Source organism: Hemitrygon akajei, chromosome 5, assembly GCF_048418815.1.
Source record: "Hemitrygon akajei chromosome 5, sHemAka1.3, whole genome shotgun sequence".
Taxonomy (NCBI): Eukaryota; Metazoa; Chordata; class Chondrichthyes; order Myliobatiformes; family Dasyatidae; genus Hemitrygon; species Hemitrygon akajei.
The window spans coordinates 144303405-144375493 of record NC_133128.1 but is presented as its reverse complement, the minus strand read 5'-3'; the positions used below and the strand labels follow the sequence as shown (position 1 = coordinate 144375493).

The 72089-nt window shown below is 44.7% G+C and overlaps 1 protein-coding gene across 1 annotated transcript; it reads right to left on the bottom strand.

The window, feature by feature from the left end:
- Positions 1-48677: 48677 nt before the first annotated feature.
- On the bottom strand, positions 48678-50514 carry arl4cb (ADP-ribosylation factor-like 4Cb). The gene has a single exon (XM_073046750.1). The coding sequence runs from the start codon at positions 50043-50045 to the stop codon at positions 49467-49469; it is 579 nt and encodes a 192-aa protein (XP_072902851.1). The 5' UTR covers positions 50046-50514; the 3' UTR covers positions 48678-49466.
- Between the last annotated feature and the right edge of the window lie 21575 nt (positions 50515-72089).

Genomic DNA, 72089 nt, shown 5'->3' with positions numbered 1-72089 from the left:
AAATAAGGGATGGTGTAAGAAGGGGAGGAGGGGCATTAACAGAAGTTAGAGAAATCAATGTTCATGCTTCATGCCATCAGGTTGGAGGCTACCCAGATGGAATATCAGGTGTTGTTCCTCCAACCTGAGTTTGGCTTCACCTTGACAGTAGAGGAGGCCATGGACAGACATATCAGAATGGGAATGGGACGTGGAATTAAAATGTGTGACCTCTCTGTTCCAATACCCCTGAGTATAGCCCCCAGCCATCCAAAATATACCCTTTTTTATTTACAATGTTAGGGGATGGTCCCATGAATGTGCACTAACCAAAATGTTAAAATAGATCTGTCCTGCAATGTGCATTAAATGGCAATGATTTACCTTTAACAATGGGCTAATAGCATCAACATTCATCTATTGTCTTCCGTGTAGTTTCAATGGGATAGAATCAGAATGTCCCACACCCAATGACTGGTTCCACTAACCACAAAATTGAAGTTAAATTAGGTTCAAGAAAACATCAAACCTCCATTAGGTGAAGAAAAATAAATTGCGAGTGAACTGCACATAGGATATCAAATGTCAAACCAGTAGTCCAGTGGTATTCAGTTTAATTCAGTTCAGTGCCTCCCGGCTAGCCCACAGTTGGCCATGGTCATCGAAGTGCCCCAGTCTGCATCAATCGCCTCAGTCGAACCACTCAAAAATGGCAAATAAAGAGTAAACAGAATCCATAAATACAGGCAACATGCACCCCCGGCGTCCCCCCACACTGCCTCGCCAATCAATCCTTGCAACATGGATCCAAAATCTCCTGCACTTTCCTCCAAAAGCAGCTGGAGGAGGGAGACAAAGACCAGTCAAACGCAGGCAGATGGCATCAGACATCTGCTTGTCCTCGTCGACTTCAATCTAGCTCAACGACTCAGTTGGAGAGGAGCAGTAGAGTCGGTCACGGGCTCATAACTCATCTCCTGACTCCCAGGCTTCCAGGCCCCACTCTCTGCTCCAAACCTCACCGAACTCCCTCAGAGACAGCGAAGTGCCAGATCACTCAATCAGCCTGAAAACACTTATCAATATGTAAAACACAGGCTTCAATCACACACAGTTTAGTAGTTGAATCATATTTAAAAGAAGAAGAGAAATAAGTAAAAGAAGTAGTTTTGTGAACTGTGTACAGGACATTGCTGGTGATCACTGTCACCATCCTGAAGATATTTCCTCTAACTTCCGGATGGCAAAATCTTTCTGGATGGTATACATACAAAAGCATTTCACTGTATCTCTGTACATGTGACAATAATAAACCAATATTGATACCAATTCAGCCCAGGATGCTCCCCGAACAAAAGTGGTGTGTGAGATGACATTATCAACCCTTGCATGACAAGCTTGTGAGGTATGAGTAAATGAAAAAGGAGGAAATGACATTTTCACACTTGTCGCAACCCCACTGTTGTCCACAAGAGATTTTCAAAGTGTGGCAAATAACACACTCCCAAATGTTGAATTGACAGTAATTAGAAGTGTTGACTGAAGACAAGTTATTGACAAGGCACAGAAGAAAAGTGAGTCCTGATGAGGTGTTTTAGCCCGAAACATCAACTGCATATTCCCCTCCATATATGCCCACTGACTTGCTGAGTTCCTCCAGCATTTTGTGTCTATTACTCCAGTACTACACTATCTTCTTCAGGACAGCGATGTAATACTCTGAGCCATGGTATCTGTGAGCACAGTTGCTTGCTGAGTGTGTGGGATGGTGGAACTATCTTCTGAGCTGTTCCCTCAGAGGCTGGTCACTCTTTTCTGATTGTTTATGTGGGACTGTTACATCACGTTGCAGGAAGATTTTTAGGTCTAGTGAGGTCTGGAGTACCTGCTGGCCAAGGAGGACAACTTTTAAGTTTTAAACTCAGCTGAATTTTTTAATGTTATTTTACAACAAACTGGAAAACATCTTCATGGGGAAAACAGTATTTGGCCAGCCAGTGATTGAAATACATTGATAAAGGAATTTACCACATCCAACCAAAAGTGTAAGAACCTACCCACCCCAAATATTCTCTCTTCTCTCTTCTCCTCCCCCAACCCCCACCCCCACTTCAGGTAGATGATACAAAGGCCTGAAATCACATACTACCAAGCTCAAGGACAACTTCTACCCCATTGTTATATAATTATTAAATGATCCCCTAGTTGTCGGGAGTAGGCCAGTGGCAAGAGTAGAAGCCACAGGCTTTGGCTCAGAAGAGGCGTCGACTCTGTGTAAAGCGTCTGTTAAGGTTTTCTGTTTGTATTTTTTCTCTCTTACTGTTCCATTTAAACGTCTGTGGTGCGCTCTTCGTGCCGGATGTTGGAGAACTGGGAGACTCAGATTCCCCCGGGGAACTACATCTGCGCAAAGTGCATCCAGCTGCAGCTCCTTGAAGACCGTGTTCGAGATCTGGAGCAACAATCGGATGCCCTTCAGCTTGTATGGGAGAGCGAGGATATAACTGATCAAAGTTACAGGAAGTTGCAGGAGACGAGTAGCTGAGTGACTGTCAGGAGCAGATCACCTCGGTGGCCATTCCCCTCAAAAACAAGTATACCGCTTTGAATAATTTATGCTGGATCACCTCACGGGAGAATGCCACAGCAACCGGGTTACAGGCACTGACCATGGGTCTGTGGTGCAGAAGGGGAAGAGAGAGAAGAAGGGAGTGGTAGTGATAGGGGACTCGATAGTGAGGGGAACAGACGGGAGATTCTGTGGACGTGAACAGACACCCGGATGGTATGTTGCCTCCCAGGTATCAGGGTCAGGGATGTCTCAGATCACGTCCACAACATTTTGGAGAGGGAGGGGGAGCAGCTGGATCTCCTGGTACATATTGGTACCAATGACATAGGAAGGAAAAGCAAAGAGGTCCTGAAAAGAGAATTTAGAGAGCTATGTAGAAAGCTGAGAAGCAGGACCTCCAGGGTAGTAATTTCTGGATTGCTTCTTGTGCCACGCACCAGTGATGGTAGAAACAGGATGATTTGGCAGATAAATGCGTGGCTGAGAAGCTGGTGCAGGGGGCAGTGCTTCAGGTTATTATACCATTGGGATCTCTTCTGGGGGAGGTATGAACTGTTCAAAAGTGACAGGTTGCACCTGAACCCGAGGAGGACCAATATTCTCATGGGCAGGTTTGTTAGAGTTGTTGGGGAGGGTTTAAACTAATTTAGCAGGCAGTGGGAACCGGAGTGAAGGGACTCAGGATAGGACGGATGGTAAAAAAGTAAAAATAGCGTGCAGTCAGACTGTCAGGAAGGACAGGCAGATGATTGCAGCCAGCAGGGTGAGTATCAGAACATTAGGGATGCAGAATCAGAAAGGACAGCAAATACGGTACTCAAGGTGTTGTATCTAAAGGCACGTCGTGTAAGAAATAAAGTGGATGATCTTGTTGCACTATTACAGATTGCCAGGTATGATGTTGTGGCCATCAATGAATCGTGGCAGAAGGATGGTTGTAGTTGGGAATTGAATGTCCAAGATTACACTTTATATTGGAGGGATAGGAAGGTAGGCAGAGAGGGAGGCGTGGCTTTACTGGTAAAGAATGGCATCAAATCAGTAGAAAGATGTGATGTAGGATTGGAAGATGTTGAATTATTGTGGGTTGAGTTAAGAAACTGCAAGGGTAAAAGGGCATTGATGGCAATTATATACAGGCCTCCCAACAGTGGCTGGGAGGTAGACCACAGATTAGTACAGGAAATAGAAAAGGCGAGTCAAAAGGGCAATGTAATGGTAGTCATGGGAGATTTTAACATGCAGGTCAATTGGGAAAATCAGGTTGGTAATGGATCTCAAGAGAGTGAGTTTGTTGAATGCCTAAGAGATAGCTTTTTAGAGCAGCTTGTCATTGAGTCTACTAAGGGACCATCTATACTGGATTAGGTGTTATGTAATAAACCGGAAGCAATTAGGGAGCTTAAGGTAAAAGAACCTTTGGCAACCAGTGATCACAATATGATTGAGTTCAACTTGAAATTTGATCATGAGGAAGTAAAGTCTGACACAGCAGTATTTCAGTGGAGTAAGGGAAATTACAGTGGTGTGAGAGAGGAGATGGCCAAAGTAAACTGGAAGGAGCTTCTTGGCAGGAAGGTCAGCAGAGCAGCAATGGCATGCGTTTCAGGGAAAAATGAGAAAGGTGAAGGACATATGTATTCCAGAAATGAAGAAATACTCAAATGGTAAACTAGTACAACCATGGCTGACAAGGGAGGTCAAAGCTATTGTAAAAGCAAAAGGAAAGGCATACAACAAAGCAAAAATTAGATGGAAGATAGAGGATAGGGATTGGGAAGTTTTTAAAAACCTACAGAGAGCAACTAAAAAACCATTAGAAGGGAACAGATGAAATATGAAAGCAAGCTAGCAAATAACATCAAAGTGGGTAGTAGAAGCTTTTTCAAGTATGTTAAAAATAAAAGTGAAACGATATAGGACCACTAGAAAATGAGGCAAGAGAAATAATAATAGGGGACAAGGAGATGGCTGATGAACTAACTGAGTATTTTGCATCAGTCTTCACTGTGGAAGACACTAGCAGTATGCCAGATGTTGTAGTGTGTGAAGGAAGAGAAGTGGGTGCAGTTACTGTTACAAGAGAGAAGGTGCTCAAAAAGCTGAAAGACCTAAAAGTACATAAGTCACCCAGACCAGATGAACTGCACCCTAGGGTTCTGAAAGAGGTAGTGTTAGAGACTGTGATGGCATTAGAAATGATCTTTCAAAAGTCATTGGATTCTGGCAAGGTGCCAGAGGACTGGAATATTACGTGTTCCAAGATATTTTACTTTACAACCCCACCTGTAAAAAGAGGCAAAAGTCAACAGGAGCCTTGCAAAGACCCATTTATGACACACTTGGCTTTGATAACAGTTATGTAAAGTCCTGAGATATTGGGTGCTCTCTGTGCGGAGTTTACCTGTTTTTCTGTGAATGCATGGATTTTCACCAGGTAATCTGATTTCCCCAAATCCCAAGTGAAATCTATCAAGTTACCCCACCTCACCCCCATCCGTTGATTCAAGGATCCATCTCCTTTCCTGTTAGATTTCATCATCTTCAGCCTTTACCTCTTCTATCTTTCACCTCCAAGCCCTGTCGCTATTCCTATTTTCTCCTCATTCATCTGTCTATCACTCCGCTCACTTGGATCCACCTCTCATCTCCAATGTCTATCACTATTCCTACTTTTTTCTCACTCATCTGCCTACTCTCCAGGGCCACTTGGGGAGCTACGATGGCGCTGAACAGTTACTCCATCAAGCTCATCTGTGGAAACAGGGTAATTTCTACCTTTGACTCTCTCTTTTTCCTTATCAGGTTGGATGGGGTTCGGTCAAAGACCCTGATCTGGAGTTACATTTAGACTTTGGTTCTTTGCGGTGGTGGTACCTACTCCCAGGGGCTCATGACGGGCTGTTTCTTGAAATCCCAAGGACATGGCCTAGAAGACAAGCATGCCTTCAGGATTCCGAGGCTTCGTGGTCCTGTGGACGGGCTGATTCTCTGCCCGTGCCACTGACTGAAGCGTCGCTGGAGAAAATGGAACATCAGGAGCAGCAGATCTGCTGTCGGAGGCTAATTGCATGCTCTCTCCTTCTCATTGGTGGAGGGAAGTTTGTTACCAATTTTTGAGCTGGAGAACTCTGAAAAAAAGCGATATGACAGACTTCATCATCGCAAATCAGTGAGTTGTTTTTGTTATGTCTCCCCTCTCGCTGTGAAACGGGACAAGAGAGAGAGAGAGAGGAGAGGAGAGGAGAGGGAGACGGAGAGGAGAGGGAGAGGGAGAGGAGAGGGAGAGGGAGAGAGAGAGGAGAGGAGAGGGAGAGGGAGAGGAGAGGGAGAGGGAGAGGGAGAGGAGAGGGAGAGAGAGTCTGTGGTATGTTGAATTGTCAGGTGAACAATTAGTTTTTGTTGTACTGCAGATCATGGTCTGTTTTGGGGGGTTTACTATTGCCTGCTTGGTGGGTGGAGGGTGCTGATGCTTCCTTTGCGGAAGTGGGTGGGTGTGGGGGAGAGTTGTTGCTTTGCTGCTGCTTGGCATGGGAAGGGGGAGTAGGGGGGCCTTGGGGTTCTAACATTTTCACTGTCATTCATTCTTTAGGGCACTCATCTGTTTTCTTCGATGTCTGCAAAGAACAATAATTTCAGGATGTATATTGCATTCATTTCTCTGATATTTAATGGCATTATTGAAGTCCCCTCACTTGGATCCGCCTTGGCTCTTGCTGCACCCCTTCCCTCCACCTGTTCTATCTTCTAGATGAAGGTTCTTGACCCAACTGCCCATTTCCTTTCATAGATCAAAGTCAAATTTGGGTTTATTGTCCAATGCACAGGTGCAATGAAAAGCTTTGTTGTAGTAGCATCACAGATGCATACCATTCGAGACACAATGTTCAGAAGAAAAACGTATTTTAAACATAAATTATCCAAAATTGTACAAGAAAGAACACAATTAGAACAAAAAGAAATAAAGTACAAAGTGGTCATAATTTTGTTATACTAATTTAGCAATTGTGCAGGTTAGTTCGAGCCAGATGGTTAAAGAGAAGTAGCTGTTTTTCGACCTGGTGGTGTGGAACTTGAGGCCTCTATACCTCTTTCTCGACGGTAGCTGCAAGAAGATGATGTGACCTGGATGGGTGGGTAGTGGCCTTTGAGATAGATTGCTGAGATCCTCCAGGTTTTTTCTGGGCTGTGTTACAAATTGGACTGGTGAATTTTGAGAATGTGAGCCCTGAAGACATTGGGATTTGGAGGAAATTCTCCTGTCTCCCTCCCAGGAAATTTTTACGGTTGAGCTGTTTGTGGCGAATTTATTTCCATTTGGAGGCTCTTGCACAGAAGCCACAGCTGTGACCTGGAACGTCAATGACATTCATGGCTCATACTTTAACCAGAAACGTCATTCTACGGAGAGGCACAGCACAACTGAATAGCGGCTCCTCTGTGGCTTAAAAAGCAGTAAAACATCAATAGCTGTCATGTAATTATCAACTCCCCAGTTGTTCATTGTACACCACTCTCCCGCTGCATCTATCAGTCACCCTCTGAAAGGTTCTCCGTTGCTTTGTCCCCTTTGGCACAGCTTGCATGATCAATCTCTGCAATATATCTCTTCCAAAGGTTTGAAGTGCATACTAAGCAGTAAGTGCCTTTTCAGAGTGAACAAGTGCAGGAGATCCCCCACGACAGGAACATACATGTCTGCTGGTCTGGAGTGGCTTCAGTTTTTTTTAAACCAGAGCATTTCAGTGTCTCCTTGAGGCAACGTGAGAAACTAAACATTCTCCAGCGTCCACTGAGGTGCAAGCCTCATTTATCAGGCAATCGCTTCTTGGTGTGAGAAATCAGTCTTGGATGCGAATGAAGAGACATTTAAAACTATGGAGACATTAAGAGAGACAATGGGATACTTTACAACCAATGTATAATTCAACAACCTTACAGCTGCTAACACTGCTTGGGCGAGCACATGAACTGTCAATCATGTTGCAAGGCAGCAACATTGGAACAAAATAATAGAACAATAAAACAGCAGTGGTTCAATGACATGGAAGTGAGGACTGCATATGCTCAGCAGGTTTACTGATGAGCTCTGAGTCAGTAACCATGAGTTAAACTACCCTGGCAGAGACAGCAGCACAATAACCCAGGCTGACAGTCAGTTTTGAGCAGACACGTGGGATATGATGACTTTCAGATGAGCCATTCAACTAAGACCTCATTTAAGGAAAATTTGCTGATGCTTTGGATGCTGTTCAAAGAAAGTTTATTGGACTGATGCTGGAATATTGTAGTTATTTTAAGAGGAAATGTTGGACTTGCTGGGCTAGAATTTAGCGTGAGATGTGTCTTGATTGAAACATGTACCCTGAGTGGGTCTGGACAGGATGTTTTTAGAAATAGGGGTCACTGTTTAAATATTTAATATAACCTACTTAAGGCTGAAATGAGGCCAATTTATTTTCTCCCAGGTTGCTGAAAATCTTTGGATCCCTTTTCCTTTCACTCAAAGGGCAGTGGAAACAGACCGAATAAATTTGAGGCAGTTAGACAGATCCTTGATAAATAAGCAATAAAGGGTTACCAGAGTTGGACAGGAATGCAGAGATGGAGCTACAGTCAGATCAGCCACAAAATACTCTGCAGATGCTGGGGTCAAAGCAACACGCACAACACGCTGGAGGAACTCAGAAGGTCGGGCAGCATCCATGGAAATGAGCAGTCAACGCTTCGGGCCGAGATCCTTTGTCAGGACTGAAGAGGGAGGGGGCCCCTTCTTTGTAAGTGGAGGGAGGGTGGGAAGGAGTAGGCTAGTAGGTGCCAGGTGAAAAATCAGTAAGGGGAAAGATCAAGGAAAAGATCAACCATAGTCTCATTGATTTGTGAAGTAATCTCAAAGAAGCTACTGGCTTACTCCTGCACCTAATTTTCATATTATGTTTGTATTCCATTCAGCTTTTCAAATTAATGCTAAAATCCTAGTGTCACTGTTCTGAATAAGAACAATCTCTAGCTGTGATGCTACTTACTCCTTTATACCTAATATTACTAAACAGAACCGGGAATTAACATTTCACTGTTTGAAAAACCTGATTCGTGCAAATCTCTTAGTGGTTTCTGCTGCTGCTTCACTCCAAAACTACTTAGTTGGCATTATGAAGATTTGATTATTGGATTAGAGGGTTTGAGCTACAAGGAGTACAAGGAGAAAAGGCTTAGGTTGTTTTATCAAGAGCATCAGAGACCGAGGGAAGGCCTGATAGATGTTCATAAAATTATGAGAGTCATATATAAGGCCAGAATATTTTTTCCCAGGATAGAAATGTCATCTACTAGAGGATGTGATTTAAGATGAAAGGGAGAACAGTTAATGGGGATGTGCAAGTCAAGTTTCTTCACAGAGAGACGTAGGTGCCTGGAATGGGCTGCCAGGGGTAGTGCTGGAAGCAGACATGATAGTGGCATTTAAGAGTCTTTTAGATCGGCAAAGGAATATGGAGACAATGGATACAGATCACATACAAGCAGAAATCCCTCAGCAGGCCCAAAACGTCAACTGTGCTTTTTCCATAGATGCTGCCTGGCCTGCTGAGTTCCTCCAGCATTTTGTGTGTGTTGCTTTGATTTCCAGCATCTGCAGATCATCTCTTGTTTGAGATGTGGTTTTATATGACATCATGTTTCTGCTGTGTATTGTTCCATGTTCTATAATGTATTGGGAAACCCTGAGGCCATGAAAAGATGTTGCATAAATTGTAGCCTTTTCCTCTTCCCACCCTTGTGAATTCCCCCCTTCATGTGAGCAGCAATCGTTGACTGGTCTTGCAGGATTCCAGGTATGAAAGACAAACTGATTGCCAACAATGGGCTGGTAAATCAGTAATCACCATTGAATTAGACTTGGTGATGTTATGATTGAAACAAGTTCTGTGCAGCCAGGCAAAACCCAAAGGGAAGTTTACCAGTCTTTTTAAGAAATGCATGAATTGAGAATTTTATTTCACCATACTTTTCATCCAAAGTGTTTTTTGGATCGAGGTTACCTTTGTATGTTCGTGTCTACACCGTGATTATAGATTTCTGCCACAAAATGTGGTTCTGGGAGCCTTCAAATCACACCACTGTGTATAGGCACCAGCACCTTGTAATTAATGAAACGAGAAGCATCAGCACATTTTGGGGCAAACCTGGGAGACTGAAGTGAGAGGATTTTTGTTGTAAATCATGTTCAGGTGGGTGGAACTCAAGAGCTATTGCCAGTGCAGCAGGTTTAGCTGTACTATCAGATGGACACAGCGCTACTGGACCATGCAGAACAGATTGTGAAGTACATGGTAGATGTAACGCAAAATTAGTCAATCAATTTGTGCCACACTTGTCCTTCTAGTAATCAAATTTCCAAACTACATGAGAAGATTTGTCATGCCCCCTGCTCTAAAATCCTTGTAGTTAATTGTATCCCCAGTGCACCTGCAGAACTCTTTGACTATGGGAACCAATTGGCTTTGGCTCCACCCTTTCCTGTCCTTTTACAATGCTAATTGTATTGGGCTGGAATCAGTATCCTTCCAGTAAAAAATGGAACCGCTGATTGCGTTTGTGTGCTGGTACTTGTATAGATGGCTGGCAGCCTGCTTCTGCCAAAGGTCAGATCTTGACAGCTGCTCTCCTCCCCCATCTGATGCACTGTGCTGAGCAGATGCTGCACAGCTGGGTTGATGTTGAAACCCTTAGTTAGCACAGCCTTTGAACACACGTCTGTTTAAATGGAGCCTAAAATTCACAAAGCTAATGTGTCAAACCTCATCTTCCATGACTCAGCATCAAATATTTTGTCCTCAAGATAAGTTATGAAAGGTTTATGTCTGAATACCCTGGGCTGTTATGGAAGTTGAACTCTTGAAAACAAAATCACAAAGGAATGATAACGTATATCATTATTCAGATCTCAGACTGAGTAAGTTACCTCTGCTGAATGAAAATCCAAAACAAAGCTGCAGGTGCTGCATTTTATCTGAAATAAAAGCAGAAATTGTCAAAAGTACTGTCCGCGTATGATGGTATGATGCATCAGTGTGGCCTACAGGCCCTGCCCTCCTGCCTGATGTATCTGTGGAAAAATCTTACATGTTGCATTTTCAAACAAAATGATTTTGAGCAGGTTTAGAAGTCTCAAAAATAATTGATTGGTGAGGCAGTTCTCACAATTACTTCTCAGAGTGACCAGGAATATCAATAAAATTGGACTGTGATAACATGATTCAAGTGAGCCTAAATGCAAGTATCAACTAAGAGCACAACATTAACATTTACCAACTACTTGTTGTATTACGTTAACTCACTAAGATTTCTCCAGCTACATGACCAAAACACACTACCTTTATCACCTAGAAAGGTTAAGGAACACTCCCATCTCTGTCCTCCAATAACTCATACATCAATGTTCCTTTACTGATGAAGGGTCTCAGCCCAAAATGTTGACTATTTTTTTCCTCTCCATAGATGTTGCTTGACTTGCTGATTTCCTCCAGCATTTTTTATGGGTTGTTCTGGATTTCCAGCATCTACAGTTTCCTTTACTGTAAGTAGGGCAAAATCCAGGATTCCAACTACACCACCCCCCCCCACCTCCAATTCACCTTCCCTGCATTGATCAATGCTCTTGAAAATTAAACACTACAGTTATCTTCTCTGATGCAAGTAGGACGTTCAATACACGTGGGCCTTGGCAATGGTGCCATGTGTTGTGCTTGAATTAATTGAAGACTGGCAGAGGAAGTAATTGTTTTGATTAACCAAAATACAAAAAAAAAACCCTTACGTAAGGAAGGAATTGATGCCCTCCATTTTCCTCTGAGGCAGGCAACAATCAGGTGGATGGGTAAGGTTTTTAAGCCAGGAGACTAAAGGTCTAGGCTTGGAGATGGAGACAGAAATGGAAGAGACTATCCTTTGTAGTCACAACTTACCTAGAATGAATTAACACCAGGTCAACTTCAATCAAGTAATCTGTCCAATGTTATTGTTGAGAAGTAAATATAGTTTTTCAAGGCTTTAAAAAGGAATTAATGATACAGCCTTAAAATTATACCTGGTCTCTTCTCAATAGCATATTATCAGTTTTCATTTGGAAAGACTGAAGAAGTGTACGGGGTCCAAAGGCACGCTATTGAGGTCAGGTCACTAGGGGTTACCTATTGTTACACTCTCAGGTTATGCTATTGTGTTCCAAGATGTTGGCAGTATTATTTACAAGGACGATGAACTCAACTGTGCCAGAGAGAATGTCATGCACAGTGCCAAACAGGTAACAATGAGGCACAGTAAATCTCAGACAGACAAAGGAAAATTGTTTATTTATGGGAACAATCCTTTCAAAGATCCTTGAACATACTCGCAGCAACATTGGGAATTGAATAGAAATATTCTCTTATCCATGGGATTATCCCAGATCACAGGGCTGGCCTTGGGTGCTGTTCCTTTATTTAATGAGGAACTGAATATGATTCATGAGTGTGCTCTTCGTGTAAACTGAGGATATTCTCTTTTAACATTCAATTTGACTTTGACCCACGGCTTATATCCACCTGCTTCTAAACACTTACAATCCATAAAGGCTATAGCCATCTAGCCCTTTGAGTCTGCTCCACCATTTCACTGGCTGATTTTCTTTTCTCAGCTGCATTCTTTCACCTTCTCCCATAACCCATAATGTCCTTACCAATGTAAAACCTATTTATCACTCCCTTAACTAACCCCAATGACATGGCTTCCACAGCCCTCTGAGGCAACAAATTTCACTGATTGTCCACCCTCAGGGAGATAACATTCCTCCTAATCCCAGTTCTAAAGGAATGTCCCTTTACCTTAAAGCTGTGCCCTCAAATACTAGACTCTCCTACTAATATAAACATCTTCTCCATATCCAGACTATCCGGGCGTCCCATTTTCAGTAAGCATCAATGACATTCCCCCGTCATCCCAGAGCACAGACCCAAAACCATCAAATGCTTATCAATCCTCAATCCTGGAAGAAGTAACACATGAATCATACATTTCAGCTAAGGAAGTGTACATTTCATCTACGTGGAGCTGACTACCCCCTAGGGTTGCGAAAGTGCCTGAACCTTTGTTCTTATCACTTGTACCTCTGAAGTTTCTCTGCCAAATAAGTGCATGGCCCTTGTAATCAGCCTTCACTAGAGCAGAGTCAGGTCACAGAACTGTCAACCCTCACCTTTCCTTTTCTTATTGGAGACACCAGATTCTGCAGATGTTGGAACCTGGAGCAACGAACAATCTGCCAGAGGAACTGAGCATCTATGTTGGAGGTTGAGCGGGGAGGGTGCTGTCAACATTTCAAGGGGAAACCCTGCAACAAAACTCAGAGTGGAGAGTGGAGGCAGCCAGCACGGTGAATCAAGGGCCGGGGTGATTGGCAGGTGGAGATGGTGGGGATGGTGGGGCTGAAGGCTGATGGGCAAATCAAACCAGCTATGGGAGAGGGATGGGTGGAGATTGGGAGACAGAGACAGGTTGATAATAGATGGAGGCGACAGAAAAGGGAGACAAATGGAGCAATATGGGACTCAGAGAGAGTGGAGACAGCTACTAGACGGCGATAAGCAGGAACACAAAAGCGGTCCGGAAAGAAAGTGGTAATAGGAACCATTAAGGGAGATGTAAATGACAGATGAAATCAGAACCAAATGGGGAATGTGGGATGGGGAGCGTGGGTGAGATGCGTGGGCTGATGGAACCAGGAGAGGGAAGGCGATGACAATGTGTCACGAGGTTCCAGAGATGGTGCGTGGGTAAGAAACACACCCCTCACTGTAACACCAACACACCCCACACCCCTCACTGTAACAGTGATACACCCCAGTCCCCTCACTGTAACACTGACACACCCCACACCCCTCACTGTAACACCAACACACCCCACACCCCTCACTGTAACAGTGACACACCCCACACCCCTCACTGTAACACTGACACACCCCACACCCCTCACTGTAACACCAACACATCCCACACCCCTCACTGTAACAGTGACACACCCCACACCCCTCACTGTAACACTGACACACCCCACAACCCTCACTGTAACACCAACACACCCCACACCGCTCACTGTAACAGTGATACACCCCAGTCCCCTCACTGTAACACTGACACACCCCACACCCCTCACTGTAACACCAACACACCCCACACCCCTCACTGTAACAGTGATACACCCCAGTCCCCTCACTGTAACACTGACACACCCCACACCCCTCACTGTAACACCAACACACCCCACACCCCTCACTGTAACACCAACACACCCCACACCGCTCACTGTAACAGTGATACACCCCAGTCCCCTCACTGTAACACTGACACACCCCACACCCCTCACTGTAACAGTGATACACCCCACACCCCTCACTGTAACACTGACACACCCCACACCCCTCACTGTAACAGTGATACACCCCACACCCCTCACTGTAACACTGACACACCCCACACCCCTCACTGTAACAGTGATACACCCCACACCCCTCACTGTAACACTGACACACCCCACACCCCTCACTGTAACACCGACACATCCCACACCCCTCACTGTAACAGTGACACACCCCACACCCCTCACTGTAACAGTGATACACCCCAGTCCCCTCACTGTAACACCAACACATCCCACAGCCCTCACTGTAACAGTGATATACCCCACACCCCTCACTGTAACACTGACACACCCCACACCCCTCACTGTAACAGTGATATACCCCACACCCCTCACTGTAACACTGACACACACCACAACCCTCACTGTAACAGTGATACACCCCACACCCCTCACTGTAACACTGACACACCCCACACCCCTCACTGTAACACCGACACATCCCACACCCCTCACTGTAACAGTGACACACCCCACACCCCTCACTGTAACAGTGATACACCCCAGTCCCCTCACTGTAACACTGACACACCCCACACCCCTCACTGTAACACCGACACACCCCACACCCCTCACTGTAACAGTGACACACCCCCACAACCCTCACTGTAACAGTGATACACCCCACACCCCTCACTGTAACACTGACACACCCCACACCCCTCACTGTAACACCGACACATCCCACACCCCTCACTGTAACAGTGACACACCCCACACCCCTCACTGTAACAGTGATACACCCCACACCCCTCACTGTAACAGTGACACATCCCACACCCCTCACTGTAACAGTGACACACCCCACACCCCTCACTGTAACAGTGATACACCCCAGTCCCCTCACTGTAACACTGACACACCCCACACCCCTCACTGTAACAGTGACACACCCCACACCCCTCACTGTAACACTGACACACCCCACACCCCTCACTGTAACAGTGATACACCCACACCCCTCACTGTAACACTGACACATCCCACACCCCTCACTCTAACAGTGATACACCCCACACCCCTCACTGTAACACTGACACACCCCATACCCCTCACTGTAACACCGACACATCCCACACCCCTCACTGTAACAGTGACACACCCCACACCCCTCACTGTAACAGTGATACACCCCAGTCCCCTCACTGTAACACTGACACACCCCACATCCCTCACTGTAACACTGACACACCCCACACCCCTCACTGTAACAGTGATACACCCACACCCCTCACTGTAACACTGACACACCCCACACCCCTCACTCTAACAGTGATACACCCCACACCCCTCACTGTAACAGTGATACACCCCACACCCCTCACTGTAACAGTGACACATCCCACACCCCTCACTGTAACACTGACACACCCCACACCCCTCACTGTAACAGTGATACACCCCAGTCCCCTCACTGTAACACCAACACATCCCACACCCCTCACTGTAACAGTGATACACCCCACACCCCTCACTGTAACAGTGACACACCCCACACCGCTCACTGTAACAGTGATACACCCCAGTCCCCTCACTGTAACACTGACACACCCCACACCCCTCACTGTAACACCAACACACCCCACACCCCTCACTGTAACAGTGATACACCCCAGTCCCCTCACTGTAACACTGACACACCCCACACCCCTCACTGTAACACCAACACACCCCACACCGCTCACTGTAACAGCGATACACCCCAGTCCCCTCACTGTAACACTGACACACCCCACACCCCTCACTGTAACAGTGATACACCCCACACCCCTCACTGTAACACTGACACACCCCACACCGCTCACTGTAACACTGACACACCCCACACCCCTCACTGTAACAGTGATACACCCCACACCCCTCACTGTAACAGTGATACACCCACACCCCTCACTGTAACACTGACACACCCCACACCCCTCACTGTAACAGTGATACACCCCACACCCCTCACTGTAACACTGACACACCCCACACCCCTCACTGTAACACCGACACATCCCACACCCCTCACTGTAACAGTGACACACCCCACACCCCTCACTGTAACAGTGATACACCCCACACCCCTCACTGTAACACCGACACATCCCACACCCCTCACTGTAACAGTGACACACCCCACACCCCTCACTGTAACAGTGATACACCCCACACCCCTCACTGTAACACCGACACATCCCACACCCCTCACTGTAACAGTGATATACCCCACACCCCTCACTGTAACACTGACACACCCCACACCCCTCACTGTAACAGTGATATACCCCACACCCCTCACTGTAACACTGACACACACCACAACCCTCACTGTAACAGTGATACACCCCACACCCCTCACTGTAACAGTGATATACCCCACACCCCTCACTGTAACACTGACACACACCACAACCCTCACTGTAACAGTGATACACCCCACACCCCTCACTGTAACACTGACACACCCCACACCCCTCACTGTAACACCGACACATCCCACACCCCTCACTGTAACAGTGACACACCCCACACCCCTCACTGTAACAGTGATACACCCCAGTCCCCTCACTGTAACACTGACACACCCCACACCCCTCACTGTAACACCAACACACCCCACACCCCTCACTGTAACAGTGACACACCCCACAACCCTCACTGTAACAGTGATACACCCCACACCCCTCACTGTAACACTGACACACCCCACACCCCTCACTGTAACACCGACACATCCCACACCCCTCACTGTAACAGTGACACACCCCACACCCCTCACTGTAACAGTGATACACCCCAGTCCCCTCACTGTAACACTGACACACCCCACACCCCTCACTGTAACAGTGACACACCCCACACCCCTCACTGTAACACTGACACACCCCACACCCCTCACTGTAACAGTGATACACCCACACCCCTCACTGTAACACTGACACACCCCACACCCCTCACTCTAACAGTGATACACCCCACACCCCTCACTGTAACACTGACACACCCCACACCGCTCACTGTAACAGTGATACACCCCAGTCCCCTCACTGTAACACTGACACACCCCACACCCCTCACTGTAACAGTGATACACCCCAGTCCCCTCACTGTAACACTGACACACCCCACACCCCTCACTGTAACAGTGATACACCCCAGTCCCCTCACTGTAACACTGACACACCCCACACCCCTCACTGTAACAGTGATACACCCCACACCCCTCACTGTAACACTGACACACCCCACACCCCTCACTGTAACACCGACACATCCCACACCCCTCACTGTAACAGTGACACACCCCACACCCCTCACTGTAACAGTGATACACCCCAGTCCCCTCACTGTAACACTGACACACCCCACACCCCTCACTGTAACACCGACACACCCCACACCCCTCACTGTAACAGTGACACACCCCACAACCCTCACTGTAACAGTGATACACCCCACACCCCTCACTGTAACACTGACACACCCCACACCCCTCACTGTAACACCGACACATCCCACACCCCTCACTGTAACAGTGACACACCCCACACCCCTCACTGTAACAGTGATACACCCCAGTCCCCTCACTGTAACACTGACACACCCCACACCCCTCACTGTAACACTGACACACCCCACACCCCTCACTGTAACAGTGATACACCCACACCCCTCACTGTAACACTGACACACCCCACACCCCTCACTCTAACAGTGATACACCCCACACCCCTCACTGTAACACTGACACACCCCACACCGCTCACTGTAACAGTGATACACCCCAGTCCCCTCACTGTAACACTGACACACCCCACACCCCTCACTGTAACAGTGATACACCCCACACCCCTCACTGTAACACTGACACACCCCACACCCCTCACTGTAACAGTGATACACCCCAGTCCCCTCACTGTAACACTGACACACCCCACACCCCTCACTGTAACAGTGATATACCCCAGTCCCCTCACTGTAACACCGACACACCCCACACCCCTCACTGTAACACCGACACACCCCACACCCCTCACTGTAACACTGACACACCCCACACCCCTCACTGTAACAGTGACACACCCCACACCCCTCACTGTAACACTGACACACCCCACACCCCTCACTGTAACAGTGATACACCCCACACCCCTCACTGTAACACTGACACACCCCACACCCCTCACTGTAACACCGACACATCCCACACCCCTCACTGTAACAGTGACACACCCCACACCCCTCACTGTAACAGTGATACACCCCAGTCCCCTCACTGTAACACTGACACACCCCACACCCCTCACTGTAACACCGACACACCCCACACCCCTCACTGTAACAGTGATACACCCCACACCCCTCACTGTAACACTGACACACCCCACACCCCTCACTGTAACACCGACACATCCCACACCCCTCACTGTAACAGTGACACACCCCACACCCCTCACTGTAACACCGACACACCCCACACCCCTCACTGTAACAGTGACACACCCCACAACCCTCATTGTAACAGTGATACACCCCACACCCCTCACTGTAACACTGACACACCCCACACCCCTCACTGTAACACCGACACATCCCACACCCCTCACTGTAACAGTGACACACCCCACACCCCTCACTGTAACAGTGATACACCCCAGTCCCCTCACTGTAACACTGACACACCCCACACCCCTCACTGTAACAGTGATACACCCCACACCCCTCACTGTAACACTGACACACCCCACACCCCTCACTGTAACACCGACACATCCCACACCCCTCACTGTAACAGTGATACACCCCACACCCCTCACTGTAACACTGACACACCCCACACCCCTCACTGTAACACCGACACATCCCACACCCCTCACTGTAACAGTGACACACCCCACACCCCTCACTGTAACAGTGATACACCCCAGTCCCCTCACTGTAACACTGACACACCCCACACCCCTCACTGTAACACCAACACACCCCACACCCCTCACTGTAACACTGACACATCCCACACCCCTCACTGTAACAGTGACACACCCCACACCCCTCACTGTAACACTGACACACCCCACACCCCTCACTGTAACACCGACACATCCCACACCCCTCACTGTAACACTGACACACCCCACACCCCTCACTGTAACACCGACACATCCCACACCCCTCACTGTAACAGTGACACACCCCACACCCCTCACTGTAACAGTGACACACCCCACACCCCTCACTGTAACACCAACACACCCCACACCCCTCACTGTAACACTGACACACCCCACACCCCTCACTGTAACACCGACACATCCCACACCCCTCACTGTAACAGTGACACACCCCACACCCCTCACTGTAACACTGACACACCCCACACCCCTCACTGTAACACCGACACATCCCACACCCCTCACTGTAACAGTGACACACCCCACACCCCTCACTGTAACAGTGATACACCCCAGTCCCCTCACTGTAACACTGACACACCCCACACCCCTCACTGTAACACCGACACACCCACACCCCTCACTGTAACAGTGACACACCCCACAACCCTCATTGTAACAGTGATACACCCCACACCCCTCACTGTAACACTGACACACCCCACACCCCTCACTGTAACACCGACACATCCCACACCCCTCACTGTAACAGTGACACACCCCACACCCCTCACTGTAACAGTGATACACCCCAGTCCCCTCACTGTAACACTGACACACCCCACACCCCTCACTGTAACAGTGATACACCCCACACCCCTCACTGTAACACTGACACACCCCACACCCCTCACTGTAACACCGACACATCCCACACCCCTCACTGTAACAGTGATACACCCCACACCCCTCACTGTAACACTGACACACCCCACACCCCTCACTGTAACACCGACACATCCCACACCCCTCACTGTAACAGTGACACACCCCACACCCCTCACTGTAACAGTGATACACCCCAGTCCCCTCACTGTAACACTGACACACCCCACACCCCTCACTGTAACACCGACACATCCCACACCCCTCACTGTAACAGTGACACACCCCACACCCCTCACTGTAACACTGACACACCCCACACCCCTCACTGTAACAGTGATACACCCCACACCCCTCACTGTAACACTGACACACCCCACACCCCTCACTCTAACAGTGATACACCCCACACCCCTCACTGTAACACTGACACACCCCACACCCCTCACTGTAACAGTGATACACCCCACACCCTTCACTGTAACACTGACACACCCCACACCCCTCACTGTAACACCGACACATCCCACACCCCTCACTGTAACAGTGACACACCCCACACCCCTCACTGTAACAGTGATACACCCCACACCCCTCACTGTAACACTGACACACCCCACACCCCTCACTCTAACAGTGATACACCCCACACCCCTCACTGTAACAGTGACACACCCCAGAACCCTCATTGTAACAGTGATACACCCCACACCCCTCACTGTAACACTGACACACCCCACACCCCTCACTGTAACACCGACACATCCCACACCCCTCACTGTAACAGTGACACACCCCACACCCCTCACTGTAACAGTGATACACCCCAGTCCCCTCACTGTAACACTGACACACCCCACACCCCTCACTGTAACAGTGATACACCCCACACCCCTCACTGTAACACTGACACACCCCACACCCCTCACTGTAACAGTGATACACCCCACACCCCTCACTGTAACACTGACACACCCCACACCCCTCACTGTAACACCGACACATCCCACACCCCTCACTGTAACAGTGACACACCCCACACCCCTCACTGTAACAGTGATACACCCCAGTCCCCTCACTGTAACACTGACACACCCCACACCCCTCACTGTAACAGTGATACACCCCACACCCCTCACTGTAACACTGACACACCCCACACCCCTCACTGTAACACCGACACATCCCACACCCCTCACTGTAACAGTGACACACCCCACACCCCTCACTGTAACAGTGATACACCCCAGTCCCCTCACTGTAACACTGACACACCCCACATCCCTCACTGTAACAGTGACACATCCCACACCCCTCACTGTAACACTGACACACCCCACACCCCTCACTGTAACACCAACACACCCCACACCCCTCACTGTAACAGTGACACACCCCACACCCCTCACTGTAACACTGACACACCCCACACCCCTCACTCTAACAGTGATACACCCCACACCCCTCACTGTAACACTGACACACCCCACACCCCTCACTGTAACAGTGATACACCCCACACCCTTCACTGTAACACTGACACACCCCACACCCCTCACTGTAACACCGACACATCCCACACCCCTCACTGTAACAGTGACACACCCCACACCCCTCACTCTAACAGTGATACACCCCACACCCCTCACTGTAACACTGACACACCCCACACCCCTCACTGTAACAGTGATACACCCCACACCCTTCACTGTAACACTGACACACCCCACACCCCTCACTGTAACACCGACACATCCCACACCCCTCACTGTAACAGTGACACACCCCACACCCCTCACTGTAACAGTGATACACCCCAGTCCCCTCACTGTAACACTGACACATCCCACACCCCTCACTGTAACACCAACACACCCCACACCCCTCACTGTAACACCGACACATCCCACACCCCTCACTGTAACAGTGACACACCCCACACCCCTCACTGTAACAGTGATACACCCCAGTCCCCTCACTGTAACACCAACACATCCCACACCCCACACTCCTCACTGTAACACTGACACACCCCACACCCCTCACTGTAACAGTGATACACCCCACGCCCCTCACTGTAACACCAACACACCTCACACTCCTCACTGTAACACTGACACTTCCCACACCCTCCATAATTACACACACTCCAGCATCTCCTAGAGATGTATGGCATGCAGACCATCCCAGCTGCACCTCCGCTCACTTCTTTTGAAATGTCTCTCTCAGTACGCACACTCTGTGAGGGGCACAGAATGTCCTCAGGTCATTGTGGGAAAAGGAAAGGGAAATGAAATGGCCTGCAAATGGGAGCCTGGAGTACAACTGTTACCCAAAAGCAGGTGCTCTACAAAATGGTCTCCAGGTCTGTGGTTGGTCTCATCGATGTAGTGGGCACATTCAGAGCAGCGAATGCAGTGGGCGAGGTACACAGGAATCTCTGCATTCAATGGAAGGGCTGTTTAAATCCCTGGATGGTGGTGAGGGAGGTGGTATTGGGTCAAGCATTGCACCTCCTGCACCTGCAGGGGAAACGCCAGGTGTCAGGGATAACTGGGTGGGGAGCGATGAATGGACCTGCGAGTCACAGCGGAAAGCTGAAGACAATAGAGAGAAGAGGACGTGGCTGAGTTTGGGATTGCGTTGCAGACGGTAGAAATGAAAAAAATTATATGCTGGATGCTCAGGCTCACAGGACAAAAGGTGATGAGCGGAGGAGGTTGGGGTAAGGGCAGAAGTCAGATAAGAAATGTGAGAGGCTTTATCGGCTACAACAGAATGGAAGCCACATCTCCTGAAAGAGACTGGTATTTTAGACTTTCTGGAATGGAAGGCCTTAGCTTGAAGGCGTGGAGAAACTGGGAGAAGTGTGAGTCAGCATGGTTGTGGTGGTTGTCAGTGGAAAGCTTGTCTTCTGAGATGGAGATAGAGAAGTGTCAGATGTGGTCCACGTGAATTTGAGATTGGAGTGGAAGCTTGTGATGAAAGTGATAAAATTGATGTGGTTTACACACAGGAGCAGAAATCAGCAGCAACGGAGTCGTCAGTGTAACGGAGGCAGGGTTGGGAGTGGTGCTGCTAAAGGTTTGGAACAGGACCCATGTGAGTGTCTGTGGTTACAGTTTTGATTTGTAGACATTTTTAGCTTTCTTTGCTGAACTTTGATGATTTTCACAGATTAGTTTCATGCTGCTCAATTTAAAAGTCTTCAAGACATTGCAAGTCTCTCACTGTTGATACTACCAGAGGAGAATCTGCAGAAGACACTGATGTCAGAGATCTGGTTGAATGATGGAACTAACTTGAGAAGTCTTATGTCTTGTTCCAGCTCCCACTTCTCAAGCTCATAAATTTCTACCCATACCTGTGATTAATGCTAAAGATTTTAATTTGATGCGGTGAAGTTAGACACCTAGGATTGCCTCTTATGCCTTAAGAGGAGTGTTAAACATTTGCTGCATGGTTTGTCTCTGGGCGTTTTGATTATGGGCCCATTATTTGTAAGTTCAATAGCCCCCAAGATATCAAGTGCTGGTGAATAGCTCTGAAGGTTTCTGTTACTGAAGGGAAAAAGCGGCATTTTTCTGTGGAGCATTGCAAGTTATTGGGTCAACAGGAATGAGGATTGGTCCCACAGTAAATCTCCCAGCCAGCAACAGTCATCCAAATAAGCAATCAGGAAAGTCCACTCCAAGGTTTTCCGGAACTGCATCGCATGTGCCCTGTTTCAGTGTTGTGTTCTTTCTTTGCCTATTGGGAATTCATGTCCTTCTTAAAGACAGGGTCAAAGAGAAATACAACACAGAAACAGGCCCTTTGGCCTATCAAGTCCATGCTGACATTCAGACACTCATTTACACAAATCCATTTTGTTTTCCCTATATTCCCATCGGCTATCAACCCCCATCCGTAGATTCTACCTGTCACCTACACACCAGGGGCATTTTGCCTACTGCGCTGCACGTCTTTGGGATGTGGGAGGAAACTGGAGAAGTGGTGTTGTCAGAAGGAGAGTATGCAAACAGCACACAAGAATGCTCAGTCCGGATTGAACCTGGATCTCCTGATGCTATGGGGCTCACACTTTGAACAGCTGGGGATTGAAGTGAAAGCAGGGAGCTCTTCCAAACAGCTGATGCAGTCACTGTGAGTTGGACGGCATTCTTCCAAGCTTACTGACTCGATCAGGTACAAATTACTCACTGTCAGGTAGGCTAAACATGCAATGTACTAACAAATGCATGTGAAATGCAGCTTATGATGTTCTACTTCAATTCATACACTAATGATTGTGTCTTTATTGTAAGTTAATGAAACATGGTTCTTGCTACGAGTTATGTATTGGTGTTTCAACATGTAGATCCATACCCATCAAGGCATGTAGAACATTCCAGAATTCTAACTGGAATGCTCATTGATATTCAGCACCTATACAATGGTTGTGATGGTTGTAACTCCAGTTTTTTCTGTAGAGAGGGCAGAAGTTGATTAAAAGCTGCAGCCACATCTTACGTGTGTCCTTTAAAATATTAGGTTAAGGTATAGAAGAGATCCCTACACATTGCGTAGGAGCATGTGGTCACAAAGAACAAGGCAGTGGAATATGACAGGTCAATTTTGACTCTTTCCCCCCTCTCCCCCCTCCCTCTTTCCCTCCCCCTTTCTCCCTCCTCCCTCTCTCTTTCTTTCTCTCCTTTTTAAATTGTTATTAATAGCTTATTATAGATTATATACATACTGTGCAAAAGTCTTAGGCACAGTATTGTATCTGATAACATGGAGCAGAGAGCGAGTTTGTAAATCTGGCGGGAGCAAAGAATGTTGGGATTTGCAAGGGTGGAGTGTGGGACAGGTGCCAAAAAAGAAGGAATGCTAGGGTGGGGGTGGCTCAGGCCCAGCCATGAGACACCAGGCAAGGTAATTTGATTCCAAACAATTAGTTTATTGATCATTACAGAATACCTCTCTGGTCCTTCCCTCTCCCTTCTCCATTTCCCAACCATGATTCTCCTCTCCCTGACCCCTTCCCACTCTCAGTCCACAATAGAGACTCATATCAGAATTGGGTTATACCCACAGAGTATGTCATGAAATGTGTGTGTTTTTCTGCAGCAATACAGTACAGTGCAATACATACAATTACTACAGTACTGTGCAATCTATATCCTGAAATTTATTTCATATTTTCACCGTCACAGACTATGCTGCAGAGTGTGGGCACCCTCACAGGCGGGCAGCTGAATGGGGTCAGCAATCACACTCGTGATTTTACACGTTCCAGCCAATTAGTGTTTCATTGTGATGGTATTAAACTCTCTTCCTTTCATTTCAATCTAGACCAAAGCACAGGAACAGCAACGCTCCCTGCTTACCTTAGCTCTCGTTCCAGGAAAACAGACTACAGCTTAAATTGACACTGTAAAGGAGCAGAATTAATTTAGTCTTAAATTACTGCTTCTGAACTACAGTGTTGATGTTAGCTTTAGTTTGAAAGTTTTGGTTAACAGTCCTGTTGGCCTAGCGTTTATCATTTTTCTTTGTGTTCTGCACTGTTCCTCTTAAAATTCAGTGAACTATTCAATACACTTCAGTGTCTCTACCTCTGTACTTCAGGCGATCACTGCTTATCCCTGACATATGTTCTGCCACGAAGAAATACAACGGGTGATTGATAAGTTTGTGGCCTAAGGTAGAAGGAGATGAGTTATTAACTTCAAACTTTCTGCATAATCACTCAAAGAGTTGTCCTGCATGTGCATGTAACGAGAGCTGTATAACTCATCTCCTTCTACCTTAGGCCACAAACTTATCAATCACCCCTCGTAAAGTGGGTTTGCGCCTGCATTTAGGTAATACTAACCAGGATTGCCTTTTTCTGAGAAATGTCAGAGATTGTTTTAAGACATCTCAAAAACATAAACAGATTTTTCTCATTGGGTGGAGACTCTTTCGGGAGGCTACTGTACTGTGCTGTTAACAGAATCAACATTGGATGAAATGAAGTCGTGAATGCTTAGTGAAAGTTTGCTTCTAATACACATTCTTAGCATGCACCTGTGTGAAAGTCCTAAAGGAACATATGCTGTCTAACAGTTACTTTCACTGACTGAAGCATTTCCTATTAAAGTATCATGTACAGTACTTTTATTTTCAGAGGTGAGTGCAAACTAGATTGAGGAATTTACAGTAGTGCAATCTTAGTTCACATCTCAAATTTTAGAGGGTGCTATTCCTACAAAACACACCTTAACCTTCACCACACAATCTATGTTGATATGACCTTTCACCTTACTGTCTGCCTGAACTATACTTTCTTTGCAACAACACTTTATTTTGCATTCTGTAATTCCTTCCCTTGCACTGTTGTAATGAAATTATCTGTATGGATGCCGAAGTTTTCACTGTACAGTACATTAGTACGTGAGCCAATAAATAAACAAATTTACTAATTTTAAAGTGCTAACAATGACAGGTAACATTTATTGAAAATCAAAGAGCACTTGCTAGAAATAGAAACAGAAAACACTGGCAACGTTCAGCAGATAAAGCAGCATCTGGGAAGAGAAACAGCATAAACATTTCAGGCTGATGGTCTACCCCCATATACATACTGGAGGTGAGAGACCACAGTGGACCCAAATTGCTGTTTGTGGATGAATCCCTGGACATGATACATGGTCAGAGAACTTCAATCACTAGGTAATTCAAGATGCAATTGCCAACAAAGGGGGTCTACCCAGGTTCTGAGGCCTTCCAAGCTACTCAAAGTTTCCTCTTAAAGTGACGGAGTCTTGCACGCCAAATTGTTATTTTCTCACTGCCTGTTGATGTCAACCCCATGCAACTGCATATACAGCAATAAGGAAGGTTTGTCTGTGTATGTAGCATTGGCTATTTGGGAAGTAATGCTATCTGCGCACCCCAAAATTTTGCATTATCATTTGGTATCTAACATTTGTCATAGGCTTGTCTCCTTGTTTTCAACTTGTAGTTGAAGAGTATCTGAAATAGAATTGAACACATAAGGGCAACAATAATTCTGAAGTAATTCTGTTGTAAGGTATTATTCTCACCATAGCACAAACTATTCACAATTGTTTCTCACTGTAACCATCAGGTAGGAGGTACAGAAGCCTGAAGGCACAAACTCAGCGATTCAGGAACAGCTTCTTCCCCTCTGCTATCTGATTGCTAAATGGACATTGAACCCTTGGACACTACCTCTCTGTTTTTTAATATACAGTATTTCTGTTTTTTAAAAAAAGTTTTTAATCGATTCAATATATGTATACTGTAATTGATTTACTTATTTATTATCATCATTTTTATCTCTTCTAGATTATGTATTGCATTGAATTGCTGCTGCTAAGTTAACAAATTTCACGTCACATGCCAGTGATGATAAACCTGATTCTGATTAAGGGCAAATAAGAAATCTAGGTAGATACAATTGCCCATGGGACTATAATCTCTAAAATGTTTATTGGATTTATCTGTTTCAGTTGACCAGGGAGGAAAACATTTTTGTTTTATCTTACATACTGTTTCAGTGCATCTTTCCATCTTATCTTCCTGTACAAAAACCTGGATCAAAGGCTTCGCTGAAACATTCAGAGCATAACCCAGAAATTCAGAAAATTGTCATATTCCCTTAACATTAAACAATACAGTGCAATACTGGCCATAATTGGAGAAATGGAAATATCTAAAAACAAACTAATTATGTTCATTTACTTGTTGGCCATAAAGGCAAAGTGCAATAAGATATCTGGTTAATGTAGATGACTTCTTTAAAAATAGGGTTTTTCACAATGCTCTAATCCAGGAGTTGCCAACCTGGAGTTCACAGACCCCCTCCAGTAATTGTAGGGTCCATGGCATAAAAAAAGGTTGGGAACTCCTTCACTAGTCTCACCGTTTCAATGTCAGAATATTAAGTTGCAAGCATAGTTGTGTGTTCACTCCAATGGGAGGGACAAAATCATCTTTTATGTTCTGACATCTTCTGGGAATGTGGAATAAAATGTACAGACAAAATCCTCAACATGAGAACTGTGCTCTTCCTTACTTTTGTAAATGTTCATTTTACATATATTATTATATTATGAAATCATGTAACTGGTAGATATAATTTTCTATAACTTAACTATGAGAGTACTAAGCAAAAGAAGACAGCAGTACACGATCAGTAACTTCTGTACCAGACTCATTTTCAGGTGCACTGCACCAAAAGCAATGTGAACATTCCTGTGAAGGAAATAAACCGCAGTATCTTCAGCTTAGTGAGAGACATTGTCAGCTGAACTAATGAGGACAGAGAAAGTGATTCAAACTTGCATGAAGGAAATGGGAAGAACTGTCTGTAGGGAAAAAGATTGTAAAATGGACTGATATGGCCATATAATACGGACACTAATGCGTAGTTGTTGCGTGCTTATGGAAAATTATAGTTCTGGTGATATCATATGTCACGTGTAAGAATGTGATTGGATGGAGCTATGAGCATGTGCAGAAATGACAGAATGATCAAGAAACTTGTATGTTAAGATGTGGTTGTTGTTAGCTGTTAAATAAAAGTTCTAGTTATGTTCTTCCAGAATATGAGTCTTTATGAGTAACCCACGGTACGTATAAAGAACACAACATGGTGTCAGAAGTCGGTCTGGAAGAATAATTCGTTTCGCTAACATGGAAGAAGCGAAGATAATTGTCAAAAAAGGCGCAGACTTTTTCGTTGTTTGCTAAAAGCTTTAAGAATGGAAATTTTGCAGCCCCCATCAACGCTTCAGCTGACTGGAAATGTAACTGAAAACTGGGAAAAAAATTAAACAGCGTTTTGAAATTTATTTATCGGCAATCAGAGCAGAAAATAAATCTGAAAAAACGCAAACTGCCATTCTACTCCATATGATTGGGGATGACATACTTGAGGTATATAACCATTTTACTTTTGAGAAAGGAGATAATTTGAATCTAAAAGCGATAATGGACAAATTCGACGCATTTTGCATACTGAAATGCAATGTGACATATGAACGGTATAAATTCTTTACATGCAAGCAGAAAGCTAGTCAAACGATTGATCAATTTGTTACGGAATTGAGAAATCACAGTAAAGCATGTGAGCTTGCAGAGCTTATGGACTCTTTCATTAAAGACAGAATTGTTTGTGGCATTCTGGATAATGCTCTGAAAGAAAGACTCTTAAGAGTCTTAAGACGTAAATTTGGAAAACCTTTGATTCTCTGCAAAGCTTCTGAGACTGTGATGTCACAGGCTAAAGAGCTTTTTATCAAGAATGGCAGCATAGACGCTGTAAAGCGCGAACATATTAGAAAAATAATGAAGCGACAACGAAACTGACGGAGAGCAAGACGTCATCTGAAAGAAAAAAGACTTTCTGATCACTGTGGGCGGCAGCACCAACCTAAAATGTGTCCAGTGTATCGGAAAGTGTGCAACAACTGTGGTAAGAGTAATCGTTTTTCATGCTGTTCCAGAAGTAGAAAGGAAATAAAACACACAAATGCAATGCTTGAAAATGAACTTGAGTTTTATATCGATATGCTTTGTGAATACAAACAAAATAAGAATGACTGGACTATGCCATTGCAAGTGAACCAAAACATTATTCTGTTTAAATTGGATACTGGAGCACAAGTAAATGTTCTTGCAAAATCTGAGTTTAATGTATTAAAGCCAAGACCAGTGTTACATCAGAGAAATATAAAAGTGGCTGGGTATTCAGGTGCAGACATTCCAGTTAAAAGAGCATGTGTGGTGAAAGTATCACACAAGAATATTGAGCACACGCTTTCATTTGTGGTCGTGCCAAAAATGTACGGTCAATACTTGGTTTATCTGCCTGTGAGAGACTGAATTTGGTGAAAAGAAGTTTAATCCTGGATGGTGACACAAAGTCAGAATACAGTGACTTGATAAAAGAGTGAGAAAGAACAGAATTTGATCCCAATGCAGCAAAAGTAAAAGAAATCATAAAGAAAAATCCCAGACCCATCCCTTTGTTACCAGCATCTGACAAAGCATTGCCACCAAGACCAAACTTGCTGGTACAGTACAATACTGATCTGAAGCCAAAGAGTGACGAGAATCAGGATCCAACTGAAGAAGTGAAAGCACAAGTGAAGGGCTTGAGAAGTTTTATTGAAATGATGAAGTCTCAGTATAAGAAAAGAGATTACACAGTTCATGAATGAATTGCAATTTCTTCGCAAAGACAGCAAGAAAGACCTTCGGAGTTTCTGTTGACTGATGCAGAGCCGACAAAACATGAAAATAACAACGAAACACAGGAACTGTGTGAACCACTTAGAAGGTCTACTCATGTTGGTAAACCCCCAGAGAGACTGATAGAGACATGTTAAATTATGCATTTGCTAGGATTAGTATTGTTAATTGTTTTTCTTTTTAAGGAAAGGAAGATGAGGTGATATCACATGTCACATGTCAGAACGTGTTTGGACGGGGCTATGTAGCATGCGCAGAAATGACAGAATGATCGAGAAGCTTGTATGTTAAAATGTGGTTGCTGTTTGCTGTTAAATAAAAGTTCTAGTTATGTTCTTCCAGAATATGTTTCTTTATGAGTAACCCACAGTACATATAAAAAACACAGCACTGGTGATAGAGAAGTTTTTAATTGGCACAACAAGCAGCCATCATTCTGGAGACACTCTCAGTAGAGACTCACAAACCCAAAGGTACATCACATCTTCATGCCTTTACGATCAAGGGTAACTCAGTACAGTTTCAATAGGAACAATGACATTGTTTACTTCAATGTTTTGGGTTGACAATGCTTCATTTGAGTTACATATAATTTTCAAACACCTATATCTTCACACCAACACTCCAGGCACCCTAGATTGAATGTTAATCACCATTATTTCTTAAAATGCATTCATCCCTAGGCAGTCATCTCAGGTCAATGGGAGTTTCTTGGTTTGCAATCAAACTCAGTCTGCAGCTCCAAGAAGACCACTGTTCTGAGCTGCATTTTAAATACAATCTGCAATCCACATTCAAATCTGAAGATTGGTTGATGTTGAAATTATTATCTGCTATATACCATAACTCTAGAATACACCCCAACAGTCAGCTAACCCAATACTATCACAATAAATGGTGAAATGAATGGCATTTGACATTCACTGGCATGGGATGATCCAATTGACAATTGTCCAGAGGGCTGGTAATGGCCCTGAAACTAAATCACACAGACTAGCATGCATTGGGAGGAATTACATCAGAACCAAGAGAGAGATTGGAATCAAACTGGCTGTTTAAACAATGCACAGATGCTCATTTCACTGTATTTATTAAACTTGTTTCATGACAACTAAATGGTTTTCTATTGTATAAAACCTGGGGGCATTAATCTTCCTTGGTAACTGGGCAATACATACCTGGATACACAGCATTGTATTACTGTAAACTGTACCAGGCTTCTATGGAACCATACTTGGGAAACTCAGGAGGGTATCTTTTATATCTTTTGAAGCATAGTCTGTGAAGCCACATATTGATTACACTTTAATAGTAAGTGCCCACATGAATTTGTAGGTATGGCTGAATACATAGTGAGTGTATTGCTTATTCTACACTACTCAATTCAGCACTTTGATCCTAGCTAAGGCTTTGTCAAATTCACAACTGCAAACTGCCTTCAAAATTTACAAATAGAAGCTAGAGCCATCATTTCATAACATCATGGCTGCTCTGATGCCCTATTCCATTCTACCTATGGTAACCTTTCTCTTTAAAGCTTATAAAGCATCTGCCTACATTTGCATCAAAATATTCAAAGACTCCATTTTAATAAAATGTGTTCCAAAACCTCTGTTCTAGAGAGAAGTAAAATCATTCACTTTATCTTTGTGTTAAATGGGGAATGCTGCAAATTTGTAATTTCTCCCACAAAGCACTAGATTCTCCCACAAGCAAAAATATACTCACCACATTCACCTTGACAAGGTCCCTCACGACCTTATGTTTCAATCAATGTCCCCTTTCACTCTTCAGAACTTAGCAGATGCAAAAGTTGCCTGTCTAATCTTTCCTGATGAGACAACCCATTTTTCCCAAGTCTTAGTCCAACAAACTTTCTTTGGCCTGCTTCCAATACAATAAAAATCCTTATTTAAGTAAGGAGACTAACCCAATACATAGGAACACATACAAAATACTGGAGAAACTCAGCAGGCCTCTTATATATTGGTGAGACCCAACATAGATTGTGAGACTGCTTCGCTGAGCATCTACACTCTGTCGGCCAGAACAAGCGGGTTCTCCCAATGGCCACCCATTTTAATTCCACTTCCCATTCCCATTCCAATATGTCCATCCATGGCCTCCTCCACTGTCAGGATAAGGCCACATTTTGGCTGGAGGAACAACACCTTGTATTCTGTTTGGGTAGCCTCCAATCTGATAGCATGAACATCAATTTCTCAAACTTCCAGTAATGCTTTCACCATTTTCCATTCCCTCGTCCCTCTCTCATGTTATCTCATTGCCCGCCCATCGCCTCCCGCTGGAGCTCCTCTTCCCACCTTTCTTCTTTCTTCCATGGTTTTCTGTCTCTTTCACCAATCAACTTCCTAGCTCTTTGCTTTATCCCTCCCCCTCCAAGTCTCACCTATCGCCTGGCATTTCTCTCTCCCCTACCCCACACCTTTCAAATCTACTCCTCAGCTTTTCTTCTCCAATCTACTGAAGGGTTTCAGCTTGAAATGTCGACTGTACTTTTTTCCATGGATGCTGCCTGGCCTGCTGAGTTCCTCCAGCATTTTGTGTGTGTTGCTCAGATTTTCTCTTGTTTCTGATCCCAGTACGCAGTACTTCAGACGTAGTCACACCAATCCCTTTCTTTATGAAATTTACAATAACTCCTCCTTACTGTTTATACAATTCCCCTGGCAATATATAATATTCTGCTAGCTTTCCTAATTCCTTGGAGAACCTGCATTCTTGCCCTTTGTAAATGCTATATCAGATCACCCAGATCCCTCAGCAACTCAGAGCTCTGAAATCTCTCACCATTTAAAGAATTGATCAACATGACTTGCCTTTCACAAAATTATGTTGATTTTGTCTCATATTTGAATATCTCTAAGCATTTTATCATAGTCATTAGTAATGACACCTTGCCACAAATGACCCGTGAGTAGAACAAGAAACACACGCCCATACCAAATCTTTTGGGTTCCCAGAGAAAAAGGCTACAAGTACCAGGCAATAACAAATTTGCATTATGCTATAACTTAAATATAATAAAATGCCACGATATAATCCACAGACTACTGTCAAACTAACTCATCAGTCTTGATTGGGAAGTGTCAAGAAACTTGTTCCAAGGGTTAGGTTTCAAAGCATATGTTGAAGTTAAGGTAAGAAAGAGAATAAATAACTTTAAGGAGAGAATCCCAGAGTATGATATCTAGGTTGTTGTAGGTATGACTGCCAGTGTTTTACAAAAGGAAATCAAGGAAGGACAAATGATCAGAATTAATATAAACTGCATGAGTTGATAAAACATTTGGTTGGTAACTGGTCTTTTGGCCTGCCCAGGAAGCAACATCCAAGTACAGAAATTTTAAATAGATTCAGAGCCCATGATAAAAAGGAAATGACCAAACAAGATGAAGAGTAGGAATATGACCTTTCAGAAATCTCACATAATCCCTATAATAGAGATGACCGTAATTGTCTTTAAGTTAGACAATCTCATTGGGAATTCAATTTAATTGTCATCCACTTCATGGTTTGCAATGGTGGGGAGATGGATTTATTTCCTCAAAGCTATATATCCAATATAAACATCAAATGCTTCTAGATCAGGTATAATGGATTAAAAGCAGAGTAAAGTTGCCTCTGTCTGAACAAAAATTCATTATCGCAGCCCCTGGAGAGCACCTTATACTGCTGTTAGTACTAACATCTCCATTTTTAGAGCTGGTATTTTTTATGGATTCATTAATGCAAGCTGCCTGCCTGGTGCTGTGAATCAGCATTCATAATGAATTGGGCTAATACAGTCTTGACATCAGTTCACCTGGAATTCTTACAACCAGCTGATGGGAGACGTATCTCTTCACTGAGCAAAGATGCAGTCCAATTAGCTACAGCTGCTTATATTTAGAATTTAATTTCAAACCTTCAAAATAATATGGGTTTCCACCATTATACATGCTTTCGTTATCTATGTAATATAATTATCCCTTAATCTGACAACAATAGGCTTACACAGAGGTAATCACACAATTTCTAATGTTAAATTGATTGATGAGCTTAATATTTAATTATAATCTCTGTCCATCACAATTAACAAATAAAAATTGTCGATATTAAAATATATGAACATTGTCCCATCTCGCTTGTTATCTCTGCAATCCCACCTGCTATAACCTCAGCATAAATTCTGGTTTAAATTGCAGAGAACAATTCTGCATCAACAATCTCTAGATAGCAAATATATCATGCGTAATTCCTAGTTTATTTGTGATAAGGCCATAAGGCAAGAAGCCCAGGTACAACCTATGGAAGGCTACCTTAAGGGTGAAAAAATAATTCCCATTGCGTTAGAGATGGAACTGGTTTCATGTCAGCTTTGGCAAGGTTTTCAGGCCATTACTTCCTACAAGGCAAAACCTAACATCATGAAAGCCTGTGGGGCTTCACTTGCAGATGATCTCAACGTCTTTTATGCACACTTTGGAAGGAAGAAGAAAACTACACCTGTGCAAATTCCTGTGGCATCTGGTGACCCTGTGATCTCTGACTCTGAGGCCGACATCAGAATATCTTTCACAAGGGTGAACCCCCACAAGGCATCAGGCCCTGAGGGTGTAATTGGCAGGGCATTGAAAACCTGTGCTAACCCACTGGTGGGAGTGTTCAAGCACATCGTCAATCTGTCACTGCTGCAGTCAAAGGTTCCCACCTGTTTCAAAAGGGTGACAATCATGCCAGTGCCCATGAAGAGCAGGGTGAGCTGCCTTAATGCCAATCGCTCAATTGCTCTCACATCTACTGTGATGAAGTGCTCTGAGAGGTTGATCATGCCAATAATCAACTCCTCCCTGAGCAAGGACCTAGAACGGCTGCAATTTATCTATCACCATAATAGATCTACAGTGGATGCTATTTCACTGGCTCTCCACTTGGATCACCCGGACAACAGCAAAACCTACATCAGACTGCTCCTTATTGATTATATCTCAGCGTTCAACACAATTATACTCTCAATTCTAAACAACAAGCTCCAGAACCCGGACCTCTACTCTCCTTCTGTAACTGGAACCTTGACTTCCTCACCAGATTGGAAATAACATCTCCTCCTCACTGACAATCAACACCTGCACCTCAAGAATACGTGCTTAGCCCACTCTATCTACACTCATGACTGTGGGGCTAGCATCATCTATAATATTGCTAATGACACTACTTTTGTAGTCAGATGGTGACATGGAGGCATACAGGATCGAGAGGTAAATTTCCTTAATCAACTCATAGAAGTCCCAACGTGTGTGATACTTGATCTCCTATTAGGGAATGAGACAGGGCAGGTGACAGAGGTTTGTGTAGAGGAACACTTTGCATCCAGTGATCATAATGCCATTATTTCAAAGTTTCAAAGCACCTGCTCACCATCTGCCACAAGTGGGACTTCCTGATGGCCAAACACTTTAATTCCAATTCCCATTCCCATTCTGACATGTGGATCCACTAGTGCCAAGATGAGGCCACACTCAAGGTAGATGAGCAAGATCTTACATTCCATCTGGGTACCCTCCAACCTAATGGTATGAATATTGATTTCTCCTTCCCTCTATTCCCCATTTTGACCTTTCACTTCTTCTCACCTGCCTATTACTTCCCCCTGGGTCCCCTCCTCCTCCCTCTCCTTTTGTCCACTCTCCTCTGCTATCAGATCCTTCTTCTCCAGCCCTTGACCTTCCACACCCACCTGGCTTCACCTATCCCCTTCCAGTTAGCTTCTTTCCCCCCCCCCCCCAACCTTTTTATTCAGGCATCTTCCCCCTTACTTCTCAGCCTTGAAGAAAGGTCTCGGTCCAAAATGTCAACTGTTTACTCTTTTCCATAGATGCTGCCTGACCTGCTGAATTCCTCCTGCATTTTGCGTGCGTTGCTCTGGAAAAAGATAGGGCTAGTTCACAGGTTGAGATTTTAAATTGAAGAAAGGCTAAATTTGATGGTTTCAGAAAGGATCCGGCTTGTGTGGTTAGGTACAGGTTGTTTTTTTGGCAAAGGTGTACTTGAGAAGTGGGACAGCTTCAAAAGTGAACTTTGGAGAGTACAAAGCTTGTAAGTGCCTGTCAGAATTAAAAGGTAATGATATCAGGTTTAGAGAACCTTGGTTTTCAAGAGATATTGAGACCCTACTTTAAAAAAAAGATGCCTAGCAGGTATAGGCAGGTAGAAACAAATTAGGTGCTTACGGAATACAAAAAAAGCAAGACAACTCTTTTTAAATCAGGACTAAATGAGGGCATGAGGTCACCGTAGCAGACAAGGTGGAGGAGAATCCTAAAGGAGTCTACAGATATGTTAAGAGCAAAAGGATAGTATGGGACAATATTGGTTATCTATGTATGGAGCCAAAAGAGATGGCAGAGATCTTAAATGTATTTTTTGCATTTGTATTTACTTGGGAGAAGGACACAAAGTCTACAGAAGTGAGGCAAAGCAGCAGCGAGGTGATGGACACTACAGATTACAGAGGAGGAGGTGTTTGCTGTCCAGAGGCAAATTAGGGTGGAGAAATCCCCAGAGCCTGACAAGGTGTTCCCCCAGACCCTGTGAGAGGCAAGTACAGAAATTACAAGGGCCCTAGCAGAGATATTTAAACCATCCGCAGTGACAGGTGAGGTACTGGAGGATTGGAGGGTAGCTAATGCTGTTCCACTGTTTAAGAAAAGCTCTAAAAGTAAACTAGGAAATTATAGTCCGATGAGCCTGACATCAGTAGTGGGTAAGTTATTGGAAGGTATTCTAAGGGATTGGGTATATGAGTATTTGGACAGACAGGGACTGATTAGGGCCAATCAACATGGCTTCGTGCATGGTAGGTTATGTCTAGCCATCCTTAGAGTTTTTGAGGACATTACCAGGAAAGTAAATTACGGCAAAGCAGTGGATGTTCTCTGCAAGGCATTTGACAAGGGAGGCTGGTCAGGAAGTTTCTGTTGCTTGGTATTCAAGATGAGGTAGTAAATTGTATCAAGCAGTGGCTTTGTGGGAGAAGCCAGAGAGTGGTAATAAATGGATGCCTCGCCGACTGGAGGCCTGTGACTAGTGAAGTGCTGTGGGGATTGGTGCTGGGTCCATTGTTGTTATATCAACGATCTGGATGATAATGTAGTTAACTGGTTCAGCAAATGTGTGGATGACACTCAGACCGGGGGTGTTGTGGACAGTGAAGAAGATGATCAGAGCTTGCATCTGGAAAAATGGGTTGAAAAATGGCAGAAGGAATTTATTGCAGAAAGTGCGAAGTGTTGCTCTTCAGTAGGACCAGCCAGGTAGGTCTTATACAACGAAGAGCAGAGCACTGAGGAGTGGTAGAACAAAGGGACCCGAGAATACCGATACATAATTCATTGAAAGTTGTGCTACAGATAGATAGGGTCATAAAGAAAGCTTTTGGCACATTGGCCTTCAGAAATCAAAGTTATGTTGAAGTTGTGTAAGAAGCTGGTGAGGCTTAATTTAGAGTATTGTGTACAGTTTTGGTCACCTGCCTCTAAGAAAGATGTAAATAACTCTGAAAGAGTACAGACGTTGCTGGGACCAGACAACCTGAGTTATAAGGAAAGGTTGAGTTGGAGGGTGAGCGTTAGGTCTTTATTCCTTGGAAAGTGAAAGACTGAGGGGATATTTGATAGATGTATGCAAAATTAAGAGTATAGATAGGGTAAATGCAACCAGGGCTTTACCACTGAGGTTGGGTGGGATTACAACTATTGGTCATGAGTTAGGGGTGAAAGGTGAACTTTTTAAGGGGAACATAGGGGAAACTCCTTCACTCAGAGAGTCATGACAGTGTGAAATGAGCTGCCAGCATGTGGTGCATTCAAGCTCGATTTCAACATTGAAGTTTGGGCAGTATGGGCATGGAAGGCAACAGTCCAGATGTAGATCGATGGGAGGAGGCAGTTTAAATAGTTTTGGCATGGATTAGATGGGCCAAAGGGACTGATTCTGTGCTATACTTTTCTATGACTAACATTTTGGCCCCAGTGGCCTGTACTGTAGATAGATAGATAGATAGATAGATAGATAGATAGATAGATAGATAGATAGATACTTTATTCATCCCCATGGGGAAATTCAACATTTTTTCCAATGTCCCATACACTTATTGTAGCAAAACTAATTACATACAATACTTAACTCAGTAAAAATATGATATGCATCTAAAATCACCCTCTCAAAAAGCATTAATAATAGCTTTTAAAAGTTCTTAAGTAGTTTACTTAAATACATTGAGTCCTAACCCCGGCACTTTAACATATCTTACTCCTGGCGGTTGAATTGTAAAGCCAAATGGCATTGGGGATTGGGGTACTGTTCTATTCTCTATGTTCTGTCAAAGAAGGATACGTTTTAGAACTTTAACAATACCCAAACGTGCCAGAAATGTCTTTGAGTCAGGCAGCATCTATGAGGAGAGAACAAGCTTATGATGACCATGACGTATTTATTTACTTAGAGCTACAAATGTCATCAACTTGAAATACTAATCCTTTCCCTCCAAACCCCATCATAGCTATTGAGTGTTTCTTATGTTTTATTATTTAATTCAGTTTTATTACCATAGTTTGTTTTGTTTCATTGACTGCTGGCCTAATCTATTCATTCTAAAACTATTAAAGAAACATGAGCCTGATTTATCTCTTTGAATTCCCTTTTCCAGAAATCAATGAATTTTCAGACAAAGCATCTTGCATCTTTATGTAACTGTACTTCAATATAATAAATACAAATTTAAGCTTGTCATTCTGGTATTAATTATAAAAACTATTTCTTATAAATATGAATTTCCTTTAAAGCTATATGCCTATGATGCTGCCGTATGTAGAGTTTTTATTACACCTGTGCATACTTGCATTTGTGCATAATACAATTGACTAGTTCAGGATATAATTGAGGGTGGTCATTATAAATGGAATAATATTCATCTTTGGACACAATGACCAGATATTCAGTGACTATTTAATTCGTTTCACTTGACTTGTTCATCACTCATCACTAAAAAAATGATTACAGATGCTGCAAATCTGAGATCGAGTCATAGAACACAGAAACAGGCCTTCAGCCCATCTAGTCCGAACTTCTTTAAAATGTTACAATTGAACCGGCATCTACCACTTGCACTGGTAGTCTAATCCATGCTTGCATCACCCTCTGAGTGAAGTAGTTCCCCTACTTCACCTTTCACCTGTAAGCTATGATCTCTAGTTCTAGTCTCAACCAACCTGAGGGGGAAAAGACTACAATGCATTCGCCCTGTTGATACCTCTCAAAAAAATAGGTAAAACTGGAGAAAACTAGAAAATACTCAAAATATTCAGCAAGTCAGTTAGTATGCAGGTAGAGATAGGCATTTCCTAATGAAGATTCCTCAACTTAATTGTTACTCTTTCCACAGGTGCTGCCTACCCTGCTGTTTCCAGCAATTTCTACTATTATTACATTTAATTATTGTATGATAATGTGTTAGTCAGTTTGGCTCCTTAGGTTTCTGAAAAATATGTCAGCTGATGTCAATGCTAAAGAAGTAAAACATATTCAAATTGAATCTAATGTTTTCATAGATATCATGTTCATGCATATATTCCCTGCCTAAGTCGAACAGCAAGACAAAAACATTCTAGATACTTCAAATCTGAAATAAAACCAGAAACTGAGAATACGCAGCAGGTTATACAGTATCTGGTGCAGGAGAAACAGTTAATTAGCGTTAACACGGTTCCTCTCTTCATAGATGCTGCCTAGCCTTCTCAATGTTTCCAGCAGTTTATGTTTTAATTTCTGCAGAGTTTAACTCAAAGAATGTCCTTAGAACTGAATGTTGATGGTGTTTAGCTTTTGCAATTTGCTTTAAACTACAGTCAATACTGGAATTTGTTACAGGAGACAGTAACTCAACAGCCTTGCAATTATAATTACAATGGTAAATATATTAGCATTCTGATTCGGGTATAATTCTGACCAATTTCCTCTTGGTGCTTCAGTTTCTGCCCACATTCCAAAAAAGTACGATTAAGATTGGAGAGCTGTGGGCACGTGTATGTTGGCGGTGGAAATGTGGCAGCACTTGCAGGCTGCCCAGCGCAATCCTTGCTAATTTTATGTGATGCAAACAATGGATATCACTCTAGGGTTCGATGCATATGTGACAAAGAAAGCATGTCTTCTTTTCAAAAACGCTGAGCAATAATCCAGCAAATGTAACCAAATTTTGTTAAGGCACCATTATAAATGCTAGAGCCATGCTCACTATTTGTTATTAGTCCTTGTCCTTGGAAATGGTGGCAGATCCTCTTCCTTAGAATCCTCTCCACCACGTTAGGTTCAAAGGCCTGCAATTCCCTGGCCTGTCCTTACAAACTTTTTAAAATAAAGACACAACATCTGGCACCCTCCAGTCTTCTGGTACCTCACCTTTTTCTAAAGGGAAAAGCAAGTATCTCTGCCAGGGCCACTGCAACCACTTTGCTAGCTTCTCCCAATGCTCTAGGATGCACTTGAATTGACTTCATTACTTACATCCTTCATATACATGAGGAATAAAAATATTTACGTTACATCTCTGTCTAATTTATAGTAATTTACGATAAACAGCATGTACAACAGGACAATCAATATAACATAGAAAACAATTGTATCAGCATGAATTAATCAGTCTGGTGGAAGAAGCTGTCCCAGAGCCTGTCAGTCGTGGCTTTTATGCTGTGGTACCGTTTCCTGGATGGTAGCAGCTGGAACAGTTTATGGTTGGGGTGACTTAGGTCCCCAATGATCCTAATGGCCCTTTTAACACACCCTGTCTTTGTAAATGTCCCGAACACTGGGTAGTTCATATCTACAGACGCGCTGGGCCTCCACATCACTCTCTGCGATTGAGGGAAGTACAGTTCCCATACCAGGCAGTGATGCAGCCAGTCAGGATGCTCTCAATAGTGCCCCTGTAGAAAGTTCTTAGGATCTGGAGGCCCATACCAAAATTCTTTTATCTTGGTCATGCCCTGGGAACTTTGTCCACCTTAAAATGCTTTAAGACGTCCTGCACTTATGCTTTTGTAATGTGTAAATATTAGAAGACCCTTAATGTGGATACCTTTTAATTCCTTAACTTGCATGACCTTATCCATAGTAAACGCAGATGAGAAATATTCATTTAAGACCTTACCCACATTTGACAGACAGCTCTCAGTAAATTCACTCTGTACATATGCACACACTTCTTCCCCCAGTATATTTGTATAATGGATCGTCTTTATGGTGCCTTTCCCGCCATACACGGTGGAATATTCCATTTCTTTATTAATGGCAATGTATAAATGCGTATATATTGTTTATATCTTGTATTCATGATAGATGCTTCTGTTTATTTTGTAATGTAACTACATTGTGAGGTGCATCATATTCTGATTCATGTGTAGTTTCAAGTTAACTTGGTGGGTAATTAATGATGGGAAGTTGGGGAGAGATCGAGCTACTGGGGGTTCACACTGGAAATAGAATGTACCTAAGATTGTGCTTTCTGGTAGATATATTTTTGTAAATATTGGCAGTTTTCTTTTTGCTAACTGTTTTAAGTTTTATTTTTGACGCAACAAATAGACAGCCCTGCACAGAAGTACTAAGCGACTCCAGCCATTTCTTCTTTTGGTTGTAACGCACGATGACAGCACCATTATCCTGTAGCTCTAGATAAACATGTTGATCCTTGAGGGAATCATTCTCTCCCCACTTACTTTCTTCAAGAATCTCTTGGGATTCACCTCACCATTTCTGCCAGGAATATTACATGTCCCCTTTTTGCCCTCCTGATTTCCTTCTTGTGAACTAAACCTCTTACACTCCTCAAGAGATTTGCTTGATCCCAGCTCCTATACGTGTCATGCAGCTCCTTCTTTTTCCTGATCTGAGCCTCAATATCCTTCATCATCCAGTGTTCCCTAATCATGCCACTCTTGTCCTTCACTACAAAAGGAAGCTGCTGCCTCTGAAGTAGCTCACCTTTAAAATTGTCCCAATTGCCAACCATCCTGCTGTCTGCAAACAGCCTCTGTCAGTCACCCTCCACACATCTTGTTTAAAGACTTCAAAATTTACCTTGCCCCAGTCTAGGAATTTAACCTGTGGACTAGTCCTATATTTTTCCATAACATTTAAAAATTAATAGAATTATGGTCACTGTCCCAAAGTGCTCCCCCACTGACACTTTCGTCACTTGCCCAGTTAACTTCACATTGGAGGTTCAACATTACTTCGTCTCTAGTGGACTCATCAACATATTGTTCAAGAAGGGTTTCCTGGACTTGTGTAATAAATTCTGCTCTATCCAAGCCCTTAGCACAAATGCATTATGAGGGAAGTTGAAATCAACTACTATTTCTCTGCAACTATCTGCGGTCTCCTGACATTCTTTGTCCTTTATTTCCATGTGGCTTCTGGGGGGTGGGGGAAGGGCTATAACTGAAATTGGTTTACTTCCGTCACATGTTCCAAGATGCAGCAAAAAGCTTGTCTTGCATATTGTTCATACAGATCAAATCATTACACTGTGCATTGAGGTAGAACAATATCAATCATGGCAGAATTAAACTGTAACACCTACAGAGAAAGTGCAGGTCAACAATAAAGTGCAAGATCGCAATGCGGTAGACCGTGGGTGATCATGACCTTATTTCTAATTTGCAATCATATTACCTTACCAGATGATTTCCCCCAAGAATATCTTCTGAAAGCATTGCAATCATATTCTTTCAAATCAAAACCGCAACTCCCTTTCCACTTTTACCTCCACCTCAATCATGACTGCAGCATGCTGCCAGGAATATCGTGCTGCCAGTCTTACCCCTTCCTTCGATCAAATACTCATTGACTCAAAGAACTCTAGGATGTGCTATATTACTAAAATTAAATTTATTTTTCAACAGAATGCAAGAAACACTATCTTCAGCCATTATTTCCCCAAACATATTAAAATCGACGCCATCTACGAACCCTTAAGAGCCAAAGTGCAAGCCATTAGAGTTCAAAGGTAACTGAAGGGGTAGCCAATCAGGACTGAGGCAAGCAAATTAGACGGGGGTGCGGTATATAAACACGAGCACTCCCAAAGACAACTATCTCAACTGGTGATGAAACGACTGCAAGCTAATTGCCAAACTCAGCAAACACATCATCATCATCATTTCCCTCTTCAATCTCCTATTTTGATTCTCCTATTCTTATCCCCCTTCTCACATTCTATCAGCCCCTTTCACCCATCTTTGTCCAATTTTCCCTCCACCCACTTCACACACAGGGTCACCCTCTCCTCCGCACCACTTCCCGTCTGGTTTCACTTCTCACTTCTACTCTTGATAGTTTCCTTTCTCAATTCCTTTTCTTGTCAGAATCCATTACTCTTATCTCTTTCCAGCAGCTGTATCCCATCTTCACACTCCCCCCCCCCCCCCCACCACTCTCAAACCTTGTTCCAACTGTTTTTAATTCTTTGCCCTTCTTCTCTCTGTGCCTCCATCTGTCATTCACCTACAGCCCTGCTCCCCTCCCCAAGGAGGATGACCTGCCTCCTCAGCCCACCAATCACTTCAGAGTCATTTTTTTGGTATGCCCCTTCTCCTTTTGCTGACCATCTCCTCTCTTGGTCCTGATAGAGCATCTTGGCTCAAAACCTTGACAATTTCTTTCCTCTCAGCAATGCCTTTTGACCTGCTGAGTTCCTCCAGCAGGTTGTGTGTTGCTCCACGTTCCAATACCTGCATTCTTTTCTGTTTTCCCTCACTTATTGCTTTGTTCATGTACAGCCTAAACATTTGGACAGTAGATCTGAGCTGAACAGTGAAGAAATCTCACTCACTTAGTCAGGGAAATATACAGATGGACAAGGAACAGTTTAAGTTCAGTTGTCAGGGGAAATGCTCTTTTCAGCAATAGCATGGTAGCATAGTAGGTAGCACAATCACTTTACAGTCAAGTAATGACCGCTGTCTGTAAGGAGTTTGTACGCTTTCCCCATTTCCCCTGGCTTCCTCCACATCCCAAAGATGTACGGTTTGGGTTAGGATTAGTAAATTGTGTTGACACTTGTGAGCAGCCCTCAGGACAATCCCCACTGATTTGATTTGACACAAACAATGCATTTCACTGCATGTTTCAATGTACATGTGACAATTAAAGCTAATCTCTCTTTAGGGCCTGCTTAAGCAATTGTTTCCAGTAGTGAGATCCTATGGCTACTGCTGAAGTAATGTTAAGTACGTACCTGCCGTCCCCATGTACTAGTGAGGCATTCTTATCCTAAATGGCAAGACGCAATGTGATGACAGTACATGCAGGGGCCAAGACAGCTTAATAAAAAAGCTTTTGATAGCTAAGCCTCTGTCTTAACTATGGCCCAAAATTGCCAAATATGGATAACTACCCCAGATATCGCTGAAACATTACAAAGTTAGAATGAAAATTTAAAGTCACTTATAAGCAATTAAAACATTTATCTAAACACAGATATCTAAAATGTGAATTGCCTAATACTTGCCTTTCCCTCCACTGAAATAATGGACGTTGGGCCTCACCAATTGGCACAGCTTCATTTAGTTGGTTCTCCAGGATAAGTACTGAAGCAGCATGGCCTGTTTTATGTTCTATTGATGCCTTCCAAGAGAGTTCCTCTCACAAAGAGTGATTGGGAAATCCTACGGTAGTGTAGTAGCGCACAATGCTTTACAGTGCAGGTGAGCCAGGTTCAATTCCTGCCACCGCTTTTAAGTTTGTATGTTCTCCCGTGACCATGTGGGTTTCCTCCCACAGTTCAAATACATACCAGTTGGTGGTAGGTTAATTGGTCACTGTACATTGTTCCGTGATTTGATTAGGATTAAATTGGAGGGGAGGGGGGTGGTTGTTGGCAGCATGGCTCAAAGGACCTACTTGACACTGTATGTATCTCAATAAATGTAAAGAACATGAATTTCTGCAGAGAAGTGCCAGCATGTTGGCATAGAACCTCAAGAATTTCTCAACAAGCTGTGGCTCATTCACTTTAATCTATATCCAAGCAGTTGTCCTTTCAGATGAGAGAATGTAAAGAGGATAAACTCAAGTATGTGCAGTTATGTCAGTGTAAGAAATTGCACTAATTTGCAACTACTGATTAGCACAGCCTGTAAATTATAATGCATGCATTGTTCAATTACTCTGAACAAGAGTTAAAAGATAAAATCTTTTCAAACACGTTTTCTGACCCATCTGAATGGAGCAGAAGTTCTAACAATGTAAGGCTCTAGGGAATTTATTTTTTGACTGGTTTTGTAAATTCTACTTTGAGCAAAAAAAAATCATCTGAACAGATTGTGCAAAAATACAGATTGGTTCTGTGTGAGCTACCAGACCATGACAGGGAGATAGCTATTTAAATGTGAGAAGTGAGACGCTGAGTTAGAGGGGAAGAATGGGAAAAGATGGTTTGCTGCCTCTGGGACAGTGTCTGACCTCAATCAAGCCACAGGCTGAAACAGAACACCATCACGTCATCCCAATCTCCTGCCAATAGCTTTTGTACATAAAGATAAAAGGTTTAAGAGGAAACTCACATAAATTAGCATACATGCAATAAGTAAAAAGATAGACATACACGTAAGATCAAGAGAGCATGAAAAATTTACATTTTAAAGCACTGTAAGTGCAGAGGTCTTTATTATGTAGTTGCATTTATTTATTCTTGGCATCAGCAATAATGCTAAAATCCAAACATTCTTGTATCCTTGGCGAAAGGAGATTATTTTTTCCAACATCTCTGTAGATTCACAGATTCAGAGGACCTGTGCTTCTTTTGCAAAATAACCTCATCCAATTGTCAACTGCACACAATTTTACAGCACCTACTGCAAAACACTACTGATACACCACGGGGTAATAAAATTTGAAAGTGCAAGGCAATTAACTATCTGATCTATGTCTCAATGAGTGCAGCAGTCTGAGAATAGGTAAAGTGAATTAAATCAAACTAATTTAATATTGGCTTTGCTCCCAGTGAACTATTATCAAGAAATTAAAAAGTAAACAACAGATGATTTGTTATTTCTGGAAAACACAGGTAGTTTGTATTGTATGATCACACGCACGTATGTGTGCTCATATTTCACATGCAAACACAACTGTTTAATCACAACTGCATGCAATTAAAATGCATGCATGCAAAAACAAGCACACTGATGCAGATGCATGCATACAGAACCTGGACAAGGACATGCATCTATGAGCCTTTGTGGAAGGTTGTTAAGTAGACCAGAATGTTTTCCATTTAATAGGGTCAGTGCCTTCATAGAATGCTTGGAAAAGTTCATTACGCATTAAGGGAACAAAAAGAGCCACAGTGACTGTAAGACATATTTTCACTTTAGATGTGATGCCCATCCTACCTTTGTAGGCATAAGGATTGTTCAACGTTTTAACCTTTTAACAATGTGAAAATGAATACTGCCAAGGGATTGTGGAGTTCTTTGTCAGAATGACGACGAGACAGAGACAGGTAAATTCATAAATGTCTGATTTCATGTGTGCAAATTTATCCTCTTCCTGGTCTCTATATAATCATCAGGATCAAACAGCTTTTCTTCATGATTGCACATCTTCTCATGTTTCTTACTCACAATCTGACTGGTCAGCCCCCTTCAATTGCTCCAAAGGATCATAAGTTAAAAGGTGAGACCTGCAGATAGTGTTATTCTTTTTTTGTAACTGGCCACTGTAAACAATGTCATTTTATTGAGAAGGGACTTGAATTGAGTAAGTTAAGATACATTTCTCTCCAAAAATGTTTCCACCCACATCCAAACATAATTAGAATGTGAGTACTAATCTGTCACCTGCATTCAGTCAAACAGATTTAGCAGCAATTAGTAACACAAGAGATTCAGTAGATGCTGGAATTCTTGAGCAACACACACAAAATGTAAGAGGAACAAGCATGTCAGGCAGCAGCCATGGAGGGGAGCAAATATTAACATTTCAGTGTCTTGGCCTGAAACGTCCACTGTTTACTCTCCTTAAGACATAGGAACAGAACTAGGCCATTTGGCCCATTGAGTCTGCTCTGCCATACCATCATAGCTTATTATCCCACTCAACCCCATTCTCCTGCCTTCCCTTCATAACATTTAATGCCCTTACTCATCAAGAACCTAACAACCTCCGCTTTAAATATACCAAATGACTTGGCCTTCACTGCCACCAATTCACCGCCATCTGGCTAAAGAAATTACTCCTCATCTCTGTTTTAAAGGGACATCTCTGAATTCTGAGGTTGTGCCCTCTGATCCTAGACTCCCCCACTATAGGAAATATCCTCTCCACATCCACTGTATCTTGGCCTTTTAATATTCAATAAGTCACAATGAGTTCCCCGATTCCTCATTCTTCTAAACTCCAGCCAGAGCAATCAAATGCTTCTCATATGTTAACCCTTTTATTCCCTGAAATATTTTCATGAGCCTCCTCTGGACCCTCCATAGATGCTGCCTTAGTTACAAATTGTTTGAAATAAGCTTGATGGGAGGAAAGACCCTAGATGTGGAATGCTTTTCTGTGGGTGTGCCAGCCAGCCTTCACAACTTCATGGATATAAACTTGGGAATCCCCATTCTCAGACATTGTTACATCATGCCTACTGCACAAATACCTTGAACAATTTGTCTGAAAGTGACACAGTTAATACGAGTCGAGTATGATTTTCCATTTTACATTGGGTTTTGTTTTCAGGAGATCGATTCCCAACAACAGCACATAAATCAGAATCTGCGATGATTTCTCAACCTCTCTCCCAATTGATTGTCGCTTACTTGCTCATTTACCTTCCAGCACTTGAGCAATGCTGTGATCATGGGCAAATTCTTCCAACTGTGGATAAAAGGCTTCTGGGTTCATCTTATCCTTACAAACTCACACCTAAAGGAGTTTTCTCACATATATCCCTCAGCCTTTTCCCCAAAGTTACTCACTGCATGCACCAGATGTTGATATAAAACAGTATTTCAGTCAGCATCAAAAACACTAAAATATGACTTAATGAAAATGCTTACATCAAACAAATGCAAATCTTGTTAAAGCTATTAATAAAATTAGAACACCATATCTATGTATGGTGATAGTTATTATTTTGCAGATCTAATATTCTAATAAAATAATTGTGTTCCTGTGTACACACATTTGTGTGTGTGTAGTGTATAGTACTGGCACACACAAAGCAATTATTTTACAGATCCAATATTCCCTTTAAAATTATCTTTATCCTGTGTGCGATTACACAATTGAACTATGTACGCTGGGGCACGGTGTATAGGTACCTGCACAAAAGCGACCACACAAATGTACGTAATTTACTCGTTTCGGTAGAATATTATATTGGAAAAATAATCAGCTATATTTTTACAAATGTGATTTGCATTGTTATTACCCACTGATAATCTGAGGTTGAAACTGTGCTGCCCCTGTTCCAATGAGGGATGATAGTACTTGGTAGAGATGGAATCTAGAGCGGGAGAATGAAATTGGGACAGGCCAGTGAGTTTAAAAATAACAAGACAACAGGCGACCTCTGCGAAGGACAGAAAGCACCACATGATCCTAGTATCAGAAGCTCATCCTTTATTATCCCAAGATCGTAATTTATTCTGACCGTCAAAGACATGCAGATAAATACAGTACCTAAATGTCGTAAAGGTGAGGGCCAGCCTTACCTATTTCAGCTTATAATATTGGGCTAAAAAGTATTAAACTTAAGAAGGTACAATCAAAATGTAGCGACAAGAAGCCACGGGGTCAGGGTCGGGGTTACAGTTTTCCTTCTGCACAAGCTCCATTCTGTAATATCCTTTTAGCTTGTCTTCTTTCGTCGAACCTTGACCCCCCTCTGGATCATCTCCCTCCTCAAGAGCTCCGAGGCTGACGGCCGGTCCTTCCGAAGCAGGCGAGGAGAGATTTATTGTGCCGCAGCCCGCTGGTCCACCCCGTGTGAACGGCGGCAAGGAAAGCGGCGTGTGGACGGCGAACGCTTTTCTCAAACAGAAAGAAGGCTGGGTGCATGGAGATCGCAAATGGCGCTGTGGAAACCGCGTTAAAAAGTTCCAAACTGTAAATGCCCCGTGCCCATGAGGGCCACGCAGAAGGGCGAACGAGAAACACTGTGCACCCACCTCCTGACCGTAGACTCTCCATTCACTGATGCGCTGAACTGGTCGCTTGGGTCAAGCCGCCGATTCTGCCAGTTCATTCGGTTGGTGCATGACTTAGTTCAATTTAGCTTAGATAAATATGTATGTGTGTATCTGTGCGTTTCTACAGGACCTCCGAGGAGCCCATTCGGGTTCCGAGAGTGCTTAACACCAAGTCCCGGTCCGTCCTTCCTCCCCGCATTCGATCACCGCTTCTTCTTCTGTCTCAGCGCCTTCCGCTTCTTCACGATCATCTCGTACAGTTTGTCCATGCCTTCGTGCAGCCCCTCGCCGATGATCGCACAAGCCGGCTGAACATACCAGGTGGTGGACGGGCTGAGTTCGTGCAGCGCCAGCTGCCTCTCCAGCTCGGCCACCGGCAGCGACTTGGGCAGGTCCTGCTTGTTGGCAATGACCAACAACGGCGTGCCCTGGTTCTCCGAGATCCTAGTGATCTTGTGCAGCTCACTCCTGGCTTCCTCCAGCCGCTCCACATCCACCGAGTCCACCACGTAGATGATGCCGTCGGTGCAGCGGCTGTAGGACTTCCAGAGGGGCCGGAGCTTCTCCTGGCCGCCGACGTCCCAGAAGTGGCAGCTGATGCCCTTGGCTGTCCCGTTGCCCAGCTTGATCTTCTCTGTGTTGAAGCCGATAGTGGGCACCGTGTTGACGAACTCGTTGAATTTCAGCCTGTACAAGACGGTGGTCTTCCCTGCCGAGTCCAACCCCAACATGACAATGTGCAAGGACTGGAAAGCCGATACGTTGGAGAAGCTGTTCCCCATTTTTCTCAGGCGGTTGAGCTAGGGGAGACGAGTGGTGGGATCCGAGGAGGGAATGTCGATAGAGCAATGCTCGCAGTCCGCCTGCCTCTGCTCTCAGCCCGACGTGCTCAGAGAGCGCAGCTTCTCAGGCTGTCCGCGTCGGCTTCTCATCCCGGGCGGCGAGAGTTCGCTGAGGTTGCCCCGACAGGCTCGAGTAGCTTGGCTGTGGAAGCCGGTGGACGGGAGAGCCTCCTTTTTCTCCGCGCCCACACACGGACATGTGAATGCAGAGCTCCGGCAGACGGTCAATCCCCTCCGCGCTCACAGACAGACAGGAATGACACAGAACGGCAGGAACACCCCCAGGTCGCTTTGCAACTTCCGCCTACACAAGAACTTGCAAGAGGCGGGCTTCAAACAAATACCACCCCGTTATTTAAATTCGAGACTGTAGCGACCGAATGCACGGATGGCGTCTGACACACTGTAGGCAAACAGCCTCGATACACGAGGAAATCTGCAGATGCTGGAAATTCAAACAACACACACACAACCTCCCTACAACGCTTTGCAACTGTCCAAATGCGTGTGCGTGCTCCGGTCGGAAAACACCAGGTTTCTTTATTATGGGAACACATCATTGACAAACATCTTCTAACGATGCAGGGTTTCGACCCAGAACGTGGACGATACCCCTCCTCCCACAGATGCTGTCCGACCCACTGAGTTCCACCAATAGATGGTTGCTCCGGATTCCAGCATCGGTAGTCTCTGGTGCCCCCATCTTCGAGTTTATTCCGCTTCACGCATTGTGATCATGTAAAATGAATCGCAGCTCCTAACTCTCGACATCAAGGTTTCACAAGGCATTCGGATATTCACTGGAAACGTGCGGGATTTAATCCCGCTACATCTCCCCATATTACCCCTCACCCCGCCCCCAACACCAGCTCTCCGACAGGATACGAATGCGCCACAGATTTGAGCAGATGGAGACACAAATGACTGCAGGTACTATAATCTTGTGAGAGCTCAGTTGGTTCAGCTTTTTTTGGGTGTGGGGGGGGAGGTGGTTGAATGGACAGTCAACGTTCTGGGTTGAAACTCTGCTTCAGTACTTGATGCAGGATTTCAGAACCAGCGGCACGTGTCGTGAAATGTGTTAACTTAGCAGCAATAGTTCAATGCAATTTCAACCCGAAACTTAGAGAATCCGCCGCTAGGAGGGGCTCCCTCTAGGTGCAGGAATTCTCTACGTTTTGGTTGAAATCCTGCACCAAGTACTGAAGCAGATTTTCGACCAAAAACATTGACTGTCCATTCTCCCTTCCCCTCCCCAATAGATACTGCTGGTGCGCTGAGTTGTCCCAGCAGATTGTCTGTCTGTACAGATTGAGTGGGTGATCTGCTGCCTGTAGGGACTGGGGACGCCAGGCAGCATTTGCAGAGGGAAATGGACATTATAAGTTCCTGGTTGAAGTAAAGACTGAAAGGTTCAATAGATACATTTAATGTCAGAGAAATGTATACAATATACATCCTGAAGTTCTTTTTCTTCGCGAGCATCCACGAAAAGAGGATGAATGACAGTTCAATGTTAGAACCCCACCTCCCCCTCCCACGCATAAGCAGCAGCAAAGCAATGACTCCCCCCAACCAGCAAAAAAGCATCAGCACCCCCGCCGAGCACTCAAGTGTGCAGCAAAGCATCAATAAAGACAGAGACTTGCAGTACCCCAAAGACTACTCGTTCACCCAGTAATTCGACATACCACAGGCTCTCTCTCTCTCTACCTAATAAGGGAAAAAGAGCTGTCCCCGAGGGGAGACGACCAATGTAAACCAATGAAAGGAATGGTTGGCAGGTGACAGGTGGATCCATTTGAGGAGAAGTGATGCATAGATGGAGGAGTGAAGAGTGGGAAGACCGTTAGAAGCTGGGAGGTGAGAGGTGGAAATGACCAAAAGCTGAAGGTATTGGAATCTGACAGGGGAGAGCGGTGAAGCATGGAACAAAGAAGGGAAGTGGAGAAGGCAGAGGGTGAGGAGACTGTGTGTAATGAGCAGATGGAGCGGATGGGGGAAGAGGATGTCAATGGTGACGGGGGCCAGCTGCATCTGAAGAGTGGAATGCTGGGAGGGGGAGCAGTTACCAGGAATTTGAGAGTTCAGTGTTCAAATCACCAGATTATATTTTACCCAGGTGAAATATAAAGTGCTATTCCTCTAACTTGCTTTCATCTTTAACTTGTCAATGGAGGAGGCTGAGGACAGAGAGGTTGTTGTAGGAAGGGGAAGGAGAATTAAAATGGCTGGCCATCCGGAGATCCAGATGGTCAGCAAGTCCTCCGAGCCAAAGGGACTCATTGTGCGACCAGCAGTATCAGGGCTGCTTCAGTTAATGGTAGTGTGAGCAGTTCTCGAAGGATCACTTCACTTCATCCCAATCACTAAGTACAGGGGCAACCTGAGGCAAAAGGGTTTCAATTCTCAAGCTGACACTGCACTTTCAATTTCCTGCTTCTTTAATCTACATCACACTCCACCTCCAATTTATCTGTGATTTCCATTGTTTCAATGAGGATCAATATAAGCTGGAAGAACAACACATTATCTTTTGCTTGTCCACTTCACAGCCCTGTAGACTCTAAGTTCAAATCCACAACTTCAGGTAACTCACTTTTCCATGTGTTGATGAGAGCTAACTGACCAGTTTGGCTGTAGGTTCTTCACCTGTAACATTGTTCTTCCTCCACTGAATCTTCCTGATCTACCGTGTGTTCTCAGAGTTCTGCATTCAGTTTCAGATTTCAGCAATAGTTCTCCCCCACGTTTCACAGATTTAACATGGCCCTAGTTTTCTCCCTTACTAACTGCCCTCAGTTAGTCTATTAACCTATTGCAGTGCTGCTCACCCAGCTATAGGAAGGATATCATTAAGCTGGAAAGGGTGAAGAAAAGATTCACAAGGTTGTTAGGAAGACTGGAGGCTGTAAGTTAAAAGGAGAGGCTGGATATATTGAGATTTTTGATCCTGGAGCACAGGAGGCTAAGCTGTGAGACCATATGGAGGAATAGAAAATCATGAGGGATTTGGATAAGGTGCATGGTCACTATCTTTTACTCAGCAGAGAAACTAAATCATATAAGTTTAACAAAAGAAACTAAAGGTTTAAAGGGGGATTAGATGAGCAACTTTTTCACACAGAGGTGGTGGGGTTATGGAACAAGTTGCCATTAGAAGTGGTAGAGCAGGTATACTTACAGTAATCAAAAAACATTTAGACAGATACATGGATATGGAAGATTTCAAGTAATAGGTGCCAAACACAGCAAAATGGAACTGGCTTAGAGAAGTTGGACATTGCGGATATTTGAACAGAGTACCTGTATCCATTCTATGTAATTCTATTACCCTATGACTGTGAGTTCTGTTTTTAAGAAAACATAGCAACTAATTTGATTATGCCAAAGTCATACAATGAACAATGATGGATCAGATGATGATTCTTTCTCGGTTGAGAGCTGAATTTTTGTCAGTAGACCAGAATCAACTCCCATCCTCTTCAAATAGTGCAATATTATGTTTCATGTTGGCAATAAGGGCCTTTGATTTATAATCTTAGCCCTTAGGCCCCATCTCTGACTGTCCAATACCTCCTCAGTAAAGCATCAATCCATTAGCTTAGGCATTATGATCAAGTTTCTCAACCATACTGGAATAACAGAACCATCTGTCTCAGTTGTTGGGGAATGTCAGGGCAGAGCACACCAGAGGGTGGTGAGTATATGGAATGAACTGCCAGAGCAATCTGTGGCGTGTATAATTACAACATTTGGACAGGTACAGGGTTAGAGGGATCCCGGCCAAACACAAGCAAAAATTGCAATAGTTCAGATAGACATCTTAGTTGGTTTGGATGAGTTGGGCCCAAGGACCTGTTTCTATGCTGTATGACTCTATGATTTTATAACCTGATGATTCCATACACTGGGCATTCCTGACTTCACCCAATCACTGACTTTCCCTTTGTTCTTTTCAATGAAGAAACAGGCCCTCACACCATACTGACCATCATTTATCCTAATCAAATCTAATCCCATTTTTTTTCTCACCATGTTCCCATCAACACTTCTCAGACTCTACCACCAGAGGCAATTTACAGGAACCAATTAATCTAAAAACACACACTCTTTTGTGAGATGGGAGGAAACTGGAGCACCCAGAGGCCATCCATCAGTCATAGGGAGAGTGTGCAAACTCCACACACAAGTGGAGGTCGGTATCAGCCCCGAGTTTCTGGAGCTGTGGGACAATGGTTGCTCTAGTTGAGCCATTATGCAACTTGAAATACCCTGACTTTAACACATTTCCAATCCTGCTGAAGGATTTTTGACTTGAAATGTTAACGTTGTTTCTTGTTCGGTGAAAATGAATGTTTCCAGCAGTTTCTGTTTTTCTCTCACATCTGACAAGTTCAAACCCGGTGTTTCCTGGAAATAAAAACAAACTCCCCTTTTCATCTGTTCCAAGCCTACACCGGCATCACTCCCCAACGCTTCCTGCACTACTCGGCGACTGAATTGCTGCTGCTTCCTACACCCACACTGAGTTCATCGACTTCATCAACTTTGCCTCCAACTTTCACCCTGCCCTCAAATTTACCTGGTCCATTTCCAACACCTCCCTCTCGTTTCTCAATCTCTCTTTGTCCATCTCTGGAGACAGTCTATCTTCTGATATGTTTTATAAACTCACTGACTCTCACAGCTATTTGGACTATACCTCTTCCCACTCTGTCACTTGTAAAAATGCCATCCCTTTACTTCAATTCCTCCATCTCCTCTGCATCTGCTCTCAGGATGAGGCTTTTCATTCCAGAAATACTAAGATGTTCTCCTTCTTTAAAGAAAGGGGATTCCCTTTCTCCGCCATCAATGCATCCCTCACCCAAGTCTCCTCCATTTTGCATGTCTGCCCTCACCACATCCTCCTGCCACCCCACCAGGACTAGGGTTCGTCTTGTCCTCACCTACCACCCCACTAACCTCTGCATCTCTTCATAACTTCTACCGTCTCCAATGGGATCCCACCACCAAATGCATCTTTCCCTCCCCTCCCCCACTTTTCACTTTCCATCAAGATCACTCCCTATGCAAATCCCTCCCCACTGATCTCCCTCCTGCTAGTTATCCTTGCAAATAGAACAGATGCCACACCTGCCCCTACACCTTCTCTGTCAATACCATCCAGGGCCCCAAAAGTCCTTCAAGGGGAGCTAGCACTTCACCTGCAAGTCTGTTGGGGTCATCTACTGTATCCGGTGCACCTAGTGTGGCCTCCTGTGTATCAGTGAAACCCGATGCAGATTGAGAGACAGCTTCACCAAGCACCTTCACTGTGTCTGCCACAAAAAGCGGGATCTCCAAGTAACCACCTATTTTAATTCTACTTCCCATTCCCATTCCAACATGTCAGCCCATGGCTCCTCTACTGTCGCGATGAGGCCTCACTCAGGTGGGAGGAACAGCATCTTACATTCCATCTGGGTAGCCTCCAATCTAAAGGCATGAACATCAATTTCTCAAACTTCTGGTAATATCCCCCCCCCCCCCACTTCACAATTCCCCATTTCCTGTTTCACTCTCTCATCTCATCTCCTTACCTGCCCATAACCTCCCTCTGGTGCTCCTCCCCCTTCCCTTTCTTCCATGGTCTTCTGTCCACTCCTATCAGTCTCCAGCCTTTTCACCAATCAACTCCCCAGCTCTTTACTTCACCCTCTTCCAGTTTCACTTATCACCTGCCACGTTGTACTTCTTCCTCCTCCCCCTCACCTTCTTACACTGACTTCTACTCTTCTTTTCCAGTCCTGATAAAGGGTCTTGGCCCAAAACATCGACTATTTGCCCTTTTCATAGATGCTGCCTGGCAAGTTCCTCCAGCACTTTAGACCATAAGACCATCAGATACTTGAGCAGAATTAGTCCATTTGGTCTATCGAGTCTGCTCTGCCATTTCATCATGGCCGATCCAATTTTCCTCTCAGCCCCAGTCTCCTGCCTTCTCCCAGTGTCCCTTCATGCCCTGACCAATCAAGAATCTATCAACTTAAGTATACATAAAGACTTGGCTTCCACAGCTGCCTGTGGCAACAAATTCCATGGATTCACTACTCTCTGGCTAAAGAAATTCCTCCTCATCTCTATTCTAAAAGCACACACCTCTATTCTGAGGCTGTGTCCTCTGGTCTTAGAGTCTCCCATCCTCTCTACATCCACACTACCTAAGTTTTTCAACATTCAATGGGTTACAATTAGGTCACCACTTACTCTTCTGAATTCCAGTGAATGTAGACTCAGAGCCATCAAATGCTCTTCATATGACGTTTTGTGTGTGTTGCTTTTGATTTCCAGCAACTACAGACTTTTTCGCGTTTATGAAACTCGATGACTGGAAGAATTGGATCAGCCCATGATTGCACGGTGGAGCAGACTCGATGGGCCGAATGGCCTACTTCTGCTCCTATATCTTATGGTCTTATGGTCCATTTTCATTTCAAGTACCATTGTCCGGTGCTATGAACTCTCCAGTTATACTCCAAAGATGTATCTCATTCCAACAAATTTCTGCTTCTTTGCATTGTGACATATTCCCCAGTTCCCAAGCTATGTAAACTACAGTTCCTTTCCATTAGGTTTCAGCCTGTAACTCTATCAGATATTGATTATTCAGTGCATTACGCATACATCTCATACTGCAAAACCCAGGATAAGTTTATTTCAAATGACATCATTCAACCAAAGCAGACAGTTATATGTTCTGCCTCCACAAATTTACCAGTTGCAAATAAAATCTCACAACAAGGTAAATAAACTAAGTAGACCCTTACTTCACAGAAATGAATGGCACTATCTGATTGGTTAACTGCAGCTCAGGGTTGAGATGGTCTCATGGCAGACACGGAATGGGGAGAAAAGCAAAGCGACAGAAGAGGCAATATAATCCAGATGGTGCAAGTAGATAGTGGAACAGAGAATCTGGTCATGATGAATTGTAAAACAGGAGAGACCCAGAGGCCTGCTCCTTCTCCTATATTCTTGTGTTCCACTGTTCTTCCGTGTATATGTCTTTGAATATAGCAAGAAAACTTGCTGAACTTGCTAGAAATTTGCTATTTAAAATCATCTTGGTCTTGTTCTCCATAAATAGAAACAGAATCCCAAAAAAAACAGCTCATACTTATGCCTCCTTTTGTATTGTGCAGAGCTACAACCACAAAATTTTGGAACAATATCAAGGTTTTGGTAAGGATGAGTAGGAGGTTTATTGGATTGGGATAGGAGGTGAGCTCTGTTTCTGTGTAGAGTGCTGTTTCACCGATTTAAACAAGGCATACATAGCACAAGGGTAAAATAGTATGGGAGCTTCTGCACAAAAATGTCCTCAACCTAGACCAAAATTAATTGAGAAGGTGTGAGGCTATGCACTTGAAAATATATATATATATATATATTTGGTGTTCCAGACTCCAGTATATCTTCTAATACCGGAAGACACAAAAGACTGCAGATGCTGGCGTCTGGAACACCAAACAATCTGCTGGAGTCCTTGTCTGTATCATAACAGTTAGTGGAAAATTCTCTATCTACTTACCTAGTGTTATGATGTCATGTAGGAGTTTGGGGGGGGGGGGTATCTAAGTACATTCACACTTCAGAAAACCGTGTTATTGATGATGACTATGGTACTGGAGGATTCATACAGCACAAAAAGAGGGCCTTCAGCCCATCGAGTCCCTGGTGTCCACCAAACATGCATCTACAGTAATCCTAGACGTAAAAAAAATCTGGATGAACTCAGCAGGTCAGGCAGCATCCATTGAAAGGAGCAGTCAACATTTCGGGCCGAGATCCTTCCTCAGTATTAAAGAAGGAGGGGGCAAGGGCCCTATAAAGAAGGTGGGGGGAGGGTGGAATGTGCCAGGTGAAAAACCAATCAGAGGAAAGATCAAGGGGTGGGGGAGGGGAAGCAGGGAGAGGATAGCCCGGAGAGGTGAAGAAGGAATCTAAGGGGAAAGCACTATGGGTAGTAGAAGAAGGTAGAATCATGAGAGAGGTGATAGGCCAGGGGTGTCAAACTCATTTTAGGTCACGGGCCTGATTGAGCAAAATGCAGCTTCATGCGGGCCGGATCAGTCGGACGCGTGCGAACGCAGCTTTCGTTGCCTCCGTTTTTTCAGCCTGCTCTCATGTGTCTCAGTCTCTGCTATAACTACAAAGTGTTTCACTTTACAAATTCCGTTTCTTATGAAGAAGACTGCCGAATAAACACTAAAAACCCTGAAAACCTGGTACCTGAATAAACTCAGCATTAGCCATATCATACGCCATAGGCGCTTCGATTACTGGGGCCAGCTTTAATAGTAATTAGATATTATCTCGCGGGCCAAAGATAATTCCACCGATGGGCCGGATTTGGCCCGCGGGCCTTGAGTTTGACATATATGTGATAGGCAGCTAGAAGAGGAGACAGAGTGAAAGTGGGATGGGGGAAGGGAGAGGGAGGGAATTACCAGAAGTTGGAGAATTCGATGTTCATACTAAGGGGCTGGAGACTACCCAGACGGTATATGAGGTGTTGTTCCTCCAACTGAAGTTTGGCCTCAGTAATCCTAAATTACTTCCATTTCATTCTCCTTCAGCATCCCAGATACTGCCACACATCTACACACTGATGCATTTGAACCCATCAAACCACATTCATCGATCAGGGAATGCTGTTACAACCATTCCTGCAGGATTGCAGGCTTTAGTGTGACTCTAGTGTATGTCTACTAGGAGGAAAAGCAACTGTGTGCAGGGGCTAGCTGTAGATGGATCATACACACCAATATTGTTCCTGGAATGAGGAGGATGAAACAAAAAACTGTGATGGACGACCTGAAATCTGAAGAGAAATACTTCAAAAATTTTAGAGGGCTCAATAGTCTGATTGTAGAGAGGAAGATTTCCCTGGCTGAGGAATCTAGAACCAGGAGGCATACTTTATGAATAAGGGAGGGGCTGCTTAGAGCTGAGTTGAAGGAGATTTGTTCACTGAGAGGATAGGGAATCTTTAGAGTTGTCTAGCCCAGAGGCTGTGTAGTGGGAAGGGAGTGCCACTGATTTCATTCAAAACGGAGGCGTTTGGGATTGTTATGTGGTGATGAAATTATGGACAGCACAAATGGGTTAATTAAAATGTGAACCAGTCTTCAGGAAATCAGACCTCAAAACAGTTGAAAATAATCACTGAGTATGGAACATTCTGAATCTGTACAATTGGAAAACAATGCATGAATGTTCATCGCACAAAATACTGGAGGAATTTATCAGGTCAGGCAGCATCTATGGAGGGAAATAGACCACAGGATGAGACCTTTCATCAGGACAGGGCTGGAATGAGGCGGAAGTCAGAATAAGAAAGTAGGGGAGGAGGAGGAGTACAAACTGGCAGGTGATAGGTGAGTCCAGATGAGGGGGAAGGTGGGTAGACGGGTGAGGGAGTATGATATGAGAAACTGAGGTGATAGGTGGAGGAGGCTGAGGAAGGAAGAATCTGATAGGAGAAGACAGTGGGCCGTGGAATAAAGGGAAGCAGGTGAGAATCAAGAGGGAGGTGATGGTCAGTTCATGAGGGCAGGGGGAGGAGAAGAATGGCAGTGACAGGACCATCAGAAAAGGGGGGAAACAAAAGCAGAGGGAGTGTATGCTGGGGAGCACAGAGGGGAGTAGTTACTCGAAGTTAGAGAAATCAATGTTCATGCCATCAGGTTAGAGGCTACCCAGACGGAATATGATTTGTTGCTTCTCCAACTGCATTTGTTCTCATTCTGGCAATAGAGGAAGCCATAGAGAGACATCTTGCTGTAGCAGTGGGAAGTGTAGCTGTGATGTAGACACAGCGAAGGTGCTTGATAAGTTGCTCTCACTAACATAGAAGATGCCTCATTAGGAGCAGCAGATGCAAGACAAGTGACCTCAACAGACTCACAGTTGAAGTGTTTCCTCATCTGGTTTGGGACAGTTTTGGGCCCTGAATAGTGGTGAGGGAGGAGGTATTGGGGCAGGGCTAGCACTTGTCACACTCGCAGGGATCCTGTGCTGTGGAGACAAAGGGGAGGGAGCGTTCATATTAGTTGATGGTCTTTGAAAACTGACGAACGAGATCAGAGAAGGTATTAAGCAGCCACTTTCTGCATTGTTTAAGAAGCGGAGAGAGTGAGTAATTTCAAGTTCCTGGTTACAACATATTGATACAGTTACAAAGAAGGCAAGACAGTGGTTATGTTTCATTAGGAGTTTCAGGAGATTTGGTTTGTCACCTAAAACACTCAAAAACCTCTACTGCTCTACCATGGAGAGCTGGCTGTATCACCACTGTGTGGTATGGGGAGCTACTGCATAAGATTGAAAATGTGTTAAATTAGCTACATCACGGGTACTAGCTTCCGTAGTATCCAAAGCGTCTTCAAGGGGTGGTACCTTAGGAAGGCAGCATCTATCATTAAGGACATGTCCACCACCCAGGGCATGCCCTCCTCTCATTGTTACCATCGAGAAGGCACACACTCAATGATTCAGGAACAGCTTCTCCTGAATTCTGTTTCTAAATGGACATTGAAACCATGAACACCACCTCACAACCTTTTGTATTTCTGTTTTTTTTGCACTGCTTATTTTAACTTAACTATTATATATAGTATATATCTTTACTGTAATTCAATTTGTTTTTTGTATAATTATAATGTATTGCATTGTATTGCTTCCATAAAGTTAACAAATTTCACAACAGGTGCTGGTGATAATAAAACCTGATTCTGATTCTTAATGCGCAGTTCAAGACAGGTCTATTTTGTCACTTGATATTCTGGCTAGTTATACATTCAGAAAGCTATCCCTCAACACTGTGTCTAAAGAGGAATATTTTGGGTGTTTGGGGTATGTGTTCAGAAGCTTTTAGAGAAGCCATCAATATTTGAATATTCATAGGGTTTCTTCTAGTTGGAATGTGCTATCATTGTAGATATGCAATTCTGCAAAATTACTTACCTACATTCAAAATGGTAATGGAGATAATTTATCTTTGTTGTTTAAAAAGTGTGAGGAAAGGAGAACTAGATTTTCTCCTGATCTGTTGTATTGAATAAAATCTCCTACTGTATATCACCAACTTCCGTCTCTCTCTCTCTCCAGTGACTCAGTTGACAGTCACTACAAGAGATGAGAAGACTTTTGATATTGAGACATAGGGATAGTGATGGAAAATGAAGTTGAGGTTGAAGATCAGCTATAATCTAGTTGAATGTCAGAGCACTTGTGGAAGGGCTCCCTGCTTGTGTTTTCCACTTTCCGTGCAGAACGCCAAAAATACTCAGTGGGTCAGAGAGCAGGGAGAGAAAAAGATTAAAGCTGCTGGTTGATGACACTTCATGACAAGTGTTATGAACAGAGTTATTTTTTCATGTTGACTGTGGGATGTATCTCAACCAGAACACTGTAGTGGAAAAGGATCCTCCCCCTCGCGAGAGGATGTTTTAAAACTTTAATCAAAAGTCAATTAAAAGAATTGGATTAGATTGTTTGAAAAGGAACTTAAACCCATTTGACGGCACAAAGGCAGTGATGATGCCAATTGTTGGCACTGTTAGGTGAAAGAATGAAGATAAATTTTAAATGGGACAAGAGTTGCAATTTGTGATCTTTCATCTATTCATCTTGCTTTATTTGGGAGCATTGAAAGGCCTGGAAAGAATGAGATAATTATTACATGTACAACTGGGTGTGTTTAGAAGTTCTGTATTTAAAGCTTAAATTAAGAGTGCTTCCCACACTGACAATAGAATTAACACCGGCTTCCTGCATTACTTCTGTCTATAATGAGATTTTTGTAATTGGCCTATTATTGCAGTGATATACAGTTTTGTAGACAATTCCATACAAATCATTTCAAAACATAAGTACATCAAGGTAAACCAAAGGTAAGAGCAGTTAGAGAATGCAGAATATAGTGATTATAACTTTTAAAAACTGATATATCTTCACTGACTTTGTTACACATATAACTTGCTTAGTGTGAATGTCCATAATTTCCTACAACAAAAGGTGGTCACTCGTTGCAGTTGAGAATGTTATGTTGAAGTAATGGATTATGTAGTGTGCAAAGAGGAAACGCTTGTACAGCTTAGTGCAAAGCAAAGTTGTTCATGCAGTGTGACAGGAGTTACAGTCCATCTCCTAAAATGCCCCATCCTTCTCTAGTGAGGGTGTGCAAAGCTTGAACACCATGTTCAGGTCTGATATCCTTTACTTCCAGTGGCTGAGGTAAAACACAAAGTACTGAGATAGTTTTATATCTTTGAAAACGATCATGAAGGAAAATTCTGCAGATTTTCACTCACTGGTTTCTCACGATTTGTTCTCCAATGGTGTGCTGTATTTGAGGGCCATTATTGATTGATGATTTTAGACTGTGATTGGAAAGTACTGTTGACTATGGGATGCTGAGGGTTTACTAAACACACAAATTCCTGCAGAGTGTACTCACATTCCTAACTGTGAATACAACTGGAAACAAAGCTGATGATTGTGTGGCTTAGTGGAATCAGTGCAATGTTTCGGGCATATCAGATAACATAAGGGTAGAGTTACCAGCAGCATTCAAAAGCCATCTTTACAATATTCCAGGTACTTCAGCAAATAGGCTGTGGAAAATCTGCTTATAAGAAATGTGTGCGCTTGTTAGGACCTGTCACCTCGAGCAGCATAACTACTCTAGTCACACGAACTGAAGGTTTACAAAGTTAAAGGTGCTTTATAAAGGATGGCGGTGAAAGAATGCAGCCCTTGCCAAATGTTTTTGTTAACTCTGTCTCTTCTCCATTCCTGCAGAAAGCGGAGTTTGTAATTACAGTGTTTCGTATGGAGTGTCCCTTGGGTTCCCACAGACTGAGGATAAAATACATCCCTTCAACTTCTATAAATCTGAGAAAACAGATGAAATCAGGGTGGAACCCTCAAAGCAGTGTACGACCCTCAGACTGTAGCACAGACAGAACAGTGTGGGACCCTCAGACTGTAACACAGACAGAACAGTGTGGGACCCTAAGACTGTAGCACAGACAGAACAGTGTGGGACCCTCAGACTGTAACACAGACAGAACAGTGTGGGACCCTAAGACTGTAGCACAGACAGAACAGTGTGGGACCCTCAGACTAACACAGACAGAACAGTGTGGGACACTTAGACTGTAACACAGACAGAACAGTGTGGGACCCTAAGACTGTAGCACAGACAGAACAGTGTGGGACCCTCAGACTGTAACACAGACAGAACAGTGTGGGACCCTAAGACTGTAGCACAGACAGAAGAGTGTGGGACCCTCAGACTAACACAGACAGAACAGTGTGGGACACTTAGACTGTAACACAGATAGAACAGTGTGGGACCTTCAGACTGTAGCACAGACAGAACAGTGTGGGACCCTCAAACTGTAACACAGACAGAACAGTGTGGGACCCTCAGACTGTAACACAGACAGAACAGTGTGGAACCATCAGACTGTAGCACAAACAGAACAGTGTGGGACCTTCAGACCGTAACACAGACAGAACAGTGTGGAACCATCAGACTGTAGCACAAACAGAACAGTGTGGGACCTTCAGACTGTAGCACAGACAGAACAGTGTGGGACCCTCAAACTGTAACACAGACAGAACAGTGTGGGACCCTCAGACTGTAACACAGACAGAACAGTGTGGAACCATCAGACTGTAGCACAAACAGAACAGTGTGGGACCTTCAGACCGTAACACAGACAGAACAGTGTGGAACCATCAGACTGTAGCACAAACAGAACAGTGTGGAACCATCAGACTGTAGCACAGACAAAGCAGTGCGGGACACTCAGACTGTAGCACAGGCAGAACAGTGTGGAAACATCAGACTGTAGCACAGACAGAGCAGTGTGGGACACTCAGACTGTAGCACAGACAGAACAGTGTGGAACCATCAGACTGTAGCACAGACAGAACAGTGTGGAACCATCAGACTGTAGCACAAACAGAACAGTGTGGAACCATCAGACTGTAGCACAGACAAAGCAGTGCGGGACACTCAGACTGTAGCACAGGCAGAACAGTGTGGAAACATCAGACTGTAGCACAGACAGAGCAGTGTGGGACACTCAGACTGTAGCACAGACAGAACAGTGTGAAACCATCAGACTGTAGCACAGACAGAACAGTGTGGGACCTCAGACTGTAGCACAGACAGAACAGTGTGGGACCCTCAGACTGTAGCACAGACAGAACAGTGTGGGACCCTCAGACTGTAACACAGACAGAACAGTGTGGGACCCTAAGACTGTAGCACATACAGAACAGTGTGGGACCCTCAGACTAACACAGACAGAACAGTGTGGGACACTTAGACAGTAACACAGACAGAACAGTGTGGGACCCTAAGACTGTAGCACAGACAGAACAGTGTGGGACCCTCAGACCGTAACACAGACAGAACAGTGTGGGAACATAAGACTGTAGAACAGACAAAACAGTGTGGGACCCTCAGACTAACACAGACAGAACAGTGTGGGACACTTAGACTGTAACACAGACAGAACAGTGTGGGACCTTCCGACTGTAGCACAGACAGAACAGTGTGGGACCCTAAGACTGTAGCACAGACAGAACAGTGTGGGACCCTCAGACTAACACAGACAGAACAGTGTGGGACACTTAGACTGTAACACAGACAGAACAGTGTGGGACCCTAAGACTGTAGCACAGACAGAACAGTGTGGGACCCTCAGACTAACACAGACAGAACAGTGTGGGACACTTAGACTGTAACACAGACAGAACAGTGTGGGACCCTAAGACTGTAGCACAGACAGAACAGTGTGGGACCCTCAGACTGTAACACAGACAGAACAGTGTGGGACCCTAAGACTGTAGCACAGACAGAACAGTGTGGGACCCTCAGACTAACACAGACAGAACAGTGTGGGACACTTAGACTGTAACACAGATAGAACAGTGTGGGACCTTCAGACTGTAGCACAGACAGAACAGTGTGGGACCCTCAAACTGTAACAGAGACAGAACAGTGTGGGACCCTCAGACTGTAACACAGACAGAACAGTGTGGGACCTTCAGACCGTAACACAGACAGAACAGTGTGGAACCATCAGACTGTAGAAAAAACAGAACAGTGTGGAACCATCAGACTGTAGCACAGACAAAGCAGTGCGGGACACTCAGACTGTAGCACAGGCAGAACAGTGTGGAAACATCAGACTGTAGCACAGACAGAGCAGTGTGGGACACTCAGACTGTAGCACAGACAGAACAGTGTGGAACCATCAGACTGTAGCACAGACAGAACAGTGTGGGACCTAAGACTGTAGCACAGACAGAACAGTGTGGGACCCTAAGACTGTAGCACAGACAGAACAGTGTGGGACCCTCAGACTGTAACACAGACAGAACAGTGTGGGACCCTAAGACTGTAGCACAGACAGAACAGTGTGGGACCCTCAGACTACCACAGACAGAACAGTGTGGGACACTTAGACAGTAACACAGACAGAACAGTGTGGGACCCTAAGACTGTAGCACAGACAGAACAGTGTGGGACCCTCAGACTGTAACACAGACAGATCAGTGTGGGACCCTCAGACTGTAACACAGACAGAACAGTGTGGGAACATAAGACTGTAGAACAGACAAAACAGTGTGGGACCCTCAGACTAACACAGACAGAACAGTGTGGGACACTTAGACTGTAACACAGACAGAACAGTGTGGGACCTTCAGACTGTAGCACAGACAGAACAGTGTGGGACCCTCAGACCGTAACACAGACAGAACAGTGTGGGAACATAAGACTGTAGAACAGACAGAACAGTGTGGGACGCTCAGACTGTAACACAGACAGAACAGTGTGTGACCTTCAGACTGTAGCACAGACAGAACAGTGTGGGACCCTCAGACTGTAACACAGACAGAACAGTGTGGGACCCTAAGACTGTAGCACAGACAGAACAGTGTGGGACCCTCAGACTAACACAGACAGAACAGTGTGGGACACTTAGACTGTAACACAGACAGAACAGTGTGGGACCCTAAGACTGTAGCACAGACAGAACAGTGTGGGACCCTCAGACTAACACAGACAGAACAGTGTGGGACACTTAGACTGTAACACAGACAGAACAGTGTTGGACCTTCAGACTGTAGCACAGACAGAACAGTGTGGGACCCTCAGACTGTAACACAGACAGAACAGCGTGGGACCCTCAAACTGTAACACAGACAGAACAGTGTGGGACCTTCAGACCGTAACACAGACAGAACAGTGTGGAACCATCAGACTGTAGCACAAACAGAACAGTGTGGAACCATCAGACTGTAGCACAGACAAAGCAGTGCGAGACACTCAGACTGTAGCACAGGCAGAACAGTGTGGAAACATCAGACTGTAGCACAAACAGTGCAGAGTGGGACCCTCAGAATGTAGCACAGACAGAACAGTTTGGGACCCTCAGAATGTAACACAGACAGAGCAGTGTGGGACACTCAGACTGTAGCACAGACAGAACAGTGTGGAATCATCAGACTGTAGCACAGACAGAGAAGTGTGTGACCTCAGACTGTAGCACAGACAGAACAGTCTGGAACCATCAGACTGTAGCACAGACAGAACAGTGTGGGACGATCAGACTGTAGCACTGACAGAACAGTGTGGGACCCTCAGACTGTAACACAGACAGAACAGTGTGGGACCCTCAGACTGTAACACGGACAGAGCAGTGTGGGACCCTTAGACTGTAAAACACACAGAACAATGTGGGACCATCAGACTGTGACACAGACAGAATGGTATGGGACCCTCAGACTGTACCACAGACAGAATGGTATGGGACCCTCAGAATGTCACACGGAACAGTATGGGACCCTCAGACTGTAGCACAGACAGAACAGTGTGGGACCTCAGACTGTAGCACAGACAGAACAGTGTGGAAACATCAGACTGTAGCACAGACAGAACAGTGTGGAATCATCAGACTGTAGCACAGACAGAGAAGTGTGTGACCTCAGACTGTAGCACAGACAGAACAGTCTGGAACCATCAGACTGTAGCACAGACAGAACAGTGTGGGACCCTCAGACTAACACAGACAGAACAGTGTGGGACACTTAGACAGTAACACAGACAGAACAGTGTGGGACCCTAAGACTGTAGCACAGACAGAACAGTGTGGGACCCTCAGACTGTAACACAGACAGAACAGTGTGGGAACATAAGACTGTAGAACAGTCAAAACAGTGTGGGACCCTCAGACTAACACAGACAGAACAGTGTGGGACACTTAGACTGTAACACAGACAGAACAGTGTGGGACCCTAAGACTGTAGCACAGACAGAACAGTGTGGGACCCTCAGACTAACACAGACAGAACAGTGTGGGACACTTAGACTGTAACACAGACAGAACAGTGTTGGACCTTCAGACTGTAGCACAGACAGAACAGTGTGGGACCCTCAGACTGTAACACAGACAGAACAGTGTGGGACCCTCAAACTGTAACACAGACAGAACAGTGTGGGACCTTCAGACCGTAACACAGACAGAACAGTGTGGAACCATCAGACTGTAGCACAAACAGAACAGTGTGGAACCATCAGACTGTAGCACAGACAAAGCAGTGCGAGACACTCAGACTGTAGCACAGGCAGAACAGTGTGGAAACATCAGACTGTAGCACAAACAGTGCAGAGTGGGACCCTCAGAATGTAGCACAGACAGAACAGTTTGGGACCCTCAGAATGTAACACAGACAGAGCAGTGTGGGACACTCAGACTGTAGCACAGACAGAACAGTGTGGAATCATCAGACTGTAGCACAGACAGAGAAGTGTGTGACCTCAGACTGTAGCACAGACAGAACAGTCTGGAACCATCAGACTGTAGCACAGACAGAACAGTGTGGGACGATCAGACTGTAGCACTGACAGAACAGTGTGGGACCCTCAGACTGTAACACAGACAGAACAGTGTGGGACCCTCAGACTGTAACACGGACAGAGCAGTGTGGGACCCTTAGACTGTAAAACACACAGAACAGTGTGGGACCATCAGACTGTGACACAGACAGAATGGTATGGGACCCTCAGACTGTACCACAGACAGAATGGTATGGGACCCTCAGAATGTCACACGGAACAGTATGGGACCCTCAGACTGTAGCACAGACAGAACAGTGTGGGACCTCAGACTGTAGCACAGACAGAACGGTATGGGACCCTCAGAATGTCACACAGACAGAGCAGTATGTGACCTCAGACTGTAGCACAGACAGAACGGTATGGGACCCTCAGAATGTCACACAGACAGAGCTGTGTGGGACACTCAGACTGTAGCACAGAAAGAACAGTGTGGGACCCTAAGACTGTAGCACAGACAGAACAGTGTGGGACCCTCAGACTAACACAGACAGAACAGTGTGGGACACTTAGACTGTAACACAGATAGAACAGTGTGGGACCTTCAGACTGTAGCACAGACAGAACAGTGTGGGACCGTCAAATTGTAACACAGACAGAACAGTGTGGGACCCTCAGACTGTAACACAGACAGAACAGTGTGGGACCTTCAGACCGTAACACAGACAGAACAGTGTGGAACCATCAGACTGTAGCACAAACAGAACAGTGTGGAACCATCAGTCTGTAGCACAGACAAAGCAGTGCGGGACACTCAGACTGTAGCACAGGCAGAACAGTGTGGAAACATCAGACTGTAGCACAGACAGAGCAGTGTGGGACACTCAGACTGTAGCACAGACAGAACAGTGTGGAACCATCAGACTGTAGCACAGACAGAACAGTGTGGGACCTCAGACTGTAGCACAGACAGAACAGTGTGGGACCCTAAGACTGTAGCACAGACAGAACAGTGTGGGACCCTCAGACTGTAACACAGACAGAACAGTGTGGGACCCTAAGACTGTAGCACAGACAGAACAGTGTGGGACCCTCAGACTAACACAGACAGAACAGTGTGGGACACTTAGACAGTAACACAGACAGAACAGTGTGGGACCCTAAGACTGTAGCACAGACAGAACAGTGTGGGACCCTCAGACTGTAACACAGACAGAACAGTGTGGGAACATAAGACTGTAGAACAGACAAAACAGTGTGGGACCCTCAGACTAACACAGACAGAACAGTGTGGGACACTTAGACAGTAACACAGACAGAACAGTGTGGGACCTTCAGACTGTAGCACAGACAGAACAGTGTGGGACCCTCAGACTGTAACACAGACAGAACAGTGTGGGACCCTAAGACTGTAGCACAGACAGAACAGTGTGGGACCTTCAGACTGTAACACAGACAGAACAGTGTGGGACCCTCAGACTGTAACACAGACAGAACAGTGTGGGACCCTCAGACTGTAACACAGACAGAACAGTGTGTGACCTTCAGACTGTAGCACAGACAGAACAGTGTGGGACCCTCAGACTGTAACACAGACAGAACAGTGTGGGACCCTAAGACTGTAGCACAGACAGAACAGTGTGGGACCCTCAGACTAACACAGACAGAACAGTGTGGGACACTTAGACTGTAACACAGACAGAACAGTGTGGGACCCTAAGACTGTAGCACAGACAGAACAGTGTGGGACCCTCAGACTAACACAGACAGAACAGTGTGGGACACTTAGACTGTAACACAGACAGAACAGTGTTGGACCTTCAGACTGTAGCACAGACAGAACAGTGTGGGACCCTCAGACTGTAACACAGACAGAACAGTGTGGGACCCTCAAACTGTAACACAGACAGAACAGTGTGGGAACATAAGACTGTAGAACAGACAAAACAGTGTGGGACCCTCAGACTAACACAGACAGAACAGTGTGGGACACTTAGACTGTAACACAGACAGAACAGTGTGGGACCTTCAGACTGTAGCACAGACAGAACAGTGTGGGACCCTCAGACTGTAACACAGACAGAACAGTGTGGGACCCTAAGACTGTAGCACAGACAGAACAGTGTGGGACCCTCAGACTGTAACACAGACAGAACAGTGTGGGACGCTCAGACTGTAACACAGACAGAACAGTGTGTGACCTTCAGACTGTAGCACAGACAGAACAGTGTGGGACCCTCAGACTGTAACACAGACAGAACAGTGTGGGACCCTAAGACTGTAGCACAGACAGAACAGTGTGGGACCCTCAGACTAACACAGACAGAACAGTGTGGGACACTTAGACTGTAACACAGACAGAACAGTGTGGGACCCTAAGACTGTAGCACAGACAGAACAGTGTGGGACCCTCAGACTAACACAGACAGAACAGTGTGGGACACTTAGACTGTAACACAGACAGAACAGTGTTGGACCTTCAGACTGTAGCACAGACAGAACAGTGTGGGACCCTCAGACTGTAACACAGACAGAACAGTGTGGGACCCTCAAACTGTAACACAGACAGAACAGTGTGGGACCTTCAGACCGTAACACAGACAGAACAGTGTGGAACCATCAGACTGTAGCACAAACAGAACAGTGTGGAACCATCAGACTGTAGCACAAACAGTGCAGAGTGGGACCCTCAGAATGTAGCACAGACAGAACAGTTTGGGACCCTCAGAATGTAACACAGACAGAGCAGTGTGGGACACTCAGACTGTAGCACAGACAGAACAGTGTGGAATCATCAGACTGTAGCACAGACAGAGAAGTGTGTGACCTCAGACTGTAGCACAGACAGAACAGTCTGGAACCATCAGACTGTAGCACAGACAGAACAGTGTGGGACGATCAGACTGTAGCACTGACAGAACAGTGTGGGACCCTCAGACTGTAACACAGACAGAACAGTGTGGGACCCTCAGACTGTAACACGGACAGAGCAGTGTGGGACCCTTAGACTGTAAAACACACAGAACAGTGTGGGACCATCAGACTGTGACACAGACAGAATGGTATGGGACCCTCAGACTGTACCACAGACAGAATGGTATGGGACCCTCAGAATGTCACACGGAACAGTATGGGACCCTCAGACTGTAGCACAGACAGAACAGTGTGGGACCTCAGACTGTAGCACAGACAGAACGGTATGGGACCCTCAGAATGTCACACAGACAGAGCAGTGTGTGACCTCAGACTGTAGCACAGACAGAACGGTATGGGACCCTCAGAATGTCACACAGACAGAGCTGTGTGGGACACTCAGACTGTAGCACAGAAAGAACAGTGTGGGACCCTAAGACTGTAGCACAGACAGAACAGTGTGGGACCCTCAGACTAACACAGACAGAACAGTGTGGGACACTTAGACTGTAACACAGATAGAACAGTGTGGGACCTTCAGACTGTAGCACAGACAGAACAGTGTGGGACCCTCAAATTGTAACACAGACAGAACAGTGTGGGACCCTCAGACTGTAACACAGACAGAACAGTGTGGGACCTTCAGACCGTAACACAGACAGAACAGTGTGGAACCATCAGACTGTAGCACAAACAGAACAGTGTGGAACCATCAGACTGTAGCACAGACAAAGCAGTGCGGGACACTCAGACTGTAGCACAGGCAGAACAGTGTGGAAACATCAGACTGTAGCACAGACAGAGCAGTGTGGGACACTCAGACTGTAGCACAGACAGAACAGTGTGGAACCATCAGACTGTAGCACAGACAGAACAGTGTGGGACCTCAGACTGTAGCACAGACAGAACAGTGTGGGACCCTAAGACTGTAGCACAGACAGAACAGTGTGGGACCCTCAGACTGTAACACAGACAGAACAGTGTGGGACCCTAAGACTGTAGCACAGACAGAACAGTGTGGGACCCTCAGACTAACACAGACAGAACAGTGTGGGACACTTAGACAGTAACACAGACAGAACAGTGTGGGACCCTAAGACTGTAGCACAGACAGAACAGTGTGGGACCCTCAGACTGTAACACAGACAGAACAGTGTGGG

What these genes read in the sequence shown, in the direction of transcription:
- arl4cb (XM_073046750.1), bottom strand. Translation starts at nt 50,045, where the DNA reads ATGGGGAACAGCTTCTCCAACGTATCGGCTTTCCAGTCCTTGCACATT.